This window comes from Lithobates pipiens, unplaced genomic scaffold (genome assembly GCF_037356315.1).
Source record: "Lithobates pipiens isolate NorthernLeopardFrog02 unplaced genomic scaffold, aLitPip1_a1.2 Scaffold_8, whole genome shotgun sequence".
NCBI lineage: Eukaryota > Metazoa > Chordata > Amphibia > Anura > Ranidae > Lithobates > Lithobates pipiens.
Window position 1 is genome coordinate 147,853,539 of NW_027507903.1, and position 72,089 is coordinate 147,925,627.

At 42.8% G+C, this 72,089-nt stretch overlaps 1 protein-coding gene across 1 annotated transcript; it reads right to left on the bottom strand.

Moving 5' to 3' along the window:
- Positions 1-18,033: 18,033 nt before the first annotated feature.
- On the bottom strand, positions 18,034-31,962 carry LOC143963658 (carboxypeptidase A1-like). Its single transcript, XM_077473367.1, has 11 exons — positions 31,859-31,962; positions 27,844-27,925; positions 24,727-24,861; positions 21,716-21,826; positions 21,320-21,421; positions 20,473-20,571; positions 19,379-19,489; positions 19,199-19,289; positions 18,721-18,920; positions 18,501-18,585; positions 18,034-18,265 (listed from the first exon to the last, which is right to left on the bottom strand). The coding sequence occupies exons 1-11, from the start codon at positions 31,921-31,923 to the stop codon at positions 18,078-18,080; spliced, it is 1,269 nt and encodes a 422-aa protein (XP_077329493.1). The 5' UTR covers positions 31,924-31,962; the 3' UTR covers positions 18,034-18,077.
- Between the last annotated feature and the right edge of the window lie 40,127 nt (positions 31,963-72,089).

Genomic DNA, 72,089 nt, shown 5'->3' on the forward strand with positions numbered 1-72,089 from the left:
ACTCAAACTGCTACCACTTCTGCTGCGCAGAGTGGTGGCTGAGGGGATTCCAGTCATACTGATTGCCCCAGATTGGCCTTGGCGTCCTTGGTACGCCGACCTAGTACGCCTGTTCCTTGGCGGTTGCCAATGCGAGAAGACCTCCTATTGCAAGGTCCGATACTCCTTCCTGCTTTACCGTGGCTGGTTTTAACGGCATGGCTGTTGAAAGCCAGGTGCTAAAGGACCGAGGTGTGTCGGAGGTGAGGGCATGGAAATCTTCTTCTTGGAAGATTTAACATTGTACGTGGTAGGCCTACATCTCCATGTGTGAGGAGACTGGGTGGCATCCGTGCACTTATTCGGTTTCCAGGATCCCATTGTTTTTACGCCGTTTGAGAACATCAGGGAAATTCCCTTGTTGATTCCTTCCCAGAAAGTTGTCTTTTTAGTGGCTATTACATCTGCCAGGAGGGTTTCTGAGTCTGAGCCTTGTCTTGCAAGTCGCCCTATCTAGTTATCCACAAGGATAAGGCGGTGCTACATCCGCGACCCTCTTTTCTTCCAAAGGTGGTTTCGGCTTTTCATCTTAATGAGGACATTATATTACCACCCCTTTGTCCTAAGCCAACACATCCAAAAGAAGTTGTCCTACATTCCCTGGATGTGGTCTGGGTTCTGAGGGTATATCTGTCTGCTACGGTTCCCTTCCGGAAGTCAGACTCTATGTTTGTTTCGGTGACCGGTCCGAAAAAGGTTTGGCGGTCTCGTCGACCACCATTTCCCGGTGGTTCAGACAGATCGTGGTCCAGGCTTACGCCTTGAAGGGGCAGGTGCCCCCTTTCCTGTCACGGCCCATTCCACCAGGGTGAGTGGGACCTCTTGGACCTTCTGACATCGAGCCTCAGTCTCCTCGGTGTGTAAGGCGACGACTTGGTCATCCGTTCACACTTTCACAAAGTTCTACAAAGTTGATGTAAGCGCATCTTCTGATGCCTGCTTTGGCCGCAAAGTTTTGCCGAGTAATGTTGCAATTTACACTCTTTGTTCTTGTTAGAGAAAGTTACATTTTGATTTTGATGCATACAAGTCACCATCTGATGCGGTTGGTTCAGATGGTGACTCCTCCATTGGGGAGCACCTCTGGTTGTGGGTGAGGTTATGTTTGCTGCACCCCTCGTTATGATACTGCTTGGGGGCATCCCTATGGTCAAGATTAATAAAGCTGTGTCTGTCAATGAACGAAAAAGAAAATAGGATTTTTGTACTCACCGTAAAATCCTTTTCTCTGAAGTTCAATGGTAATTAAATACCACCAAAACAAAGCTCTGTTTGTGTGAAAAAAATGCTAAAAAATGTATATAGCTACAGTGTTGCATGAATGCGCAATTGGAATTCAAAGTGCAACAGTGCTGAAAGATAAAAAGTGAGTTCTCACTTGTCTACAGATTGAGTTCTCACTTGTCTACAGATTGACTAGAAATGCAACTGCAGCTAAACTACTACATTTCAGACTAAAGCCGCGTACATACGATCAAACAATCCGGCGGAAAAGTCCGGCGGACTCAAGTCCGCCTGTGTGTGGGCTCCGGTGGACTTTTTTTACCCAAAAGTTTGGCGGACTAAGAAAGTAGTTTTGCACATCAATCTGTCTGCCGGACTCACATTTCGGCAGACAATACGGCCGTGTGTGTGTGCTAGTCCGGCGGACAATACGGCCGTGTGTGTGCTAGTCCACCGTACTTTTGAAATGAACAGACTTTTCCCGCCCGGAGAAAAGTCCGCTCATTTTGAGCGCGGCTCCAGGTAGCCAGGACCAGCGAAGGAGGTGTCGCTGGCCCCGTCACCTGGTATGGACTTAAAAGGGAATCCCTACGCCGAAAAAATGACATGGGGGTCCCCCCAGGTCCATATCAGACCCTTATCCGAGCACGCTACCCGGCCAGCCAGGAAAGGGGGTGGGCACAAGCGAACGCCCACCTCCTCCTGAGCCGTACCAGGCTGCGTGCCCTCAACATGGGGGGTGCTTTGGGGAAGGGTATGTACCCCTACCCATTCACCTGTGAAAAAAATATTAAAAAAACACAACACACAAGGTTTAAAAATAATTTATTGCACTGCTCCGGGGGTCTTCCATTTTGGGGGTCTTCTCGCCAGACTCCTCCGCTATCTTCTGTTAGCTCTTTTACTAGCGGAGGAGCCTGGCTTTCTTCTACGCCGCCGCCCTCTTCTTCTGACTTCGGGGGTCTTGTCCCCCTCTTCGGTTCTTCTTGCTGGGCCACGCGCCTTTTTCTAGCTCTTTTACAAGCAGTGGCCTGGTCTTCTGTTGCCGCATTGTCGTTGCTTTCTGTTCTTCTCTTCTTCTCTTCTTCTTTTCTTGAGCTGTTACCTCGTCGCTGTCTCTGGTCACAATGACAGGCACGCGGCGTGCGGTGACTTATATAGGGACATCGCCGGATGATGTCCCCGCCCATTATGATGTTACAGTCCCAGCATCCTAGTCCGCCGCAAAAGTACCATGTGTGGGCAGGTAGCTCGTTCGGAAAGTTGGCGGACAGTCTGCCGGATAGTCTGATATGTGTGTACGCAGCATAATGCACACTAAACTACATGTTGCAGACTCACAACTTCGACAAAGTCCAGTGTCTTGGAAATCATGAATTGCTAAGACTGCTAAAGATTGACATTATAAAAGTAAGTCATATATTAATTGGAAATGTTTTGCAAGAGAAAAAAACTTTACCAAGGCCCCTTTTACACATGCAGACTGTTTAAACACATTTTTCATTAATTCTTTGATGGATGAATACCCGACATTAATGCATCTCTATGGAAAAACAAATGTAAACGGATGATCATCCATTTACATCCACTCCCGTCAACATCCATTTTTTGGAACGATCAAAGCTCTTATTTTCTTCTGTTAAAAAAAACGGATTGGATGAAACACGGATGTAAGCAGAGAAATGGTCTGTTTTTGCATAAAAGAATGGGGCTCAAGTGGTTAAGGACTCTAGCTGGTTGATGTAAAAAACTGATATAAAAACAGATGAAAAACTGATTACAAACTGATGTAAAATTCATAGGTTCTTTCTTTGAAAAAAAGTAACTGAACTGATGAAACAAATGGACCACATGTGTGAAAAGGGCCTAAGAGTTAAGAATTCTGGCTTACTGAAACATAGACAATTACAATTTTCACATTCCCTAAATCTGGGTATACATTATACAATTTTCTTGTACAATTTTCCTTTACATTTACCAAAACCATATAATGTGAGGTCAAACCTAAACACTTTCAATTTGTATACAATCAGGCAGGCCCTTGCACTATATAGTTGAAGATAAATCTAAAGGAAATTGAAAAAAAAATAGTATAATTTGTAGCCAGCTTTAGAGTTACAAGTCAGTCAGTTTTCGGCTCGCACCAGAACATGCGAACAGACAAAAAAATTGTGCGAACATGCGAACACCGTTAAAATCTATGGGACGCAAATGTGAATAATCAAAAGTGTTAATTTTATGTTTACAAATTCTTTTTTGGAAGATTAATTGACTGATCATGTAGTGGTAAGCAAAACATATAACATCGTTTTTTGGTCCAGAAATGCCTTGTAAAGAATCCTGTATATGCGTAAGATTACTCCTCTATCTCTGGAAGTGTGTTCACAGATAAGTTCAAATTGAGTGTTCTGAGTTCGAGATGATAGTGTACCTCTCCTAAGATAAAAGTGTCATATTTGGAGATATCGATAATGCTCCAAGGAAGGTATTTTGTGTTTGGTTTGGAGTTGGGCGAACGTTTTAAAGTGTGTGCCAGATTTGAAGGATGGAAAGGTGGTGCAACCTTTATAGCTCCACCTGACCACACTGTCCCTATGTTGAAAAGCTGAGGGAAAGTCAGGTTCGCCTATAAAGGAGTAAAAGGATGTGAGTGGAGAGGCTAGTTTCTATTTTCCGTGGTAGAGAGACCATAGATAAAGGGACTGGCCTATGATACTGTTAAGGGGAGCTATATTACATCCTCGTATGGATCTAGACCATTATAATAAACCAGGAAGTTGATATAGGAACACCGAGTGCATTTCAAAATGTAAACAAAGAAAAAGAAGAGAACTGCGCAATCCCTAATACTTCTATTAGGATGTAAACCACTCTACCTTAAAGAAGTGTATCTTGTGATCTATTATTCTAACACACCAAACTAATGACTAAATAAACCATAAGGCATTACTTATAACTAAATACAGTAAACATATATATTGCCCCTCATAGGTTATGAACCAAAAGGAAAAAAATGTACAATTCTAAGTCAGCGATTCAAAAACAAGAAACATATAAAGTAGAATCAAACAGTACTGAAAATGTATGTGATAACATAAAGTCCATTAAAAGTCCAACTGGAGAAACACCCTGTGTAGAAGGGATCTATTCAATCGTAAAACTTTTCAATCAACGTGAAGTAAAACCAGGTGCACCTCCACCAGACAAGTAATAATAGCCCCTTACCAGACGTCCCGGTAGGGAGCGCTTAATCACAAAATGGGTCTGAAGATGGATCAAACTTGAGCCCTCCAAATGGAACACTTTTACGTAGGACAGGTTAGGAGATACGCCAGTCATAAACCATCCAGCAGGGGAAAACGCTGTTTGAAGCGGGACTCAGATGTGTAGCATTGTAGGATCAAGGAAGGTTCACCATAGGGAGGAAAAAATGCTCCAAATAGTGTAAAATCATTTATTAAAACAAAAATATAAAACAAGAGATGCACTTACAAACATGAAAGAACATCGGGCATATCATCAAACTGGGCAAGCGTCGGCCGATCGCGAACACCAATCGATATCCCTTCTGGTACCAGTTCACATGAGGCAAGTCAGCGTGTCACGCCACCCAACGCGTTTCGTGAAAAATTCACGTCGTCTGGGGTATGGGTGACACGCCATATTGCCTCCATTATATAGTGAATGTTGGAACAAGCCACCTCCTCCATTGTGGGAGAGCCTGTTTCACTTCCGGGATCAAAGGACCAGGCCTCACTCATATCCAATAGAGTGAGAGCCTGTTTCACTTCCGGGATCAAAGGACCAGGCCTCACTCTCATATCTAATAGAGTGAGAGCCTGTTTCACTTTGCCTCATGTGAACTGGTACCAGAAGGGATATCGATTGGTGTTCGCGATCGGCCGACGCTTGCCCAGTTTGATGATATGCCCGATGTTCTTTCATGTTTGTAAGTGCATCTCTTGTTTTATATTTTTGTTTTAATAAATGATTTTACACTATTTGGAGCATTTTTTCCTCCCTATGGTGAACCTTCCTTGATCCTACAATGCTACACATCTGAGTCCCGCTTCAAACAGCGTTTTCCCCTGCTGGATGGTTTATGACTGGCGTATCTCCTAACCTGTCCTACGTAAAAGTGTTCCATTTGGAGGGCTCAAGTTTGATCCATCTTCAGACCCATTTTGTGATTAAGCGCTCCCTACCGGGACGTCTGGTAAGGGGCTATTATTACTTGTCTGGTGGAGGTGCACCTGGTTTTACTTCACGTTGATTGAAAAGTTTTACGATTGAATAGATCCCTTCTACACAGGGTGTTTCTCCAGTTGGACTTTTAATGGACTTTATGTTATCACATACATTTTCAGTACTGTTTGATTCTACTTTATATGTTTCTTGTTTTTGAATCGCTGACTTAGAATTGTACATTTTTTTCCTTTTGGTTCATAACCTATGAGGGGCAATATATATGTTTACTGTATTTAGTTATAAGTAATGCCTTATGGTTTATTTAGTCATTAGTTTGGTGTGTTAGAATAATAGATCACAAGATACACTTCTTTAAGGTAGAGTGGTTTACATCCTAATAGAAGTATTAGGGATTGCGCAGTTCTCTTCTTTTTCTTTGTTTTTATATGTATATTTCACTTTGGGTATATATTAGAATTGCTGCATCACACATTTTCGTTAAGTATACACTGTAGCGCAGATTTCCTCTTCCTTTTTTCTCATTTCAAAATGTAACCATGGGATATCAGATATTGGGGCATGCCACTGGCCATTGAGTCTGGCCGCTAAATAATAACGCCATAAGTCTGGGAGGCCCAAACCTCCAGAGATTGGGGTCTGTGCAGCAAAGATTTGGGTGTTTGGAGTGCCATACAAATGTATTAATGTCTCTTTGGATGGAATCTATATAGGACTTAGAGACGTAGATTGGAAGAGTCCTAAAAAAAAAAAATTGTATTTTGGGTAAGATCGCCATTTTGATGGCTGTTATTCTGCCTAAAAAGGAGATTCAGTATGTGTACCAGGTTTTTAAAAGGGTTCTTATATGGGTGACTATTGGGTTATAATTGAGGTGGAAAAGATCTTGGAAAGTGGGTGTGAGTTGGATTCCCAAATAGCAAAATGAATGAGTTCACCAAAAGAAATAAAAGTGGCGTTGCAAGGAATTTGCTAAATCGTTAGAAATTTTGATGGGCATAGTGGTGCACTTAGACAGATTTACCCCTAGACCCGAGAATGATTGGAAAGAGTCTAGAAGAGACATTAAATTTGGCAATGCAATCATCTGCGTAAAGGCTAAGTTTAAATTCCTCAGGTCCATTACTATAGCCCTTAATGTCAACAGTATTTGCGATGGCTCTAGACAAAGCTTCTATTGCCAGGGCAAATAGAAGAGGGGGCAGAGGATAGCCCTGTCTTGTGCCTCTATAAAGTGGAAAGAATTAGGAATTATTGCCCGACAACCTGATATGTGTTTGGGGGTCTTGATATAGGGTGTGAAAACCTTCTACGAAAGCTCTTGTAATTCCAAATCTAGGCAGTGGGTGATCAAGATATGACCAGCTCACACTGTCAAAAGCCTTGTGCATATCGAGGATGAGGAGAGGTACCTGCGTAGAGTTTATATTGGCGTCTTGGATAATGTTCGTAACCAACTGAATATTATCGGAATTTGTCTATCCGGTATGAAGCCAGTTTGGTTTGGAGAAATAAGCATGGTTATCACAGAGACCAGTCTGTCTGCCTGCATCCTGCCAAATATTTTTAAGTCATTATCAATGACTTAGATGGGACGAAAGTTTTGGGGGTGGGATGACCTTAGTGTGGTTTTGGGATAAGTGACATATTGGCCAAAAGCATCTCTGATGGAAAGTGGTGGCCCTCCAAGATGTGGCTATAGAGAGTGACTAATTTTGGGGTCAGTGTAGAGTAGAATTTTTTATAGTAAGTAGTGGTATAGCCATCTGGGCCAGGGGCTGTGGATGATTTAAGGGACTTAATAATGTCTGCAATTTCTGAACTAGTGCATGGAGCATTCAAGGTTTCCAGTTCCTAGTCAGACAGAGTGGGTAGTGTTAATTCGGTAAACCAAGCTTGAGAGGCTGAGTCAGCAGCCACTGCTGGTTTTGAAAATAGATTTTGGTAGTAGTTGAAAAAAATAGCAAGAATGTCATTGGGGTGAGATACCAAAGAGCCAGAAGAGTTACACATGAGGTGCTTTAACCATATGGTCAAGTTTCCTAGTGAACATCGTAGAAGCAGAGTTACTAAACAGTAAGAATTCAGCCCTGGACCATCTCAAAGCCCTCTCCGTATCTTCTGTAAGTAATAAGTCTAATGCGCTTTTTTGGAATTCATTTGTTCGAGGAGGTTGAGGGTGAGCGATTGGTTATAGCGGTTGTACAAACGAATGAATGAGGTGACCTCGCATGACCACCTTCTGGGCTGTCCACAATGTGGTAGGGGATGTGTCAGGCAATGAATTCTTAACAAAATAGTTGCCTAAATGATCAGTAAGTGAGTCCATAATTTCAGTATCAGTAAGCAAATCATTGAGTCTCCATGTGTGCTCTACGGGTTTGAGGCCTATCTGAGTCATTGAGAACGCCACCATGTGGTGATCCGACCAAGGGCATACATGGATCTCAGCAGCAGTGGAGTTGGGGAGGACCACCAGGGTGCAATAGATATAGTCGAGGCGGGCATGACTATCATGTGGGTTAGACTAAAAGGTATATGATCTAGCACCTACATTGTGCGCTCACCAAGCATCAATTAGTTGTAAAGCATTGAGGGAACCGACTAGCGATTAAGGAAAGACTTTCGAGGATGGAGTAACTCTTCTTCTATCCAACATTGGGTGTGCTGTAAGATTGAAATTACCCCTGACACCAAGTGTGGGAAGAGATATCGCTTCAGAGTGTCAAAGAAGCGCTGGAAAAATGCCTGGGCCTCATTCCGAGTATAAACAGAGGCTATAGTGGTAGCAACTGCAGGGACAGGCCTGAATGGATATCGAGGCCTGGTGATTCAAGGGTGGTCTGGTGCCGTCTCATCTGAGGAGATGCCCAGCAACTGGAGAAGCATCCAGGGGAGGACTCTTCAGGAGAAGGCTATGCACAAGGCTAGCTTTTCTGAAGCAGCCTGGAGGCTCAGTTGAAGGACACTTCATGGATCCACACTCATACAGTATCGCCGGACCTGCTGAGAGATACTGGTACCGTATGATAGCTCTATAAATTTGTCTATGTCCCTCAGTTACATTCAAGTCTGTGGCAGAGACTTTTTCTCAAGTATTCTACATTCAAGTCCGTGGCAGAGACTTTACTTAACACCTTACCGGCTACTAGGCCTAGTGAGAGGAGGTCTGTCCGGGGGTTGTGAAACGGTTATTCTCTGGATTTCTTCTATAAAGACTTTCCATTTTTGACAGTCCAAAGTACCTGAACTTAATCCTAACCTTCTACCCTAAACTGAGGGACTCTGTTTATTTTTCAAATAAATAACCCAAAAGAAGATTCAATGTCAGTTTTCTACATTTTTTTGGGCTATCTACCACGGAAAATCCTATACAGAGACGAGGTCAAGAAGGTAATGGTAAGCCCAATATAACCAGCAGCTCCTTCGGGGGTCAGTGCTACAGAAGATAGAGGAGAATTGCTGCTGTTTTCATCTTCCCTTTTTTTGTTTCTTTTTTTTCTGACACAGCACTAGAAGATAACCAACAAATCCTGACAAGTTTGGTCAGTGTCAGATCTTTTTATTGCAAGCAAGCGATACATCTATTCTGTTAAGCAAGGTTGCTATGTCTAGGAAACGACCGCCAGAGGAACATCCATCCCAGGAGAGGATTCAAATTATCCACTCAAAAGGACTGCAAAGGACAAGAGCAACCAGATAGCGTCAGCTGCAGCTACCAAATTGGAGCGATATGCTCATTCAGCCTCTGTGTTGCCTACCAAGGGGAGCTCTCAGCAATTAACTTCGCAGCCTAAAGAACAGAAGAATTCCTCCGTAGATAGAAAGAACCAAGGCCGCGTCACCTCTAATCCATCTACCCCCTCTACTACTAAAATTGTGAGTATCAAGGGTTTGGGGGGAGGTAAATCTGAGACTGCTACTGCAAACCCTGTTGTAATACCTGCACCAACCCTCACACCTGCCCTTCTAATACTGGAGGGCGTGCCTACACTGAGAGAGGTATTGAACGCAATCAATGAGGGTAAAGCTTCAATTTCTAGCTTTGATAGTCAACTAAAAGGAGGTTTACTTCCTATGAGACAAGAATTGTGTAAAACTGTGCAAAGAACCTCTTGAAGTATGTGTAAGTTCTGTTGAGGATGAGCTGGCCCAGTGAGGCATGAAATTAAATGACTTAAAGATAATATTAACACCCAAGCCGTCAAGTTGGACGAGATGGAAAATAGGAATTGCAGAAATAATATTAGAATGATAGGTCTTCCTGAGCGCAGCAAGGGTCCCAACGTAATAATCTTTCTGGATGGTGGTTTAGGGAAATTTTTGGGGCTGCCTCCTTTTCCCCCTTATTTGCGATCGAACGAGCACATCGAGTCCCTTCAAAAATCCATCATATGGAGGACTATCCTAGGCCGATACTTATGAAAATCCTTAACTGTAATGACAAGTTGACTTTGTTGCGGAAGGCCAGGGAAGTGGGGGACATCAAGTTTGAGGATGGTAGGGTCTCCCTCTATCCTGACTTTTCGCCTGACCTCCAGAAGTGAAGAGCAGAATTACATGATTGTATATGCGCTTCTGTGCCCGGCTCGTGTAAGGGTGACTGCTCTTGGCAAGACTTTTTTCTTTAATTCCCCGTCCGAGGCAGCTCAGTGGCGGGAAGATAATAAGAAGGACCTATAATTCTATACAATTTTGACAGTTTTGGGATAACTACAGTAGGTGCTGCCGACATTGTGTTTCCAGCGCGACAGTATCACGCTGGTTCCCGGCGACCGGCTTCTCTAACCAGCGCGATCCCGTTGCACTGGCTGCAATAGGAAAATGTCATTTTTCTATAGCAGCCAGAGTGAGGCGACAATGTGGCCTCACTCATGAAGCCTGCATGCCTTCTCGGGGGCATACCAGGCCCTTAGGTCTGGTAGGGATTTTAAGGGGAATCCCCTTCACCGAAAAAAACGGCGTGGGGTCCCCCCCCAAAATCCATACCAGACCCCTATCCGAGCACGCAGCCCGGCCGGTCAGGAAAGGGGGTGGGGACGAGCGAGCGCCCCCCCTCCTGAGCTGTACCAGGCCGCGTGCCCTCAACACCCTAAAGCACCTTGTCCCCATGTTTATGAGGACAAGGGCCTCTTCCCGACAACCCTGGCCATTGGTTGTCGGGGCTTATCGGAATCTGGGAGCCCCCTTTAATAAGGGGGCCCCCGGATCTCGGCCCCCCACCCTATGTGAATGAGTATGGGGTACAATGTACCCCTACCCATTCACCTGTGAAAAAAATGTACAAAAAAACACACACACAAGGGTTAAAATAGTTTATTGCACAGCTCTGGGGGTTTTCCATCTTCGGGGGTCTTCTCGCCGGACTCCTCCGCTATCTTCCGCTAGCTTTTGCTAGCGGAGGAGCCCGGCTTTCTTCTTCATCGCCGCCCTCTTCTTCCTACTTCGGGGGTCTTGTCCCCCTCTTCGGTTTTTCTTGCCGGGCCACCGCTTCTTCTTCCAGCTCTTTTACTAGCAGTGGCCCGGTCTTCTGTTGCCGCCGTCGGCGAAGGGGATTCCCCTTAAAATCCCTGCCGGACCTAAGGGCCTGGTATGCCTCCCAAGGGGGAACCCATGCTGTTTTTTTTTTTACATTTGGCGTGGAGTTCTCCCTTAGGATTCATACCAAACAGTGCCTGGTATTGGCGGGAATCCAATTCGGATCCCCGCACCAGTGTCAACCCGGCCAGCGATGCTTGTCGCTTATCGGGAAAGGAAAAGAAACATTTTTCCTTTCCCGATGCGAGCCAGCTCGGCGCTGGCTCCCGCGATGGAGCTCGTAGGGTGTCAATCTCGCCGCTAGAAGCGGCGAGATTGACACAATATCGTGGTCACCTACTGTAACCGATAACCAATGTTTTGAGTGGGTTATATATTAAGGGCGGGGGGATGGTTGAGAGCATGAAATGTTGCGTCTCTTTCTTCCATTCCCCCTTCCCCTTTCTTTTTTTTTTTTTTTTGCTGTTGTTGTGGCACTAACACACTAGATAAATATGTGCAATTTTTTTTTACTTGCAATAGGAGTGGGGGGGGGGGGGGAATAAAAGCACCCGGAGTGGGTGAAATGTATGTAGGTATGAGTGTAGGGGGCAGATAAGCTCCCTATTATGGTTTCACTTAGTATTAAGTACACTAACATTGACATCTATGAGTATGAGGTGGGGTGGGTATGGGAAGGTCACGGGAGTACCCCTATGGGGAAGCCCTGATGGGCAGGAAGGGAGGGATTTGGGAGGGTGGGATCTGGGTGGATTAGGGGATAAGTGTGGCAGGGTTGAAGATAGAGGGCAGACACCAGTTATATCCACGCAATTAAATTTACACTTTACGAGATGTGAGATAAGGGGGAAGTGTACAGATGGGGGTAATTATCAAATGCTGGGAGGGGTGAGTGGCTTATTAGTGGCTTTAGGGCCTTATTGCTATTTACCTACCTACCCCACCTCCACTAGCGGAATGGTTTTCTTACAATTATTATTTTTATTATTATTATTTAGATTTTATTTTTACAAGACTCGATGCAGGTTAAAACTCACTTAAATAACTTCGTAATTGGAAATTCCAAACCCAATTTCTGATTGGTAGAGAAGTGCTGTTTTCCTGTTATAAGAGCCGTGTTGACACCTTGGGCCGCTACATTTTTTTACATTGCTCAATTAAAAATAAACCATACGTGATAGCAAATATTTATATCCCCCCCCCCCCATTTAAATTAGAGATCCTGCATGAATTAATAGCATTCACAATTGATAAAATTTGAATCCCAGTGATAGTAGTGAGGGACTTCAATGAAGTCTTGGATAGGTCCCTCGATAGGTGGGGCTATGTTATTTATGGCGGATACGTCATCCATTGGAAAGACAATACTCTTGCTTTCCAAGCTCCTTTCTTACTTTATCCAGAATTGACACGGCCCTAGCCAATAGTGAAACCCTGGCTCTGATAGGGAATATAGAATATGGCCCAAGGGGGATATCCGACCATTCCCCTCTGACTCATTCCCCTCTGACAGTTACTACCGGGAAATGTAGAGAATGGAAAATTGATCCTTCTTGGTTAGAGATGATTGATAATTCTGAGGAATTAATGATCAGATTAAAAGAGTTTACAAAAGGAGAAAGATATAGCGTATATTCCAGCGACAATCTAATTTTGGCCAAGGTGAGAAAGTGGGCCGAATGTTGTCCTTACTGGTTAGAACAAATACTCCCCCTTCACCGGTTCTGGCGATCAGGACCCTGCAGGGAGAGATTTCCTCTGACTCTAATGACATAATGAATGTATTCAGATAATATTATAGTTCCCTATATAAGTCCCATTTAAATGGATGCATCCATAAGCTTGTTCATCCCGACCAGTTGGGATTTATCCCAAGCAGGTCAACTAGCATTAATATACGAAGAACCTATTTGAATATGCAGATTCCAGTGGACAATAGTGGCTCCAGGGCCATTTTGGCCCTGGATGCAGCCAAGGCCTTTGATAGCCTTGAGTGGGATTATCTATTTAAAGTGCTGGTGAGCTTTGGGTTCGGACCAATTTTTATAAATTGGGTGAAATTACATTATACCAACCCAAGAGCAAAAATAAAAATCAATAATGAGCACTCCCATGTGTTCCAGTTGGAAAGAGGCATGAGACAGGGCTGTCCTCTGTCTCCTCTATTGTTTGTCCTTGCAATAGAACCGCTGGCCATCTCCACCAGATCAAATCTGGATATGCAGGGATTTAGGAGGGGACTGGAGGAAAATAGAATAGCATTGTTTGCTAATGATGTCCTTTTTTTCTTGGGAGATGTCCAAACATAATTAAAAGCTATGATACATATGATAGGAGAGTTCTGACAAATTTCAGGACTGGTTATTAACTGGGACAAATCGGTTCTACTTCCGATAGATCCACTCGCTAGTCACATACCAATTGATATTTCTAATTTAAAGATAGTCCAAAAATTGAAGTTTTTGGGGGTCTGGGTTGCCAGAGATATAAATTTGTATCTTAATGATAACCTAGCCCCTCTATTGCTAAAGTTGAAACATAAGGCAGATATCTGGAGCCGTCTGCCCCTGTCAGTGGCGTGGCACTGCAACCTAGTCAAGATGATATTGTTTCCCCAGATTCTATATCTTCTCCATAACTCTCCAATATGGATAGGCCAGAAGTGGTTCAAAAGAATAGAATCCTTGTTTAGAGACTTAATTTGGACAAGTGGGCAACCTATAATCAGCTTGCATACGTTGCAGCTGCCGCTCAGGGAGGGGGGTATGGCGGTTCCACACCCCAGACTATATTTTTTGGCATCCCAGCTACTGCACTTAGCAGGGGGTGTTGATAATGGGGATAACCCTAGCGGCAGGTTGATGTTGATAGGGTGCCCGCACAACACACTTATTGAGGCTTTAGAGGCAAATTCATTTATTTCACGTTGCCCAACGATAAAATTAATTGTGAAAACATGGCAAACAACGAAGGCCATACTGGGATACCAAGGAATATCAGAACTGGCTCCCTTGTGGAATAATAAAAATCTAGCTGAGTTGAGTGCCATTGAGAGATCTAGGGGTAAACCAAGGTATTAACTGACTGAGTCAATTATTTGCAGGCAATATTATAAAATCATTCTCAAACTTGAAGCAGGAATTTAACTTGTCAAATAGCTAATTTTATAAATATCTTCAGGTCAGGCATGCAGTCCAGACCCAGTTCAGATCTCAAACAGTTCAATGGATCCAGATTCTTATCTTGACACAAATAATGACTCTGGATTTGTCTAAAGGGTTAATTTCTCGATTGTTTGCCAGGCTTGGAGATAGAATAGATCGTGCCGGCCCTACTAAGAATAGAAAAAGTTGGGAGGGAGACAGTAACAGCTGGAAATGCCTCCTATGCCTTTCTTTTCTAGGTCTTGCTCTCCCTCAACTCCCCGACGCTTTCCTCTTTTTTCCCTAAAATTTTCCAATGCTACAAGAATAAAGCTAATATAGCTATGGATAAAATGTGGTGATAAAAGAGTGTAAACCAAGTGGTGTAGAGATGGGGGGGGGGGATTGGGAGAGCTGGGGGGTGGTTAAGGGAAGTGCAAGGGGATGAGAATAGTGGTAGTAAATAAATATAGATATTATATTATATATTGTAATTTAAAGTCAGCTCTCTTTGTATATTGCTTGGATGTTTGGATTGTGATGTCTCACTGTATAAATAAAGAGAAAGTGTAAAGTTACCATTTTCTTTCATCAGACTGCAAATTCTGTGCAATAGCAGTAGTTTTTTCAAGCTTGAGATAGCAGTTCTTAAATAGACATAAATGATATAGAGTGTGATACAACCCCCTCTCTCTGTCCTATCAGAGACACAGATGACCAACAAGCAAGAAGGCAGTTTTGGGCTCTCTAACAATAAAGCTTAGCATGCTTTGAAAACTAAGTGTAATGGGGCAAATGTGAGAGGGTGTGTTTAACCACTTCAGGACCGCCGTATTGCCATTGTACGTCAGCACAATGGCACAGGCAGGCAGAATCACGTACATCTACGTGATTGCCTTCCAGCGGGTGGGGGGTCCCATCGGACCCCCTCCCGCTGGATACGGCGGTCCGATTCGGTCCAGCAGCGATCCGTAATGAGGGGATGGCCGTTCGTTTTCGGCCACCCCCTCTGGATCGCTCCTGGCCAATGAGAAGCTTCCTCCCCTGTGTATTGTTTACACAGGAAGGAGGAAGTGATGTCATTCTCCTCGGGGCGGTCTTTTTGACCGGACTACGAGGAGAAGAGTAAAAGTAAGTCTGCACGAACACTACACTGACATGTAGGTACACACAGGCACACAAACCCCCCCCGATCCCCCCCCCGATCGCCCCCCAATCCCCCCCCCGCCCCCCCTCCCCCCCAGTCACAGTGTCACTGATTGCATTGATCATTTCTTTACTGATCAATGCATTCAGTGTCAGTTGTGACAGTAAAAACTGTCAGGACAGTTAGTGTTAGGTCCAGGGTAGCCCCCTATCACCCCCCAATAAAGATTTAACCCCCTGATTGCCCCTAGAGTTAACCCTTTCACCCCCTTTTGCCAGTGTCACTAAGCGATCATTTTTCTGATCGCTGCATGTGTCGCTAGTGTCGCTAGGTAGCTAGTTATTTTTTTAGGTTCACCGCCAGGTTTTTATATCGCTAGGTACCCCGATATACTACCCAATAATGTTTTTAACCCCCTGATTGCCGCTAGTTAACCCTTTCACCCCCTTTTGCCAGTGTCACTAAGCGATCGTTTTTCTGATCGCTGCATTAGTGTCGCTACAGTCGCTAGGTAGCTAGTTATTTTTTTAGGTTCACCGCCAGGTTTTTATAGCGCTAGGTACCCCGATATACTACCCAATAATGTTTTTAACCCCCTGATTGCCGCTAGTTAACCCTTTCACCCCCTTTTGCCAGTGTCACTAAGCGATCATTTTTCTGATCGCTGCATGTGTCGCTAGGTAGCTAGTTATTTTTTTAGGTTCACCGCCAGGTTTTTATATCGCTAGGTACCCCGATATACTACCCAATAATGGTTTTAACCCCCTGATTGCCGCTAGTTAACCCTTTCACCCCCTTTTGCCAGTGTCACTAAGCGATCGTTTTTCTGATCGCTGCATTAGTGTCGCTACAGTCGCTAGGTAGCTAGTTATTTTTTTAGGTTCACCGCCAGGTTTTTATAGCGCTAGGTACCCCGATATACTACCCAATAATGGTTTTAACCCCCTGATTTCCGCTAGTTAACCCTTTCACCCCCTTTTGCCAGTGTCACTAAGCGATAATTTTTCTGAACGCTGCATCAGTGTCGCTAGTGTCGCTAGGTAGCTAGTTAACTAGGCTCCCAAAAAGTCCCCCACATGTGGTATCCCCGTACTCGGGAGAAGCAGCAGAATTTATTTTGGGGTGTAATTTGACTTCTGCCCATAGCATGTGTGAGCAATATATCATTTAGTGACAACTTTGTGCAAAAAAAAAAAAGTTTGTAATATTCCCGCAACTTTTGGCAAAATATAAAATATTCCATGGACTCAACATGCCTCTCAGTAAATAGCTTGGGGTGTCTACTTTCCAAAATGGGGTCATTTGGGGGGGTTTTGTGCTATTTTGGCATTTTATGGCCTTCGAAACTGTGATAGGTAGTGAGGAGTTAAATCAAAAATTTGCACCCTTAGAAATCCTGAAGGTGGTGATTGGTTTTCGGGGTGCCGTGCGCGACTAGACTCCCAAAAAGTCCCACACATGTGGTATCCCCGTACTCGGGAGAAGCAGCAGAATGTATTTTGGGGTGTCATTTCACATATAACCATGGCATGTGTGAGCAATATATCATTTAGTGACAACTTTTTGTAAAAAAAAATTTTTTTTTTTTTTTTTGTCATTATTCAATCCCTTAGGACAAAAAAAATAAATATTCAATGGGCTCAACATACCCATCAGCAATTTCCTTGGGGTGTCTACTTTCCAAAATGGGGTCATTTGGGGGGGATTTGTACTGCCCTGCCATTTTAGCACCTCAAGAAATGAGATCGGCAGTCATAAATTAAAAGCTGTGTAAATTCCAGAAAATGTACTCTAGTTTGTAGACGCTATAACTTTTGCGCAAACCAAAAAATATACGCTTATTGACATTTTTTTTACTAAAGACATGTGGCTGAATAAATTTTGCCCTCAATGTATGACTAAAATTTAGTTTATTCGATTTTTCTTATAACAAAAAGAAGAAAATATCTTTTTTTTTCAAAATTTTCGCTCTTTTTTCATTTATATCGCAAAAAAAAAAAATCGCAGAGGCAATCAAATACCATCAAAAGAAAGCTCTATTTGTGGGAAGAAAAGGACGCAAATTTCGTTTGGGTGCAATATTGCATGACCGCGCAATTACCAGTTAAAGCAGCGCAGTGCGAAATTGCAAAAAGACCTCTGGTCCTTAAGGTGTTTATTGGTCCGGAACTGAAGTGGTTAAAGTACAGTATATCTAAAGTCAAACTATTTTCATGATTAATGTTGAATAGTGTAGGTAGGGAATGGTTAAAACCTCTGTCCAGTTTATTTTTATTTTTCCACTTGTGTCCCTGTAGACACAATAGGAAGTAAGAGGAAAACTTTCCAAACAGAGGAAAGTCTCCTCTCAGACAGGTGTCACTAGAACAAGTGTCCTTAAAGAAAAATTTTCCCTCTGTTCTTATTCTGACAACCTAAACATTTTGGATTTTCTCCTACTTTTAATCCCGGTGACAATGATTACCAGGACAAATAGAGAAAGTGAATCTGCCTATCAGGTACAAAGATAGCAATAAAAACCTGACAGAGTTTCTAGCCCTTCGCCGTTCTATCCAAAATGTAAAAAAAATGTTTTGGGTTTAAATATACTTCAATTTTTTGGTGTAAGATAAAGATTTTATACAAATACCAAATCAGTTTAACTACTTGTAAACTTAAAAAAATATAAAACTGACCAAACATCATTTTACTGACCAAACACCAAGTTTCCGTTTAAACTGAAAGCAAACTCGTCAGTTCAGGATGGTTATGGACTTTTATTGTACATACTATATTATAGTTTAATAGAGATTATCACGGGTGTGATTAATAAGAACAGTAAGAGCCAGCCAGGTTTCCTCAGCAGTGGGGATGATCTGGTTAGCTGGAAGAGCAAATCCATAGCGACCAGTGTCACGGAGCTCAAATGAATAGGAGTGCTTGATACCCTGGTTGTAGGTCCAATCAATGGTTCCACCACTGGCTTGGTCTGCAAAGAAGAATGAACAAAAAAAAATTGCTAATAGTGCTGGAAATTCTAAAGGTTTTGAATTTGAAAGGAATTTTTTAAATGATCTTACAGTATATGCTAGACAGAGCAGAGAGAAAATATACAGTGAAACAGCATGATCAGTATTATATTTCACAAGATATCAAAAAAGGATTCTCTGACACTTTGTTAACTGCCATTGAGGCAATGCTAAGTATTTTAAGGAAATACTTACAGATGGTGCTGATGATGCTTCCATACGTGTATTTGGTGCCATAGAGGGAGGCCAAAGCATTAATTGCATTTCTAGACACTGCATGCTGTACAGAAAAAGAAAAATTTTTTTAGAAATTGTTTACAGACATTTTGCTACTAGAAACAACTTTTGAAGGAAAAATATGTTGACATTGAAGTAATACATAGAAATATTGATAAGTAAAGCTCATTAAGCATACCAATTCAGCTTGGTTAGAGACAACAGCAGTAGTATATCCATAAGGGTAGAGAAGCATCTGAGAATAGCTGTGGATTGAAATAAATCCCTTGATATTGCCATGGCTCCTCACAAAGTCCACAATAGCCTTGACTTCTGACTCAGAATGAGCAGCACGTCCTCTGTAGGTCTCAGTGCAAGGGTTGCTGCTGGATCCACCACCTGGTGTACAATTCAACAATTCATCAATTTTAATATTCCTGAGTTTCTAGTAGTTGGTGTTTAAATGATTATATGCTTAGTTGGCTGTTTAAAGCCCAAATCCAGCCAATATTTTTGTTTTGGATAGAGTGGAAAGGATTAGAACCTCTTTCTAGATTTTACTGATGTCTCCTTACTGGGGATTTCCCCTTACTATATTTCCTGGCGATTGTTTAAATTGTTCCCTAGCAGATGAAATAATTTATAGAAAACTGACATGAGAAACCAGTAAATGTTACCTCCAAAGCCAGCATCCCAGTTTCTGTTGGGGTCAGTTCCTACGCAAGTAGAGCCACTGTTAGGGGATCTGGTCTTACGCCACATACGGTCCTGTAACAATAATAAAGGATTATTTAATAGGGATCTGCTAAACTTCTTACTGATAATGAAGAACACAAAAGAGAACACAGCATAGTTACCCTGGTGTGGGTGTAAACATAGCCATCAGGGTTAGTGACGATTTCCAAGTAGATATCCAGTTTGTTCAGGGTGGCAGTAAGAGAAGCATCTTTTCCATAATCTGAGACAATCTGCATAGGATTTATGCATTACTTTTATTAGACTTTATTATGGGTACAGTCTCCATGTTTTTAAAGGAATGCCCTAATGGTTTGGACATATACTGATAAAATAATATGTTTCTTTTAGTTACTTCTATTGTCATTTTATCAATACATTTTTACTTTGAAAAAACTTTCTTTTTTCATTCTTTGTTAAAACATTCTGCTATATTTGCTTAAAATGATCCTGTCATGAGATAATACCTGACATCTTTTCTGAAACCGCTAGTTGGCTATCATTCTGATCATCAAGCTTTGCTACTAAAGTGAAACAATTAAGAAGCCAAAGAAGTCAGAACTTGCATACTTATTCCAGGCAGGGGCGGACTGACAACTCATGGGGCCCCTTGGCAATAGGAGATTATGGGGCCCCCAGGCAATCAGAGATTATGGGGCCACACAGTATACACAAACACACACACAGTATACAATCACACAGGTTACACATACATGTACACGCAGTATACACAGATATGTTTCTATTGGCTGAGAAGGTACTGGAGAGGTGGGGCAGCTATAATCTCTGGATTTTTAGACCAAAAAGATGTCAGTAAGGGACATTTCAGAGGCAGATGTAAAAAAAACACAGATTTTTACATACTGTCCCTGGTTTTACTGAGGCTGGCAACCCTGATGGGGCCCCCTAGTGGCCCGGGGCCCTCGGGCAGTGCCCGAGTGGCTGAATGGTCAGTCCGCCCCTGATTCCAGGTCAGGTACGCAATACCAAAGACGGAGGATTGGAAGGTTAGCAAGGCTATTAACATTTTCAGATGAGGATACTAGCACAGTACTCTCATTCCAGTACTTTACAGTACTTCAAGCTCCCTGATCATCACTTAAACCAGTAACATATTTTATGTTGTTATACAAGTTTAGTGTCATACTCAAAATGTGTGCTCTAATCATACACCACTCTAATCCAGAATAAGAAATAAGGAGTAATGGGTATATACCTTTTTAGCAGTCCAGACTCCAGTGGCCTGAGTTACCCACTCGCGGGAGTGAATTCCAGTGTCAATCCAGAAAGCAGGACGGTTGGCTCCAGTACTGAACTAAAAAAGAAAGCAACAAAAACAATATTTGACAGCATGTGTTATTTGGCAAATGTTAGTTACTTGTCACAATAAGTACCAGAATGTACTACTATATGATTTTATGATCATGTGAATAAGGTCTGTTGGATGCTGAAAACTTCATGACATCAATCTGACATTCCTATCCTGTATATAGAGACCTGTCATCCCTATCTGTACATACAGTAGAATTTTGACAACCCTACCCTAATATACTTTGTGTACTGATTCTTACAGAGTCAGTGGTCCTGAAACTCACATTTCAGTTTTTGGTTGATGGAGAGGTAAACCATCGTACAAAGTCTAGTATCTTGGGGAATTTGGAGAGACCTTCATGGCTAGTTCTCAGTAATGCATGGCAGCTACAGCTAATATACTGTATGTCTTCTGGATTTTTTTTTTTTTTATAATATATCAAATGTGAATGAAAGCAGCCAGCTGTCCAAGGCAAGCAAGAATAAAGCCAGAAAATATGCCAGGTACATAATACTACTGGGGTCTCCAAGAAATCTAAGAAAGCAAAGGTTGGCTCATCTTACCAGGTTCTTTCTATCACTGAAGTAAAATGTGTTAAAATCTGCATTTTAGCTTACCTTTTTTCTCTTTTTTACACTGAGTGCTACAATCATTGACCCTACTACACAAGCATGCATGCCTTCAATAGAAACAACATAATTTGCAATTTACTACACCATAAATTAATTTTCAAAAACCATATATCACTTACTTTGAGAACATTGAGTGGGCGACCTTCATAGCTCTTGCCAATCACAATCTTGCTCACTAAACCAGGGTTTTCAGCCACCAGTGTGTCAATAAAGTTGTTAATCTGAAGGAACACATAATCAATATGATAATATTGTACGATTTTCAAAAACACAGTCATATGATAGATCAGAGTAAGAAACTATGATTTATGAACACAATTCTCCATGTATGGGTGGGTACAGAGCAGAGAGAAAGGTGACCAAGTTATCAGGCTGAATGGTTAAATGACAGAATTAAAATTACATTTATATGATTGTAAGATTTTGTAAGTAGATAATCATTTATTGGTTACAAGGACTATCTGTTTAGCTGTGAAAAGCTAAATGTTTCTTTACAAAGTTAAACACAATCATACCTCATCAAAGGTATGGTAGGTAGCATAGTTAAAGGTATTAGTGGAACGGGCATTTTCCATGGAGCGGCTACGACTAATCTTCATTTCCCTCTCTTCTTCATCCAGCAAAGCCTGTTATAATATAAAAACAGATGAATATGTTTTCAAACCTTTAAAAATAAGTTATATTTTATATTACTATACTGTGTTCCAATAAGGACTTTTTAAATAAGGAAGTGCAAAAAACTGAACCATTTCTACCCTGCCTCTTCCTGCAGCAACAAATTACCACAAGTGTAATGGCTGATAAACAAAAAGTAAATCACAATTAAAAGATAGTTTTTTTTTTGTTCCTCCCCCACTATTATGTAAAAATGTTAACACTACAGAAAGAATCAGTTATCCAATATAATAAGCAAATAGGTAAAAAAAACAACCACTCCACCATTAACCACTATGTATACGCATCATTCTCATTGGCCTTTGCACTTCGCATTAAATTCTCATGCAAGCATTTTTTCAGATGAAGATTTGAAGAAAAAAAAACGCACTTGAACACCAATTCATATTTACACAAACCTGGCTTGGTCTATGTATAAAAATGTTGCTGTTTTAATGTGAGAATCATTCGCACAGCCCCAAAATTTTGTGTAACATAATTATTATTATGTTGCATCTCCTATGATTTTAAGCACCTATTGACCATAATGCAATTTTTTCACTGATTGAGGTAGTAAAAGAAGAACACGTTTTGGCTCTTATGATCATAGGAGATAATTAAATTGCACAAAGTACGGAAATATTTATTGGGGTTCTGCAAGCGTTTATACATTTCAGAAGGAACAGGCCTTAAAGCATAACTCCACTTTTGTTAAAAAAAAACATTCCCACCCTGGGTGATCTATGAACATTGCAACGATTATAACAATCTTTGTTGCAGATTCCTTAGTAATCTCACATCAAGGATAGTAATGTCTTGCCCAGCAATGGGATACACAAAGGCAAGGAAAGTATAATTATTTTTTTTTACAGGTGCATTTTACACCTACTAACAGTAGGCGATTTGAAAAGGGTGAGGGGGCCAGACAATTTTATTGTATTTTGCATTTTATCGCAAGGTCTGTTTTAAGCTGAAACTTTAGATAAGCAATTTTTTTTCCAAGTCAAAAATACAATTATGCTGCATACACACGACCGTTTTTTCCGTCAGAATAAACTCTGATGGTCTTTCCAGCAGAGTTCCGCTGAAATGGACTTGCCCACACATGATCACACCAAAGTCTGTTAGTTTAGAATGCGATGACGTAAGACGGGACTAGAAAAAGGAAGTTCAATAGCCAGTAACCAACAGCTGCCCTTGCGTTGTTTTTGGACTTTCGGAATAGCATACGGATTAACGGTTTTCCCGATAGGAATTGATTCCGTTGGAAAGATTTAAAACATGTTCTATTTCTAGGTTCGTCAGAATTTTTGGAAAAAAAAAAGTCAGAAAGTCCACACACGATCGGAATATCCGATGAAATGATTCCGTCTGACTTTTTCTGCCAGAAAGTCCGACCGTGTGTACACAGCATTATTGACTGTTTTGGAGCCTCACTATATACCAAAAATGATTCTGGTTTGCTAATTTTAGAAAAATCGAAAGTGCACCTGTGTCCAGACGATGGACATTATATTATTTGCATTTATAACAAGCAGTAAAATATATTTAAAATAAGATATTTTCCCATAGATGGGTTTTAACCACTCCAGTCCATTTTCTCACTAAATCTATAGTGTTCCCCCTGTCAGAACATATTAGCTCAGCGTGGGGAGATCGCTATACTAACTTTGCATAGTACACGTGACAGTTTTTTTTCTTTCAACCTGCTGGGAGAAAAAATGAATAGTGTGTACCAGGCTTAACTATACAGCAAAATATTATTTCCACTGCTGCAGGGAGAAGCAAGAAAGAGCTGTAATAGTACTGCTTAAACCTCTGTACTGATAATAAGTGCTGTTAGGTCACTATACTCCCAATGTAAACACAACGTGGAAGCATTGTTTTAACATTCTTTACTACAACGTGCTCCTTTGCAGTGATCTGTAAGAGGAATGGAAGCCCAAAGACTGATCATTCCAGCTTCTAAGCTTAGTGCTGGACCCCAACTGTCACTGATAGTTATTAGTTTTAGCACAAGAAGCCGCCAGGACTCACAGGAGCTGCTGAAGTCCATCTGGCATTTTAAAATGACCCTAGGAGAAACAGCTGTTGTCATTTTAAAATTGCACACTGGACTCAAGTGGTTAAGCTTGTGTTTAATATATAATGCCATTTCTTATGTGTGTTTACATTAGAAGACTACTAGGCTGAAACATTTCTGCTCTATATACAAAAAAAGGGAAAGGAGCTGGGATTCAAGATGCCTGTGTTGTGAAACTTGAATATTAATTCTCCTCAATTCTTACAGCTACAGAGGTGAATGGGAGTTTGTTTAGAAGTGCTTTTACTGTTTCTTCAGAATACTATAATAATTTAATATGCATATTCTGGGCAGAGGTATAGTAAGATGTATTGGAAAAATATAGAAATGTCCATTGCTGATCTCCTTACAAAAATACCAGCTGCCTGGCTGTCTCTACTTTTGTTTCTGCCTGATTTACTGACCTTGAACAAGCATGCAGTAACTGAAATTAAAACAAATTTTCGAAAAACTGTTCTTGGCAAGTGACTCATAAATAACTCAAGCCATTATAGTCAGTTAACTAGCATTTTTGGAAGGAGATATAGTGTTTTACAGCATCAATATTTTGTCAGTAATAACTTAAAAATACTACAAATATTCTAAGAAATAGTCAAACAAAAGTAATCAAATGTTTGGTATGGCCCTGCCTACTAGCAGTTCAACAGGCATTTTTAATAAAGACTTTTCTCTATTGGCTTTTATCAATATTTTCACTTCATCTTATTAGATCATGCAGAGATTTAATATTTTTTTAATTCCAAATGACATCAAGACAGAGTCTTCCTTAATGATTGTGGTACCAGTCACCTGCAAGTCCTGGATCATGACACTATACTGGATGTTGTTGGACTCCAGGTAGACCTTGACATCCTGGAGGCTGTAGAATGGCACACGGATGTCAATATATCTTTTGGCTTGTGAGGGTGATGTCCAGAAGTCAAGCTGCAAAACATAAAGTAAAGATTGTAAAGTAGTCATAAGGACTTTGTTAGCAGCATTGTTTTAAAAAATTGCACCCAATATTCTCAGTCCCACAATTATTTATGTGCTGGTCAAATGTGACTATATGTAATAAAATGCTGTTGGGTCTTGAAAATACACAATTAGAAAAAAAGAACAAGATACACACAGACACACACACCCACAAGGTATCAGCATTTAAAGTGTAAGTAAACTTCCAACATTAAATGTTCCCTTTAGGTAAGCCTATAATAAGTAGTGTACATTTCTTCTAAACGTGCACCGTTTAGGAGATACTTAGTGTACATCCAGCCAGTGACATCACTGGCGCATGCGCTCTGAAGAAATGGCTGGCTGTGCAGATCCCTGTGCAATGAAGAGCGGCTCCCGCATGAATTCTCAGGAGTGACATCATCACAGCTCCGGCCAGTCACAGATCCGGAGTACGTGAACACAGAAGCAAGACAGTTGAAGATGAAAGCAGCCTCCATCACATCGCTGGTAATGCTTAGTTTTCAGGTAGGTTGAAAACTAGCACATTATGGCTTTACCGTGCAGGTTAGCAAAAAAATAAAAAATATCCAGCGGTTTAAAAGCACTTTAACACAATATATAGTAGGCACTCATAGGTCTTCCAAAATACAACAGAAATAATACGAAGCTTATTTTTAAAATATGATAAAAATAATAAAAAAAATATATAATACAACAACCTTACTAATGCATAATATATATGTACATACACACACACAAACACACACACATACACAAACACACACACAAACACAGTGCCTTGCAAAAGTATTCACCCCCTTGGGATTTTTCATGTTTTGTTGCCTCCCGACCTGGGATTAACATGGATTGTTTGAGGATTTGTATCATTTAATTTACAGCTGGAAGGTGAACCTCAAATCATACACAGAGTGGTACAGGTTTTGCTCAAGAATATCCCTGTATTTAGCACCATCCATCTTTCCCTCAACTCTGACCAGTTTCCCAGTCCCGACTGCTGAAAAACATCCTCACAGCATGATGCTGCCACCATCATGTTTCACTGTAGGGATGGTGTTCTTTGGGTGATGTGTTATGTTTGTGCCAGACATAGCGTTTTCTTTGATGACCAAAAAGTTACATTTTAGTGTCATCAGACCAGAGCACCTTGCTGAAAGTAATGGCTTTCTTCTGGCCACTCTGCCATAAAGCCCAACTCTATGGAGCTTATGGCTTATTGTTGTCCTATGTACAGATACTCCAGTCTCTGCTGTGCAAGCTCCTCCAGGGTTACCTTAGGTCTCTTTGCTGCCTCCCTGATTAATGCTATCCTTGCTTGGTCAGTGAGTTTTTGTGTGTGGCCGTCTCTTGGCATGTTTGCCGTTGTGCCATATTCTTTCATTTTGGTTATGATAGATTTGATGATGCTCCTAGGGATCATCAAAGATTTGGATATTATTTTTATAACCTAACCCTGACTTGTACTTCTCAACAAAATTGTGCCTTACTTGTCTGGAGAGTTCTTTGGTCTTCATGGCAGTGTTTGGTTAGTGTTGCCTCTTGCTTAGGTGTTGCAGCCTCTGGGGCCTTTCAAAAAGGTGTGCATATGTAATGACAGATCATATGACACTTAGATTGCACACAGGTGGACATCATTCACTAATTATGTGACTTCTGAAGGCAATTGTTTGCACCAGAGCTTTTTATGGGCTTCATAACAAAGGGCGTGAATACATACGCACATGCCAATTATCAGTTTTTTATTTCTTATAAATAGTTTTATGTATATATTTTACTAATTTTACTTTACCAACTTAGACTATTGTGTTCTGATCAATCGCATATAATTCAGATTAAAAAAAACATTGAGCTAAAGGCTGTAATGTAACAAAATTGGTAAAAAGCCAAGGGGGGTGAATACTTTCGCAAGGCACTGTATATACAGTGTGTGACAACACTGAAGAAATGACATGTTGCTACAATATAGAGAGTGTACAGCTTGTATAACAGTGTAAATATTCTGTCCCCTTAAAATAACTCAACACACAGCCATTAATGTCCATGCCCCTGACAGCAAAAGTGAGTACACCCCTAAGTGAAAATGTCCAAAGTGTCAATATATTGTGTGGCCACCATTTTCCGGTACTGCCTTAACCATTTTGGGCATGGAGCCAGAGCTTCACAGGTTGCCACTGGAGTCCTCCTCCATGATGACATCACGGAGCTGGTGGATGTTAGAGAGCTTGCGCTCCTCCACCTTCCATTTGAGGATGACCACAAATGCTCAATAGGGTTTAGGTCTGGAGACATGCTTGGCCAGTCCATCCTCTTTACCCTCAGCTTCTTTAACAAGGCAGTGATTGTCTTGGAGGTATGTTTGGGGTCGGTATCATGTTGGAATACTGCCCTGGGCCCAGTTTCCGAAGGGAGGGGATCATGCTCTGCTTCAGTATGTCAAAGTACATGTTGGCATTCATGGTTCCCCCAATGAACTGTAGCTCCCCAGCACTCATGCAGCCCCAGACCATGACACTCCCACCACTATTCTTGTCTGTAGGTAAGAGAGCAAGAGCGATAACACCAAATTTAACACACCTGCTCCCCATTCACATCTGAGACCCTGTAACACTAATGAGTCACATGACACCGGGGGGAGGGAAAATGGCTAATTGGACCTAATTTGGACATTTTCACTTAGGGGTGTGCTCACTTTTGTTGCAAGTGGTTTAGACATTAATGGCTCTGTGTTGAGTTATTTTGAGGTAACAGCAAATTTACACCATTATACAAGCTGTACACTCACTACTTTACATTGTAACAAAGTGTAATTTCTTCAGTGTTGTCACATATAAAGATATAATAAAATATTTACAAAAATGTGAAGGGCGTATTCACTTTTGTGAGATACTGTACTGTATATCTGTATATGCACACATGTGTCAATTTAGAAGGATGAAAAAAGTATCTAATTACCCCCAGGTCCTCAAACTTTTCCAGTTCCCGGACCAAGCTTACTTCATCCTCACTAATGGGAAGAATTCTCAGGACTTGCTGTCTGCAAGTAGATGAAATAATAATAATGTAAATTACACATTAACACTGTTAAAACAGGTAAACTGAAGACTTTATGATGACAATACTGATGGATCAAATCTCAAGATTAAAAAAATGGATTGATTTTATGTGATACTGCAGATTTTTAACCTCAAGTTATTCTAATTTCCAATATATTGAAGGAACAAGTAACTGTCAGTGCTTTGAAAGCAGACTGCAAAAGTCGAACACCGTGTCTACATTTACCAAGATACAGGCATATAGACAGCTTGAGCTAAAAAGATGACTGGTGAATCAAGAGCTGCAGTCAAGGAGTCACCACCTTATGACATTTTCATGCCACTGCAGTGTTTCAGATCCGGAGATAACTTGCTGCTGGAAAGTCAAAAGGAAGTGTCTGTCCATACCGCCCAGCCATTGACATGGACACCCAAAGAAGGATCCTCTTCCTTGGCAGGGAAGAAAAAGAATAATTTTACTCTTTATAAGACCATGGATTATGGTTGATTTGAAGTGAAGCTTTTTAATTGTAATTAATTTGTGTTTTTTTAGATGCTTAAATTGAATAATAATAAAGAGAAATAATACTAAGACCACAGATTTAGGCAAGTATGTTGACAATTTAGGATATTTCTTAAAACTAACCTAGGGGCTGTGCCTGCAGGTTAGCTTTAAAATGTGTGTAAAACCTAAAAATAAACTTGATTTACTCCCTTAAGTTAAACATTTTGTCATATACTGCAACAAGTACAAAAAATTGCAAAAAATGCCCATTGAACCTGTCAGAAAACTGTATTCTGCAGTTTTATCTCAAGAAATGTTATCAGGAAGTTTGTTAGGATTAAACAACATCTCTGCCTATGAAGATGAGAAGAGGGGGAGGTGTTCTGTAGTCTGAACACACTTCCTGTCCTAGGGTAACAAGGTTGCTCCCCATAGATACAGCACAGGTAGTGAGGTTTGTAATTTTTATGACCGCAAATGTGTTAATGGCAAGAACACCACATAAAAATAAAGGAAAAGAGGCCTGAAAAAAGAAAGCCAATGGTACCACCACATATAAGGACCTGTAATATGCAATATATTACATGTTTTCTCTTGGCTTTAGATACACTTTTACTGAAAACATTAAAGGAAACGTGTATTCAGAGAATACATGGACTGACACTGCTGACCTTCTTGTGAACATATTTACCTGTCTTTCTCTGGCTTCAATAGTATATGAGTCACTATCCCAGAACAATCATATAGCCAGTGAAATCAAAATGCAAGGGCTCTACAAATGTACAATAATAAAGCTATTGAAAGCGTGGAAACAAACATTTCCAGTAAGATAGTTCAGAAATGACAACCTACTACACATTCCCCTTGTTACAGGATTCTTTAAAGCAGAGTTCTGACCAAGAAGGTAAATATGTAGTTGAAATCAATTTATAAGAACATTTTTCCTGCAAATATATGTGTGAGTCTGTTCAGCTATCCTTCTGATTAAATTGAAGCAGGTCAAATACAGATCCAATAGATAGGGCAGGCCAGTGCACCTGCCAATTAGTTACATAGTAGTCGAGGTTGAAAAAAGTCCATCAAGTCCAACCTATGTTTGTGATTTTATGCCAGTATTACCTTGTATATCCCTGTATGTTGTGGTCATTCAGGTGCTTATCTAATAGCTTTTTTTAAATTGTCGATGCTCCCTGCCTGTGGATGAGAATTCCACATCCTTACCACTCTAATGCCCCGTACACATGATCTGACTTTCCGACAACAAAACCATGGAATTTTGTTCGAAGGTCGTTGACTCCAACTTGTCTTGCATACACACGGTCACACAAATGTTGGCCAACAATTATGAACATAGTGACGTACAAGACGTTCGGCGAGCCTATAAAAAGGAAGTTCAATAGTCATGAGCCACCCTTTGGGCTCCTTCTGCTAACATTGTGTTTGGTGAGCATTGATTCCGAGCATGCGTGGACTTTTGTGCGACGGACTTGTGTACACACAATCGGAAAGTCCAACAACAAAAATTTGTTGGCGGAAAATTTGAGAAACTGCTAGCCAACATTTGTTGGCGGAAAGTACGACAACAAATGTTCGATGGAGCATACACGTGGTTGGACTTTCCGCCAACAAGCTCACATCCAACATTTGTTGTCAGAAACTCCAATCGTGTGTACGCAGCATTACAGTAAAGAACCCTCTACGCGGTTTAAGGTTAAACCGCTTTTCTTCTCATTTTTTTTTTTTTTTTTTTATAAATTCTTTTTATTCGTTTTAAAAGAAAAAGTACAGAACATAGCCTCGGGGCATTCCCCGGCTCAAACAATACAACACAACAGGTAAGGCAGAACACCTAAAAAACTATCAGCCTAACCCAAAGAACATACAACAACCAAACCCCATAGCTTGCTGCTAAAATTGACAGGAGCAATGTAAGTCCCAGTAATTAACACTAAGCGTAGTGATGCACTATAGGCAATCTACCAACAGAGATCTAAAAGTGGGCGTCAACCGAATACTCAGGCATCTTTTCTTCTCATTTTAGTTTCATTCACGTGTCTTATTAAATTCCCTTTTGCGGAAAAATTTTATTATATTGTGCAGTCACCAGTACGGTATTTGTACATTGAAATCATATCCCCTCTCAAGCTTCTCTTTTCCAGAGAGAATAAGTTCAGTGCTCATAACCTTTCCTCATAACTAATGTCCTCCAATCTCTTTATTCGTTTTGTTGCCCTTCTCTGGATTTTCTCCAGTTCCAGCACATCCTTCCTGAGGACTGGTGCCCCGAACTGGATGGAATACTCCAGGTGCAGGCGGACCAGAGTCTTGTAGAGTGGAAAAATTATCTCTGGAGTTAATCCCCTTTTTAATCCATGCCAATATTCTGTTTGCTTTGCTTGCAGCAGCTTGGCATTGCATGCCATTGTTGAGCCTGTCATCTACTAGGACTCCCAGGTCCTTTTCCATCCTAGATTACCCCAGAGGTTCTCCCCCCAGTGAGTAGATTGCATTAATATTTTTGCCACCCAAATGCATTATTTTACATTTTTCTACATTAAACCTCATTTGCCATGTAGTTGCCCACCCAATTAATTTAAAGCTTAACTTATATCGTCCGAAAATACAGAGATTGAGCTGTTTATCCCATCCTCCAGGTCGTTTTTGAATACATTAAATAGGATTGGTCCCAGGACAGAACCATGGGGGGACCCCACTTTCCACCCTGGACCATTTCGAGTACTTCCAATTTATCACTACCCTCTGAACTCTGCCCTGTAGCCAGTTTTGAATCCATGTACTTACCCTATGGCCCATGCCAACGGACCTTTGTTTTTACAGCAAACGTTTATGGGGAACTGAATCAAATGCTTTTGCAAAATCCAAATACATCACGTCTACGGGCCTTCCTTTATTAGATGGCAACTCACCTCCTCATCGAAGGTTAATAGATTGGTTTGGCAAGAATGATTCTTCATGAATCCATGATGATTACTGCTAATAACATTGTCATTACTAAACTCTTGTATACAGTCCCTTATCATCCCCTCCAAGAGCTTGCATACAATTGATGTTAGGCTAACTGGTCTGTAATTCCCAGGGATGTATCTTGTCCCTTTTTAAATATTGGTGCTACATTGGCTTTTCTAAAATCAGCTGTTCGTAAAAAGTAGACTGTTCGTAAAAATTAGGAACAACGATCTTGCAATTACTTGACTGAGTTCCTTAAGGATCCTCGGGTGCAAGCCATCTGGTCCCAATTAATTTAATTAATTCTGAATGACCTCAAAAGCTTTTCTAAATGATATTAAAAGCGCACTGCATTTGCCCACCAGCACAAGCCCAAAGCCTGTCCACACAGGACCTATAATACACTAGCTATGCTAGAGGTTTGAATATATAAACTTTTATATTTTAACAATTTTCTACATACCCACTGAAATCCCCGGCACCATATACGGCAGCCACCAAGACAAGGAATACTAGTGCACCCTTCATCTTGGAATCCTTCTAATGTTTTACCATCCAGGTCATTATATTTATATTCTTTTCTGTTCGGTGATTACACTGTGCTGACAAATTTTCTGCCACTGGCTGAAGAGCACCTGACTTTATTCCCACACATACCTGATTAATATGATGGGAACATAGTGACTGTTAGCTAGGTTACTATATTTAAGTTCTCTTTTATCAAGGGGTCCTCTTCACTATTGTTTTTTTTTCTTTTGCAGCACTGTGGAGCACTTACAGTAGCATGCTTAAAAAAATACCTTGTATTTCATCATAAGTTGAATGTGTAAGACAGATATTGAATTAATTCTGGTTGATAAATTCCTGACAAAGATTTGTGAGCTATATACTAAATAAATAACTCTGCTCTAGGTGATGCATGTGAAAAAATACAAATACTATTGCGGGCTCTGCAATAAAGCCTATGGGACGCGAATGTTAAAAATCAAAAGTGCTTATTTTAAGGACTAAAAATTGGGACATGTATCAATGCAAAAAAACGTTCATGTTTTTTCGGGAGCATTGATTTTAATAATGCTTAAAGGGAAACAATAAAAATGTAATATTCCTTTAAATATCATGCCTAGGGGGTCTCCCTAGTCTGCCTGTGAAGTAGAGCACCTTTCCCATGTTTATAACAGTATTACAACAAAATGACATTTCTAAAGGGCAAATGTAATTTAAAACTGTTCGTGACTATAATGTATTGTCAGATCCCGACAATATAGATAAAAATCGGTCGCATCAAAAATACCCCCCAAAAAATGGATGCCGCTCCCAAAATCCATACCAGGCCCTTCAGGTCTGGTGTGGATATTAAGGGGAATCCTGCACCAAAATTTTAAAAACAAAATGGCGTGGGGGTCCCCCAGGCCCCCAGGCACTATATACTATAGAGTATATATACTATATGGACTACACTATGTACTATAGAAAAATTGGGCCTTAGGTGTTGGTGGTGCCAGAACACTGTAAGCCCTCACAGTTACTCTTGTTGGGCGCAGGAACGGGCCCTGCTTAACTATTATTTCAAAAATTGTAATTACATGCCCCTGCCAAACAGGGGCAGAAAAATTGGGCCTTTGGTTTTGGTGGTGTCAATATTATATCAAAAATTGTAATTGCATGCCCCTGTTAAACAGGGGCAGAAAAATTGAGCCATGGGTGGTTCTGGTGATGCCACAACACTGTAACCACTCACAGATACTCTTGTTGGCGCAAGAATGGGCCCTGCTGTGAAATATTATATAAAAAATTGTAACTACATACCCTGTTAAACAGGGGCAGAAAAATTGGGCCTTGGGTGGTGGTGGTGGTGCCACAACACTGTAACCCCTCACAGATACTCTTGTTGGGCACAGGAATGAGCCCTGCTGTAAAATATTATATCAAAAATTTTAATAACATGCCATTGTTAAACAGGGGTTTAAAAATTGGGCCTTGGGTGATGGTGGTAGTGCCCTAAACCAAAAATCTTGTTGGAAGCTAGCATCATCTAGATTGAGGAGTTGAGGAGATATAGGATAGACAACATATGCAGTCTTCAAAGGATTCCAGATCCATAGCAAATTCAATCAGTTAGGCCGCGTACACACGCGCGGACTGTTTGCCCAACCTTGTTCGTCAAACAGTTTCGGCAAACAGTCCGCTCAAAATTTGCATGAGCGGACTTGCCCACACACGAGCGGACTGTTTCAACGAACTGTTTGCCAAACAGTCCGCTCAACTTTTGAAATGAACGGACTCGCCCACGTAAGGCGGAGGCAAATCCGCCCATTTCGAGCGCGTGTACAGGTAGGCGGGGCCCGCGAAGGAGACGCCGCGGGCTCCGCCGCCTGGAATGGGCTTAAAGGGGAAGCCCAACGCCGAAAAAAATCGGCGTGGGGGTTCCCCCAAAGTCCACACCAGACCCTTGTCCGAGCACGCTACCCGGCCGGCCAGGAAAGGGGGGCGAGCGAGCGCGCCCCCCCTCCTGAGCCGTACCAGGCCGCGTGCCCTCAACATGGGGGGGTGCCTTGGGGAAGGGGGGGCCGCGCGCCCCCCCCACCCCAAAGCACCTTGTCCCCATGTTGATGAGGACAAGGGCCTCTTCCCGACAACCCTGGCCGTTGGTTGTCGGGGTCTGCGGGCGGGGGGCTTATCGGAATCCGGGAGCCCCCTTTAAGAAGGGGGCCCCCAGATACCGGCCCCCCACCCTATGTGAATGAGTATGGGGTACAATGTACCCCTACCCATTCACCTGTGAAATAAAGTACAAAAAAAAACACAACACAGGGAAAAAATATTTTATTGCACAGCTCCGGGGGTCTTCCGTCTTCGGGGGTCTTCTCGCCGGACTCCTCCGCTATCTGTGTGTAGCTCTTTTACTAGCGGAGGAGTCCGGCTTTCTTCCTCCCCGCCGCCGGCCTCTTCTCCCGACTTCGGGGGTCTTGTCCCCCTCTTCGGTTCTTCTGCCGGGCCACCGCGCCTTCTTGTAGCTCTTTTACAGGCGGTGGCCCGGTCTTCTGTCGCCGCTGCCTTCCGTTCTTCTGTCGCCGCCTTTGGTTCTTCTGCCGGGCCACCGCGCCTTCTTGTAGCTCTTTTACAGACGGTGGCCCGGTCTTCTGTCGCCGCTGTCGTCGCCGCCGCCGCCGCCTTCCGTTCTTGTTCTTCTTCTTGTTCTTCTTCTTCTTCTCCTGGAGATGTTGACTCGACGAGCTCTCCGGCCGGAATGCCAGGGCCGCGCTGTGCGGTCACTTATATAGTGACAATGGGGCGGTGTCACATGGTATATGTCACATGGGTTGGTCACATGGGTTGATGTCACATGGGGACTATGACATCGTAAGGGGGCGGGGTCACCATGTGACCAACCCATGTGACATATACCATGTGACACCGCCCCATTGTCACTATATAAGTGACCGCACAGCGCGGCCCTGGCATTCCGGCCGGAGAGCTCGTCGAGTCAACATCTCCAGGAGAAGAAGAAGAAGAACAAGAAGAAGAACAAGAACGGAAGGCGGCGGCGGCGGCGGCGGCGACGACAGCGGCGACAGAAGACCGGGCCACCGCCTGTAAAAGAGCTACAAGAAGGCGCGGTGGCCCGGCAGAAGAACCGAAGGCGGCGACAGAAGAACGGAAGGCAGCGGCGACAGAAGACCGGGCCACCGCCTGTAAAAGAGCTACAAGAAGGCGCGGTGGCCCGGCAGAAGAACCGAAGAGGGGGACAAGACCCCCGAAGTCGGGAGAAGAGGCCGGCGGCGGGGAGGAAGAAAGCCGGACTCCTCCGCTAGTAAAAGAGCTACACACAGATAGCGGAGGAGTCCGGCGAGAAGACCCCCGAAGACGGAAGACCCCCGGAGCTGTGCAATAAAATATTTTTTCCCTGTGTTGTGTTTTTTTTTGTACTTTATTTCACAGGTGAATGGGTAGGGGTACATTGTACCCCATACTCATTCACATAGGGTGGGGGGCCGGTATCCGGGGGCCCCCTTCTTAAAGGGGGCTCCCGGATTCCGATAAGCCCCCCGCCCGCAGACCCCGACAACCAACGGCCAGGGTTGTCGGGAAGAGGCCCTTGTCCTCATCAACATGGGGACAAGGTGCTTTGGGGTGGGGGGGCCGCGCGGCCCCCCCTTCCCCAAGGCACCCCCCCATGTTGAGGGCACGCGGCCTGGTACGGCTCAGGAGGGGGGGCGCGCTCGCTCGCCCCCCTTTCCTGGCCGGCCGGGTAGCGTGCTCGGACAAGGGTCTGGTGTGGACTTTGGGGGAACCCCCACGCCGATTTTTTTCGGCGTTGGGGTTCCCCTTTAAGCCCATTCCAGGCGGCGGAGCCCGCGATGTCTCCTTCGCGGGCCCCGCCTACCTGTACACGCGCTCGAAATGGGCGGACTTTCCGAGCGGGAACAGTCCGCTCATTTCGAAAGTACAGCGGACAGGCCCACACACGGGCGGACTGTTCGCTCAAACACAGTTTCAGCGGACAGTTTTTCGGAATTTCCGAAAGACTTTGTCCGTCCAACTGTCCGCTGAAACTGTCCGCTGAAGCCCCACACACGAGCGGACTGTCCGCCCAAACACTGTTCAGCGGACAAGGTTGGGCGAACAGTCCGCCCGTGTGTACGCGGCCTTACATCAGCATCAGGTGCTTGATAGCTGCTGATCCAGGACTGATTCATTTTCATAAATGTGAGCCTATCAATGGAGTCTGTGGACAGACACACTCTTTGATCCCTTACAAACCCTCCAGTAGCACTGAATTTGCATTCAGAAAGCATGCTGGATGCAGGACAGGCCAGAAGCTTGATTGCATATTGAGCAAGTTCTGGCCAGTGGTCCATCCTCAAGACCCAGTGGATGCTCTGTTGGAAATGTCCCCAAGTCTGCTCTTGCCCCTGGATATTCCTGCACCATATAATGCAGACGCTGGCGATGGTTGCTTGAACTGATCAGACCTTGGTGCTGAGGACTGAAAAATTGTTTAAAGGCATCAGTCGGCCACCTTCTCTATCGCTCTTCCTCTGAGAGAACGAAGCCTCAGCAACACATTGTCCAGCACCAGGAAATGGTAACCTCCCAGGGTCTGAAAATGCGTTACACAAAGCTTTCTTCAAGGCCTCCTAAAGATGTTTCATCCTCTGCTCCCTTTGCAAAGGCAGGATGAGTTCTGCAACTTTACGATTGTAACATGGATCAATAAGGGTTGCAAGCTAGTAATAAGCCCTCTCCTTGATACCACAAAGCCTAGGGTCCTTTTGCAGGCTTTTTAGAATCAGGGAGGCCATGCAGCGTAAGTTGGCAGAGGCATTTGATTTTGAGTCCTCTAGGTCACTAAGGATCATATTATCCGTAACTACCTCCTCCCAGTCACCTACAACTCCTTGGTTTTCTGGGGACTGAAAACCATCCCTTGAAGACTGCTGCTGAGCGTTATCCTCTACATCAGGGATATGCAATTAGTAGACCTCCAGCTGTTGCAGAACTACAAGTCCCATGAGGCATAGCAAGACTCTGACAACCACAAGCATGACACCCAGAGCAGAAGCATGATGGGACTTGTAGTTTTGCAACAGCTGGAGGTCCGCTAATTGCATATCCCTGCTTTACATCCATGCTGACACAATCCTCCTCCTCCTCCGCTTCTTCCTGTGTGTTTGGCGGGCCCTCGGGAATGCTATCTGGATAAAGGGGGCCTTGAGAGGAAAGGAAGTCCTCCTCTTACTCCCGCTGTTCTGCCTCAAGTGCCCTGTCTATGATTCCACGAAGCGTGTGCTCCAGCAGGAAGGCTAGAGGGACAGTGTCACTGATGCATGCATTGTCGCTGCTCACCTTCCCTGTGGCCACCTCAAATGGTGACAGGACAGTGTATGCATCCTTGATCAGTAGCCACTGGCATGACAAAAAGAAACCAAGCTTCGCTGACCCTGCCCTGGTGCCATACTCGCACAGGTACTCATTGATGGCCCTTTCCTCTGTGTGCAGCCACTGCAGCATTGCCAACATTGAGTTCCACCTGGTGGGCATGTCACAAATGAGGCGGTAGGTGGGCAGGTTGCATTCTCTTTTAATGTCAGCCAGCTGAGCACTGGCATTGTATGACCGGCGGAAATAAACACAGACTTTTCTGGCCTGCCTTAGGAGATCTTGTAAGCTGGGTACCTGGTCAAGCACCGCTTCACCACCAAATTCAGGACGTATGCCAAACATGGAACATGGGTCAAGTGTCCCTGTCAGAGGGCAGAGAGAAGGTTGGTGCCATTGTCGCATACAACCATCCTGGCTGCAGCTGGCCTGGCATCAACCACCTCTGAGCCTGCCCTTGCAGAGCTGACAAAATCTCTGCCACAGTGTGGCACCTGTCTTCTAGGCACACAAACTCAAGCACCACATGCCATCTTTTAGGCTAACTACTTACGTTGCCCCTTAAATGCTTACGATGCACTTCTGGTTCAGAGGACAAATCTGCAGAAGAGGCCACAGAGGAAGAAGAAGAGGAGGAGTTGAAGGCGAGAGCTGTGGCAGAATCACCACTAGCTTTTTGGAGGCATGGTGACGGAACAAGCTCCAAAAACACTGAACCCTGACCTGCATTCTTCCCAGCTGCCAGCAGAGTTACCCAGTGTGCCGTGAAGGAAAGGTAACATCTCTGTCCATGTCTGCTGGACCATGAGTCAGCAGTAATATGAACCTTATTGCTGACCGCCCTGTCCAATGAGGCCAAAACATTGCCTTCCACATGTCGGTAGAGAGCCGGAATGGCCTTACGTGAAAAGAAATGGTGTTTTTTAGTAACCTGCCACTGTGGTACAGCGCATTACATAAATTCACAAAAGGGGGCAGATTCTACAAGCTGAAATGGCAGCAGTTGCAGTGCAAGCAATTTGGCCAAGCTAGGATTTAGACACTGAGCATGTGGATCTCTGGGACCAAATTTATTTTAACGGTTCAGCAACTGGGGTAGGGAAATATGCTTGCCAAAATCAATTGGTGGTGCACTGCTAGCAGATTGGCTTCAAGTACTCGGGACACCTATTGCTATACCTTCATTCCTTTGAGGGTAGGTTTTTGAGAGGACTGGAGGTATAGTAGGGTTGGAGATCCCAGATGAGGAGCAAGGAGAAGTCCACCTTTTTCTATGATGTGGGTCTTTCAAGTGCTGTTGCCAATGGACTGCATGACAGGTCCTCATATGTCTGGTCAGGCATGTGGTGCCCAAGTGTCTGCTTTTCTGGCCATGCTTGATCCACTTCAGACATAAGTTGTAAACAACAATGGTACGATCTGCTGCACACGTGTCGAAAAAGGCCCACACCAATGAAATTTTAAGAGTCGGTGGGGAGTCAGCAGTGCCCTGCACCTGCAGAGCTCTGCAGTGTGATGCAATAGGGTGGCTGCCCTTAAGATGCCCCCTAGAGGACATCCTGCCTCATTGGAGTTGTGTCTCCTCCTCCTCCTTACTTTCCTTCTCTATTCTCTCAGGCACCCAAATATAGTTGAGGACCTCATCATCCCCTCCCTTCTCGTCAATGGAGCAAACTTGGCAGTATGCTGCAGCTGGAGGAACATGACTATGAGTTTTTTGTCCCTCTGTGTCACCCCCTCTCTCTAGGCTCACGTTACTCCCTTCCTCAACCTGTGAACCAACATCTGAGCCTTCAAATGGCTGCACATCTTCCAGCAGCTTATAACCAACACTGTGGTTGAATAATTCTGGGGGCTCTTCAGTGCATGATGGTGGGGCTACAGGAGGAGTGACTGCACAAGGAGCAGGTGGAAGAGGCCAGTGTGGCAGTTGCGTTGGAAGGCAAACTACTCTGAGCCTGGGTAACAGAGGATGAGGAGGGCTTTGCTATCCACCCCACCAACTCTTCTACATGTTGTGGCTCAATAACTCAGGCAACAACAGAAAAAAAAGCAATATGCTCAAACTAAAAAAGGTTTTTATTTACAGACAGTAAAAACATTAGTATTATCAAAATCATGAGTACAATTCATAGATTCCACTAGAATGGTGAAACATAAAACAACTGATCATTCCATAATATACCACTCTACATGTTTCGCTTGTTCAGCTTCTTCAGGAGTATTTACGGTATACGAATTAACAAAAAATGCCGCTGGATAATGTTAATAAAATATCTGAACCACTAGCAATAATGGTCAGTGGATGGAGTCCCAGTATCGGATTCCCCAAACAAAGGTGCACTCTCACAAAGATGGACCACAGGAGGGCCAACAAGATGGATAAATGGATGAACCTCAAATTCCACAAATAGTATGAATTGAATCAGGGAGATCAAACTCATGAGAATATAAAATCCATCTGAACAAAATAAGTTTATCTTGGTCTCATTAGACCACAGGACATGGTTCAAGTAATCCATATCCTTAGTCTGCTTGTCTTCAGCAAATTGTTTGCGGGCTTTCTTGTGTATCATCTTTAGAAGAGGCTTCTCTCTGGGACAACAGCCATGCAGACCAATGTGATGCAATGTGCGGCGTATAGTCTGAGCACTGACAGGCTGACCCCCCAACTCTTCAACCTCTGGATAAGACATGGAGCATGTGCACTCAACTTCATTGGTCAACCATGGCCAGTCCTGTTCTGAGTGGAACTTGTCCTGTTAAACTGATGTATAGTCTTGGCCACCAAGCTGCAGCTCAATTTCAGGGTCTTGGCAATTTTTATGTAGAGCAACAATTCTTTCTTCAGATTCCCAGAGAGTTCTTTGCCATGAGGTACCATGTTGAACTTCAAGTGACCAGTATGAGAAAGTGAGAGTCATAACACCAAATTTAAAACACCTGCTCCCCATTCACATATATCAATAACAAATCCTTCAGCGCTAGAATGGACAGTCATGAGAAGATCATTATCATGTCAAAATCAAGGATAAAATTAATCTGGAACCCAGCGCAGCTGTTTACTTCTGGAGCAAAGTTCACACAAAATATATATAAAAAACAGCGCTCAATAGGACCAGATGAAAATAAATTAATGATAAAAGTTCATTAAATAAAATACACAGAAAATAAAAATTCTGATGAGAAGGGTTTAAAAGCAATTAATGTTCAGTCAAAGGCAGTAAATGTCATCGTTGGGATATAGCAAAAATAATAACAGTACCGCCTTAGATCCTGAAGACAAGGGGTTAACCATCATGTGTAGGTATAACAGATCCCGGTCTGGAACTGGAGGGCTCAATGCTTCAGACTGCTGAGACAGATGGTGGCAAGGAAACACCATTCTCACTTCTGCAGCCGCTGACCTGATGGCAAAGGAAGATGACACACTGTCCCAAGGGACGAATCTATGGCCAACAGCACCGCAGCACCTCATCGGCTGACACCAAACTGGCATCCTGGGTAACGCTCCATGCGGCAGAAGGTGAACCCCAAGACACAGAAGACAAGGTCAAGCTCCGATCAGGAAAAGGACTCACTGGTACACAAGCTCAGTCAGTTGCTGTGACGACCGTGACTGACATGTTTTGCGTGCCTGCGCTTTATCAAAGTCACGGGAGCCACCGGCATGACAGAATATAAAGGCAAAATGAACGCCAGGGAGGGGAGGATTAATGGGTGCCTATAATGTTAACCCCTTGCTTACACACATAATGCGCTACAATCACAGAGGCACATGTAATAATGCTGACACACAAAACAACACAGCAAAAGATGGAAAAAAATATATAAATAGGTATCATATAAAAAAAAAAAACAAACATAGAGAATCCTGGAAAGAAATATTTTAAAAAAATATTTTAAAAAGAAATACAGAACTTGTATAGAAATTATATTAAGTTAGTGCACAAGCAAGAGGGGAAAGAAAAAAAAAAAGGGGGAGGCTGAAAAGGATTTCCTATATAAATATGGATATATCTTATAATACCAATAATTATGAATTATGCCTCTAAATAAATTAGTACACATGGTTAAACTATTATAAATCAGGACTAAAAAACAATAGGAAAAATCACCCTAGAATGAAATCATAGTATCGAATGATAAAAAAACTGCACATGTAATACCATATCGACTAAACAGAAACAAAGATGATAAGGACAGTAGCAGCTTTAAAAAAACTACCAACAAATTCACCTGACAGTACATGGATAAGTACAAAATTATATATTGCCCTGGATTGCAATGAATTACACTAAATTACACTAAGGACGTCAATTTCCTTATTCATACCCTCAGGTGAAAGAGAACCCAAATGATAAATCCAAAAGGTCACCCTTTGGCAGAGAAGGGAGAACCTTTCATTATCAGTGAGGGTATCCCTAGGTATGGCCTCTATTGGACGTACCTCTATATGGCTAAAGTCTTTGTTATGTACTTGGCAACAATGACGCCGGACACTATGTTTAACGCAACACTTCTTGGTCAATCTACCATGTTCCCCCACTCTAGTATGCAGGGTGCGTATTGTGCGCCCCACATAGAGCATACTACATGAACAACGTAAAACATATAACACAAACTGTCGAACAAGTAATGAATTTTTTAATTGTAAAGGACTCGCCTTTCTTAGTAATTATCTCAGAGCAACCATGTGGGATGGATTGGCAAGTGAGACATCCTCTCTTGTGGCATTGAAAAATCCCAATCCTATTATCAAAGTATGTTCTGATTTCAAACAGGGGTCCTCTCTTGGATTTTGTCATCTTGCTGGGGGCAATGATATTTTTAACTGTGCGGGAACGTCTAAACAGCACTTGTGGCTTAGGAGGGAGTACCGGTGCCAGAACATGATCAAGTTTAAGGATAGCATAATGTTTAAATATAATTTTGAAGATCATTCTATATTTGGTGTTAAAGGTTGATACAAACCTAGCCGAATGGACCATTACTAAAGGATCATTTTTGTTTCCTTTGGAAGGTTGTATCTCATTCCAGAGGAAGGCATTCGTTATTGATTCCTTAGGATAACCTTTCCCCTCAAACTTCTTTTCCATCAACTGTCCCAGTATCCTATAGTCATCTATTTTGGTACAATTCCTATGCAGTCTGTGGAATTGACCATTGGGGATGTTGTTTTTCCATGTGGGATGATGCCAACTGTCATAATGAAGATATGAATTGCCCGATGTGGGTTTACCATGGTTGCTGGTGATGATCGTGTCATTCTCAGACAGGACCAGAAATTTCTATAGTTAAAGTTATTTATTTCTTTTTAAGCATTACTCAGGACGCCAGTTTGGTGTCAGCTGATGAGGTGCTGCGGTGCTGTTGGCCATAGATTCGTCCCTTGGGACAATGGGACAATCTTCCCTTGCCATCAGGTCAGCGGCTGCAGAAATGAGAGTGGTGTTTCCTTGCCGCCATCTGTCTCAGCAGTCTGAAGTATTGAGCCCTCCACCTCAAGACCGGGATTTGTAATACCTACACATCATGGTTAACTTCTTGTCTTCAGGCTCTAAGGTGGTACTGTTATTATTTTTGATATATCCCAATGCATTTGACTGAACATGAATTGCTATTAAACCCTTCTCATCGGATTGTTGTGAATTTTTATTTTCTGTGTATTTTATTAAATTAACTTTTATCATTAATTTATTTTCATCTGGTCCTATTGAGCGTTGTTGTTTGTATATATTTTGCTACCCATTCACACCTAAGACCTTGTAACACGAATGAGTTACATGACAGCGGGGAGGGAAAATAGCTAATTGGGTCCAATTTGGACATTTTCACTTAGGGGCGTACTCACTTTTGTTCCCAGCGGTTTAGACATTAATGGCTGTGTGTTGTGTTATTTTGAAGGGACATCAAATTGGCACTGTTATAAAAGTTGTACACTCACTACGTTACATTGTAGCAAAGTGTATTTACTTCAGTGTTGCCACATGAAAATGAAAAGATATAATAAAGTATTTACAAAAATGTGAGGGGTGTACTCACTTTTGTGAGATACTGTGATTTGTATAGAGGTGTATCCAAGGTAGATTTTATCTGTAAAAAGTACTGTATGGCTAGGTTTATCTCATGGAGTAAATTAGAGTATAAAGATTTTACTTTGCAAGTTTGTTATTATTTTATCGGGGGGTATAGTAAACCCATCTGATATTGTATTTTGAGCACATGTGATGTGACTTTATATATGATGGAAATATGACCATGTGTCAGAGGAGGTTTCCAATTCCTTCCACTTTAGGCCAACTTGACCAATTTTCTTTTCTTATTTAAATAATTAAATATGAAAAAAATTGGGAACGGTGCCAAAAATCACTTTCTGCCATTGTTAGGTTCAGTCCAGGTTCTTTAAAAAAAAACATAGCAAGGAGTGGTTTTAAATAAAAATACCTTTGCCAGAAAAGGCTGAACATTGGTCAGTTGAAATTTGTTGCACACGCCTTAGGATGTTTTAGAGAAAGTACTCATGAAAATATGGCAGACTTTGAACACATTCATTTGTTTTTTTGGAAACAAGCAATCTGATGGCTTATGCCGTGTACACACGGTCGGACTTTTCAGCAGAAAACATTAGACAGAATCATTTCATCGGATATTCCGATCATGTGTGGGCTTCAACAGACTTTTTTTTTTTAATTCTGATGGACCTAGAAATAGAACATATTTTAAATCTTTCCGACGGAATAAATTTCTGTCGGGAAAACCGTTCGTCTGTATGCTGTTCCGACGGACCAAAAACAACGCAAGGGCAGCTATTGGCTACTGGCTATTGAATTTCCTTTTTCTAGTCCTGTCGTACGTGTTGTACATCACCGTGTTCTAAATGATCGGACTTCAGTGTGATCATGTGTAGGCAAGTCCATTTCAGTGGAACTCCGTCTGAACACCGTCGGAAAAACCGTCAGAGTTTATTCTGATGGAAAAAACAGTCATGTGTACACGGCATTAGAGTATATTTAGCGTAATCTGTGTAGCTGTTTGCCAAGGAGGAAAAATGAAGTTATCAGATGAAAACCTTTCAGTCCAAATGTATTCCACACATATAAGGTATGCTGTGCTAGGAAAGAGACCTACTCTTCAACTACACAGATGCTTCTGTACGGTTTTCATACTGAGAGTGGTGCTTGTTCCTGTGTCTGTACATGAATATCATCATAACTGTTCAGCTCCACCATCTAGCATTTCTGCTTGAAGCCTGCATCTTCATGAGTCCACAGCTAGTGAAAGCGGCTTTTGAGCTATAAGTTGGTGCATTGATGGTATCCAAGCCATTTGGTCAGTTTGATTTCCTGCCCCACAATGTCCTAGCAGTGTTTCTCAGGTAAGTAATTGACATCAATAATTTTTTTAACATCCTGTAAGAGTGACATAATCCTCACTGACCAGCAGTGTAAGGGGAATTCTTTTCACTAACCATAAATGTAAATGGCATCCTTACTCTCACTGAACACCAATGTGAGAGAGCACTTTTCCAATGTAAAGGGATCCTTCTCCTGCAGAAAAAATACAGAGATTTAAAATGTTATTGTTGACTCAAGCAGTACTGCAAGTTATGAATCTGCAAACGTCCCTAAGCCCTTGTACACACGGTCGGAGAATCCATCGGACTGTGTCCTATCGGACCGTGTTGTCGGATAATCCGACTGCGTGTAGTATGCATTGGACTGTTTCCGTCGGAATATCCGTTGGACCAAATTTTCAAACTTGCTGGAAATATTTTCAGACAAACTGGTCCGATAGGACATACTCCGATCATGTGTAGAGAATTTCGATCGGACAAAGTGCCACGCATGCTCAGATCATGTGTTTAGACTACGAGGCCAGCCACTTCCACCTGGTGGTTTTTATAACCTCTCCTCTAAGCATGGATCCACCCCAGGCCCTATCAGGGAACCCTATATTAACCTGTGCACTGCAAGCCAGCGGTGCTGAACAACCATTGTGTATTTACTGTGTGTTTGGCTTCCTGTTTCCTGCTTGCTGTGTGCTCTAAGTTTGTCTCTGTTACCAACCTTGGCATTTTCTCGACTATTCCTGTTCGCTTGTGACCTTGACCTTTTGGCGTGTCCCTGACTATCCTTGTCTGCCTGTGACCCTGAACCTTTTGGCGTGTATTCTGTTGTTCTTGTTTGCTAGTTGCCCTGACATCTGCCTAATCCCTTTACTATCCTTGTTGTTCTAGCTTACTGTTTCCTTCTCCTGTAGTCTACCATGAGCGTGAGCTGTGAGTCCCTAGGGACCGTGACCTGGAGCCAGACTGCAGTGCAGTCCATCCTCACCACTAGAGGCTCTGGTGAACACCTGCTGGCTCTTAGACTCCGCGCCCTGGTACAAGCCGCAGCAGTCAGTCTTAGGGTCCACTATCTTAGCGGTGCACTTCTGATTCCTATGGTGTTCATCTGCCACCTGGTCTCAGGTGACCTGACAGATTGATCTTTGCTACTGACTACTAATAAATGGAGACACTGCACTGACCAGCAATATAAGGGGGCACTTATTCGCTGATGGAGTTCTATAGTCACCACCAATACAAGAGGGCACTTTTCTTCAGAACACCAATGTAAGGGAGCCCTTGTCCAACTAACCAGCAACGTGAGGGGGCCCTTCTCCCATTAACACTGGGGCATAGATAGAAAGAAGTGGAAGTGGAGGTCCAAATGCTCCCAGCATTTGTTCACAGCCCCAACATAGCTACTAGCCTCACCTGACAGATCTGTGGTGGGCATTGTAAATGTTCATACTAAGCCAGGCATGTTCATCTTATAGATTCACTAGCTTCTTGTTGAATGCTGTGCATGTGTTTTGCTGTGGGTTATATTACATCATGTATAATTGTCTGATAGGATAATATTTTCTGTGATCTTATGCACATTCACATTGTTCATAACCTAGTGATGCCAGTGTGTCCAGCACAAATGGTTCTAATAGATTACTTTCACTGAACATTGCACTCTGTACATTAGGCTGTATATGGCATACTCCTGACTCCTGCAATCTAAGTACATCATGTACTTATGATTCCTTCAATCTCTATGTTATATTCTACAACAGTTGCTGGTTGCTAAATAGGCACTGACTATTAATGAAGTTCTTCTTCAAAGTAGGCTGTGTGAAAACATATACAGTATGTAATGGAAGAGTTTTTTTTTTTTTTTACAAATGCAGACTGGACTATAGTTGCTCTGAACCTTTGTTTTCCCTCCTGTTGTTGCTGCATTATACTTCTATGGGATTTGTAGAGTTACATTGAACAGTTGCTTGTATACAAATGCAACTGTCATCTTTAAGAAGACCATTCATTGAACATATAAAGGAGAAGTAGGACCAAACCCTTTGGTCCTAATTCTCCGGTAGGTCACAGGATTGCACTTTGTTCTACACTTTGTGTACACTTCTACACTTTGTTCTACACTCCTAGTCGGGAGGATCCACCCAGATTCCTGACCGGCAGCTAGCTCAGCCTCTCAGCGAGCCATCACTGAGAGCTTGAGCCAGCCGCTCCTGCCCCCTCCACAGCTCCCTGTGTTTCAGTGAGCACTGGGGGGGGGGGGCAAAGCAGAGAGCCGGTGACTGGCAGCAACCGACTTTCTGCTCAGTGAAGTTCCAGAACTGAGTGATCAGTGGTTTGGGATTGCTCAGGTCTTGGTCTTAGAGGCAGCGAGGGACAGATGTAGCATCAGACCGATGCTGCATCCACTTAGGTGATTATTAATGTTAATTTTTTTTAATTCCTTAACTTCTCTTTTAATAATTCAGAAATGTGTCAGCCATCTTTAAAGAGACCACTGTGGCAACCCTTTGGAGGTGTCTGGTTCTATCTAAAAGAGGAGCTGGATGAATGAGAGGAGAGAGCACACATGTGGTGAGTCTGTGCAGGAGTATGTGGGGGACTGAGGTGCCATTCTGCAAGATACACCATGGCTGGAGATTGCCCCCATATTTGCTTAGAAATATGCTTGAGACGATAACAGGGTGAGTTGAGGATCCTATTGTGGGTGGCTGTCGTGTATTAACACTTCCAGGAGGCCAAGGGACAAGCTGCTATTTGAAGCATTGAACTGGAAATCCTGAATCTATTCCCTTTGGTGTAGGGGGGATGTAAGGCATTCAGTGAAAACCTTGGGGCTGATTTACTAAAACTGCTAAATCTGTGCAGCTGTGCATGGTAGCCAATCAGCTTCTAACTTCAGCTTGTTCATTTAACCTTTGAGAAAAAAAGAAAAACAAGTGAATAATGAATTTCTATGCAGAGTTCACCAGATTTTGCACTCTCCAGCTTTAGTAAATCAACTCCTATTTTTTTAAACATGAATTTACAAGTAAAATATGGATTAATAATTAAATGCTGGCCAAGGCAGACTTCAATAGAGACACCATTCATTTATTTGAGTACATTTTTGGTTTTCTTTGTAAAAATACATAGAGTGTGTATATTTTAATGATGCAATACAGAAGTAAACTTGCCCACTTGGTAAACTGATGATAAATGACACAGTTAAGGAGTTTATGAACTTTCATATGAGAAAGGATAATTTATCAACTGAAAATTGTCACGATTATGGATAATATTAGCATTAGCCTTGCACGTGTACAACTTCCTGATGGCCTCCATTAGAAATGACATTTAAATGATAAATTCCAACTAAACGAAGTCATTTATCAGTCACAAAAATATCCCAGCAAAATACCTAGAATTATGGGGACAAGCACTGTCAACTCTCATGCTAATTTGAGACTTAGTACTACAGATTATTGAGGCAGTGACTTTGCAATCTGCAACAACATTCATAAAACTGCCACCTTTCAGATACATCAAAAATAGCACATAGAGGAAGGGTGTGTGTGTGTATAAATTTAGCTTTGATGTACTTAAAGCGTAACTTCACTCTTTTAATCAAAATAGACTATTTGCGATCCGTATGCTGCTAACAAAAGTAAATAGATAGGGAAGTATATCATATTTACTTGTTTTAAACATGTTTACATTTCTTCCTAGGCAAATGATGTCATACATCCCAGGAGTCTTCAGGAGGAGAGGATGGGTTTTCTTAGTTAAGCACACCCTCCTGTCTGCATGCCCTAGCTAAGGGAAGTTTGAGTTTAGGAAGTTAATGGTACATGAATCATCTGCCCTTATCCACAGCCAGAAATGCTAAGGGAGGGGGGTTCAAAGTGATTTCACAACAAAAGCTTGGAGACTTGGATGGATGGGATAGTAAAATTTAAAATGTTAGTTGCCATTGCACGTGTGTGCGCTATTGTTTGGTATCTATTTACTTAGCATAACGTCATCTTTAAAATTTTACAAAAAGTGTGTTATGTATTGTATTGTTATGTAAAAGAAAAGAAAAAGTATTTTTACCCAAAAATTGCATTTGAAAACACATGACATAAAAACTTGCAAAACTCACCAATTTATTCTCTAGGACCTCTACTTTATAAAAAATATATCATGTTTGGGTGTTCTAAGACATTTGCTAGTAAAAAATACTGATTGTTACATGTGCTAGTGCTAGACATGGGCTGGAGCTGAAGTTGTTAATCATACACAACTTGTCAAAGTCATGACACATCATCTCCTGTCACACAAACTTCACCAGTACCATTGCCTGATTCTGCCTGGGAGAAATTGCTATTAAATTGTAGGTCTTTCACACAGGCACCTGTGGACTTCCAATTTTCTATATCATTAATAGTTTACAGTAAAGGGCCAGAAATTGTATTTGTCTCAGCTAGAACATCTGCTATTGTAATTAAACTTCTATTGACAGTCTTCAGCAGCGAAGGTAACTAGTGTTTGACAATTGAATACAATTTGTTTCACCTAAATTTGAATCTTTCTGGATAAAGAGAAAAAACTATTACCTCCAAGCAAAAAGAGATATTGAGAGATTTAACAGAAGCCTTAACCAGTTCCCATCCAGCCTATAAACAAATGATGGACAATCTGTTACCCACTATGCCCACCTGATCAGTGTATCAGCCTCTGCTGGTACCATGTGATCGCTGTGACCAATTACAGCTGATTAACAGACAATTGTAAACAATTCATTCATGTCATCCATTGTGTATGTAGCACCCTGATAGTAGGCAGGGTTGCTAACAAATTTAGCTTGCTAGGTGGTAATTAGCTCAGCTAATTGATAGGGGATTCACTGGCTTTCTCTCTAATCCTGGATTTGATGCACCTCTCTCTTCTGTCACTAGGTGGCATTGTTTCATGTGGCAGTGGAATGATAAGGGCATAGGGAATCCAGACTAGGAGAGAATAGGGTCTCTTTGGTCCCTTGGCCTGCTAGGAGCACCTATTTATTTAGTAGGAGACAGGTGATCGGAGGTTCGTCTGAGGCCTATCCAGGTTTGAGAGAGGCAGCGCGGGGTTGGGGCTTCAGGCTGGAAGCCCAACCAAGTTGCAGAGGTTCTGCAGGATGGGGGAACTGGATCGTTGTTAGCGGTCAAGGAGGAGCAGTTGCCACTAGGGACAACAACTCCTGTCACCAGGGGCAAGTTATGATCAAGGCTAGAGATAAAGGGAGGAATATTCACCAGCAGGGGACAACCATTCCTGTTATCGGAGGCCAGTATATGTAAGTCTGATGGAGTATCTGAGCAGCCTTTTCACCAGCCAAGGACGGTGAAGAAGTGGGAAAGCTTCAGCAGAGTTACAAGACAGGGATCCAGTGGGTTAGCATGGGGTGAAGCTTGAGGAGTTTACAGTAGGTTAGCTGTGGAAGAGCTCAGGGGATCCAGTGACATCTGGGATCTTGAGGTCCAGTGAAAGACCGGGAGCTCAGTGAGTGAAGACCTACAGTGGGCTACTGTGAGATGTGAGAGAAGATCTATAACGGATTACTATGAGTTACAAGTATGGATCGCTTTTGACTGTTCAAAATTCATAGTTCAGTTGCCATAGGAGACAGCAGATCTACAAATACAGTTGCTGCATCCAGCTTAAAGGCCCTCTACCTGTATAGCTGTCTGCCTATTATTTGTCTTAGAATCTGCCAATTACTATTGTATCTGCCTGGGTGTCCTGGCCCTAACCCTCTCTCCCCCAGTTCTGTTTAAGAGACAATAAATCTTTTTTCTTGCATTACAAAAAGTGACTGGTGCCCATGTTTCCAACTTGCAATACACCCACTATGCCTAATAACCCACACTACAAGATAGGATGTCAGCTCTCCCTGACTCTGGAGGTCACCATTAGGCCTTTGGAGGTTGGGGATGCCTCTACATGTACTATTGTGTTGATCTCTGTGATTGATCACGGTGATCACATGGTACAGACTGGGACAATCACAGCTCATCTGCACCATGTGATTAGCTGTGGCCAATCACAGCTAAGCACAATAGTAAACACTGAGTGAATCTAATTTAAGTAAAAAAAAAAAATCCTGATCACATCCCCAGGGTAGTACAGTTGTACTATGGTAACACTGTTATAAATATAGAAAGAGGGCACTCCTATGGCCACATCAGTTTTGAAAATTTGTACTTAGAAAAAGGGGAAAGAGCAAAGACTGCCCCAAGGTCAGACTTTAAAGTCACTTTGGACAACTGATGGAATATAAAAATATATTTTATTGATAACCATCCATAAGGCAAAAATAGAGCAAAAAAGATAAAGAGTTAAAAATACATATCACATAATGGACGAAAGTACATGGCGCGAATGAATATATGCACCATGTAAACAACAGTGAGCCTCTATGTGTTTTGCTGTTTTGCTTTGTCAGGACACATTCAGGGGTTATTGGAAATAATGGGTCTTACTATCTAAAATAAAACACATGTATAAGACTTTGTGTAATAATCACATATAACAAAGTATGTAAAAACATGAAACATCAAACTATCCGGGTGACGTGCATTGCACACGACAAAAATGTTCTACAAAAAGAAACCAAATGGGTATATATGTTCCACACTACAACATTACCAGGTTTGAATGATGTTCTGAGTTTCAAACCATTTTTGTAGGTTCCATTTGGTGATGGTATATATATATGGTTCAATCTATATACACTGGCTTTCCCTTGTATATGAACTATAGGGACCAGTCCCATGTTTTACTTCTGCTCATAGCCCCTTCCTGTTTTTGTTTGTTTTGTTTGTTATGTTTGAGTTTGTGCCAATGGATTATACCAACATTATTGCTATGTATAAAATTAACATGTCGACAATATAAACAAGTATTTAGCGTATAAATGATTTGATATGTCATTATGCATACTTTAGGACGATGATCTGTGTCAAGTTACAACAAACTAATGATGGCATTGAGCAAACAATTTTTCCTCTGAGATCGTTCTCCATATCCGGTTGACATGTGGGGCATGCTGTACTGCCTAGACTCATGGATTTTCACTGATTATATTACTTTCAGGATACCATGCTAGTCACTTTTTGTTCTACTAACTAATTACATTGATAGCCTCTGATTTCTTTTTTGTTATTTTTATGTTTGTTTATCTATGTCTTTTTATGTGTGCTATTCAATGCAGCCGGCCTGTTTTATATACTTGTATTTGTCTATGATCAGGATGTGTTGTGATCCATGGGCTGATTGTGTCCACCCCTCCCTCCACCCCCTTTTGGTGTAGGATGGTGGATTTTTCCTCCCTCCACCCCCTTTTCTCAATACAGCCATCCCATTCATACTGGCAGCCCGGATCCCCACTGATGTCAAGCGGGGGACGTATCAGCCGCCATACAGACATGTGACATCCCTCGGCGGTGCCGCTGACATGGCATGTGATCCGTGCCACGTGCAGAGGGATCTGTTCATAGCCATAATTCACACGAGGGGCTACAAATAGCTCCCCGTGTGATACTCTCAGTGTGGCGGACGTGCTCTATTTGTGAGGGGGCAGACTGGACACAATATTAGCTATGGTAAGCTTTATCAGCTATAAAGCTATACCTAACAGACATAGATATTGCTAAGACTATCCTGCAGACTTAGCTATTCATACTAACAGTCTGTCGTTATCTTTTCCCTCTTCTCTTTTTTTATTTTTTCAGATGGCTTTAAGGTGTTAGTCACTCTCCGTAAATTCTATGATACTTACCAATTGCCTTTCAGGTTGTTCATTGCTTAACAAATGTGGTTCTGCCAAGCCAACGAATAAATATATATATATCATATGAACACCATTAGCATTATGGCTGAATGGTAGCCTATTATGGTTGTGTCCATACCGCACCCTCCTCTCTTTTGTTTTTGGTGTGTTTCTTTTCCCCTTACCTACTTTGGAGGAAAATTATTGCACTGATATATGCTTGGAGTGATACTGTTGGCTAGTATTATTATTATTATTATTATTATTATAATACAGGATTTATATAGCGCTGACAGTTTACGCAGCGCTTTACAATGTTGGGGTAGACATTACAATACAATACAATACAATTCAAGACTAAGGGAATCAGAGGGCCCTGCTCGTTAGAGCTTACAATCTAGGAGGGAGGGTCAAGTTATACAAAAGGGTAATAGCTGTGGGGCATAAGCTAATGGAGACAATAGTGAAGTTGTTAGATGGAGGCAGGATAGGCTTCTCTGAAGAGGAAAGTTTTCAGGGATCGCCTAAAAGTGGATAAATTTGGAGACAGTCTGACAGATTGGCGTAGTGAGTTCCAGAGAATGGGCGAGGCTCGGGAGAAGTCCTGTAGGCGGATATAGGAGGAGATGATGAGGGAGCTAGTATGTTCATGTGGTTTTCACTTTTTATTAAAATAGCATTATATGAAATACATGATGGTAATATGCACTGTTATACAAATCATTCCAGCTTACCAGTGGTCACATATGTTTTAACATGTCATATTATGTCGCTTGATGCTTAGTGGATTACTCAGTGAACTCTGCTGATAAGGTAGCTATGTGCACAATGCATGTCACCCGGATAGTTTGACGTTTCATGTTTTTATATACTTTATTATATGATTATTACACAAAGTCTTATACATGTGTTTTATTTGAGATAGTGAGACTCATTCTTTCCAACAACCCCTGAATGTGTCCTGACGAAGCAAAACAGCAAAACATTTTTACGCACAGGGGCTCACTTTTGTTTACGTGGTGCATATATTCATTTGCGTCATATACTTTCATCCATTAAGAGATATGTATTTTTAACTCTTTAACTTTTTTGCTCTATTTTTGCCTTATGATTTGTTATCAATAAAATATATTTTTATATTTCATCGGTTGTCCAAAGCGACTTTAAAGTCCGAACTTGGGGCAGTCTTTGCCCTTCACCCCCTTAATATAACAAATATGGGGGTAAGGGAGGGAAAAGGAGGGGAGATAGGGGGACAATTGGGACTTTATATGAAGCACACAGTCTCGGGAAAGCAACTATCAATAAAAATATAAATATTATAGATATGCGATTCCATAGGGATACCCTAAATATAAGGGACTACACGCAGAACATGGAGCTGGCAAGGGATAGGCATATACAGGCACGGTCCAGGTACACACCCCCAATGTCACACATCGTGAAAGTGGGTAGGGAGGCGTCACCACCTGAGTGTCAGCTTATGGTAACACTGTATTGCTCTGGTTACAGTACTTTTTTATTTTTTTATTTTACATACTGTCACCAGTCAGTGTCTCTGATCACCACCACACCAGTTATATGATGATACTGTACTGCACAGTATGTAAGAAAAAAAAATGTGAAAAAAAGTTTTTTTAATTTCTTAATTTTACAAAAAATAGTGACAAAAATGTACAACTTCAAAAAAACTGCCATACCTCTTACTAAATACATTGAACTGTCTACTTTCCAAAAAGGGACAATTTTGGGGATATTTGTACTGTCCTTGCATTTTTGGGCCTCAAGAAATGAGATGAGGCCATTAGTACATCAGGATTAATAAATTTTCAGATATATACCATCATTTATGGACTCTATAACTTTCTTGCAGACTAAATAATAAATACTCATTTAGGTTAATTTCACAAAAGAAATGTAGCAGAATACAGTTTGGTCTAAATTTGCAAAGAAAGATTATTTATTTGTAAAATTTTATAACACAAACAAAGAAAAACAAATTTCTCTTTCGTTCATTGACGGACACAGCTCCTTTAAATATTGACCGTAGGGTTATCACCTTCAGGAGAGGACTAGGCAGAACATGTAATACATGTAAAAACAGCAGAACTGCATAGCTCCGCCCAGGGTGTGGTCCCTCTGGCTATAACCCCTCAGCCTGCTTCCTGCAGCTCAGTTTTTTTCTGCCTAGTGAAGGAGAAGGACCTAGGCTCCCTGGAGGGACTATTGGTCCTGGGGATTTTTTGGATTTTTCCACAAGATTTTGATCCTGTGATCTTCTATCAACAGCCGGCTGGGTGACAGGCTGGATAATATAGATCCTTGTAGTCTCCCTAGCCTGGCCATCGAGGGTGAGCAGGCCCTAGCTACGTGCTGGGTCGGTTACAACATGTCCTTTCTGCTCCAGGGACGGCCAGTGAACGACATGCTCCGGGGCACACAAATGACCGGGCTACCGCTGTCTGTGTCACAATGTGCCGTGGCCAGCAGCCTCCCCGTACTGCTCGGGTGATGGGTCTGTGGTGGAATGCCTCCAGCTATCCAGACTGGATGGGTAAGTACAGCTCTCCCTGCCTTGGCAGGATAGAGCAGCTGGGAGGTCGATTAGGGGGTCTCTTGCTCTCTCTTTCCTCTCACACTATCCCTGTTTTCCCTCCTCCCTCTGCGGGGGATGCTGCATGACTGGGCATGAGGTGGAGTGTATGTACCTAGGCCGCAGGTCCTTCGGGGGGGGGGGGGGGCTCTGATCCTTGACAGGGGCTGCACTGTCTGTTTGCCCTTTTTTCTCTGCTGTGAGGTGCCTGTGTAAAGTATTACCTCAGAATGTGCTGCCGCCATTTTCAGGCGGCCGCAGCCATTTTCCTGCAGTCTTTTTGCAGAGCATGGCTGTCCTGGTGTTTTTCTATACAAGAACGGCCGGTGGCCATTTTTTTGTAGCCTCAGCACGTTTTTACCTCCAGTGCTGGGTCATTTTACCTCAGAAAAGCGCGGTTTTTCTCTCTGGGCACCTGTGACTGGACACAGAACACAGCGGTCAGCAACAGCATGGCGCAGCACTCGGTCAGGGTGGTGAGTCCTGCGGTGGGGCCCCTCAGCCTGTGAGCAGCTAAGAGGGTGGGATTGTGTACCTTGTCCTAAGTCCCTAAGTGTGGCAGATGAGGTGGGTCAGCATAGCGTCAAAAGCTGGTGCTTCTTCCCCAGATATCCCTGTAATTGCAACCAGCTCACTTGCTAATAATGCAGTGCCTATGGACGCTTTGTCGGCGGTCCAGGAAACGTTCATTGCCAGGGTGGAGGCAGAGTGTGGCAGTGACTGGCGGCCCCTGTTCTGACGTGTCAGAGGATGCAGACCAGGACCGTTTGAACAGTGAGGATGATTCCTTGTCCGAGTCAGCGCAGGAAAAATCGCTAGTTGGAGCACTTATCACCGCTGTGCGGGTGTTAGAAACCATGAACCAGACCGAGGCAGAAGTACAATTAAATCACACTTGTTTATTAATAAAAAATAAAAAGGTAAATAGAATAAGCGCAGTCAAAGTATAGCCAGAGTCCAGTAACCGGATCGAGTAGTCAGCCAGTCCAGAGTTCAATAACCAGATTGGGTAATCAGCCAGGCCAGAAGTCAGGAATCCAAGTGGCGCAACAGCAAGCAGGGTAAGGAGCCAGAAGGGATGTCAGCAAGCCAGTCTTTAAACAAACCGCAGGAGATGGTTTCTAGTGATATGACCAAGGCGAAGGCAGAGATGAAGTGAGCTGGACAGCTTTAGGTAGGCAGGTCAGATGAGTAGGATCAGGAACGGCTGGATGACTGTGGAGAGAGATGAGAGCTGGCAATTCGCCGACAGCTGAGCAGCCAGCCCAAAGAAGGAAGGGCTAAGCCAGCCCTAACAGCGGGATACCCTGAAAATACGCCTTGAAGGGGCAGGTGCCCCCCTTTCCTGTCACGGCCCATTCCACCAGGGCGAGTGGGTGTGTAAGGCAGCGACTTTGTCGTCCGTGCACACTTTCACAAAGTTCTACAAAGTTGATGTAAGCGCATCTTCTGATGCCTGCTTTGGCTGCAAAGTTTTTAAGGCTGCCGTGTAATGTTACAATTTACACTCTTTGTTCTTGTTAGAGAAAGTTACATTTTGATTTTGATGCATACATATATTACATACATTTTGATGCATTCTGATGCATATGTTGACTGCAAGTCACCATCTGATGCGGTTGGTTCAGATGGTGACTCCTCTATTGGGGAGCACCTCTGGTTGTGGGTGAGGTTATGCTGTGTCCGTCAATCAACGAAAGAGAAAATAAGATTTTTGTACTCACCGTAAAATCCTTTTTTTTCTGAAGTTCAATGGTAATTAAATACCACCAAAACAAAGCTCCGTTTGTGTGAAAAAAATGATAAAAAATGTATATAGCTACAGTGTTGCATGAATGCACAATTGGCATTCAAAGTGCAACAGTGCTGAAAGCTGAAAAGTGAGTTCTCACTTGTTTACAGATTGACCAGAAATGCAACTGCACAAGCATCGCCAGCTAAACTACTACATTTCAGACTAATGCGCACTAAACTACATGTTGCAGACACACAACTTCCACAAAGTCCAGTGTCTTGGAAATCATGAATTGCTAAGACTGTTAAAGATTGACATGATAAAAGTAAGTCATATATTAATTGGAAATGTTTTGCAAGAGAAAAAAACTCTACTAAGGCCCTTTTTACACATTCAGACCGTTTAAACCCATTTTTCATTAATTCGTTGATGGATGAAAACACGACATTGATGCATCTCTATGGAAAAACAGATGTAAATGGATGATCATCCATTTACATCCATTTACATCCACTTCCGTCAACATCCATTTTTTGGAACGGAGTGGATCAAAGCTCTTATCTTCTTCTGTTAAAAAAACGGATTGGATGAAACACGGATATAAGCAGACAAATGGTCTGTTTTTGCATAAAAGAAGAGGACTCAAGTGGTTAAGGACTCTAGCTGGTGGATGGAAAAAAAACTGATGTAAAAAAGGATGAAAAACTGATTACAAACTGATGCAAAATTCATAAGTTCTTTCTTTGAAAAAAAGTAACTGAACTAATGAAACAAATGGACCACATGTGTGAAAAGGGCCTAAGGCGGCGTACACACGCGGGGACTGTCTGCCGAAACTAAGTTTGTCAAACAGTCCGCTCAAACTTTTGAATGAACGAACACGCCCACACACGGCACTTTTTGAGCGGACAAATACGGCAAACTTTGTTCGTCGTACTAAGTCCGCGCAACTTTTGAAATGAGCGGACTCGCCCACACACGAGGCAACAGTCCGCTCATTTCGAGAGCGTGTGCAGGTAGGCGGGGCCCGCGACGGAGACGTCGCAGGCTCCGCCACCTGGAATGGACTTAAAGGGGAACCCCAACGCCGAAAAAAATCGGCGTGGGGGTCCCCCCAAAGTCCACAACAGACCCTTGTCCCAGCACGCTACCCGGCCGGCCAGGAAAGGGGGGCGAGCGAGCGCGCCCCCCCTCCTGAGCCGTACCAGGCCGCGTGCCCTCAACATGGGGGGTGCCTTGGGGAAGGGGGGCCGCGCGGCCCCCCCACCCCAAAGCACCTTGTCCCCATGTTGATGAGGACAAGGGCCTCTTCCCGACAACCCTGGCCGTTGGTTGTCGGGGTCTGCGGGCGGGGGGCTTATCGGAATCCGGGAGCCCCCTTTAATAAGGGGGCCCCCGGATACCGGCCCCCCACCCTATGTGAATGAGTATGGGGTACAATGTACCCCTACCCATTCACCTGTAAAATAAAAGTACCCAAAAAAAAACAACACACAAGATAAAATATTTTATTGCACAGCTCCGGGGGTCTTCCGTCTTCGGGGGTCTTCTCGCCGGACTCCTCCGCTATCTTCTTGTAGCTCTTTTGCTAGCGGAGGAGTCCGGCTTTCTTCCTCCCCGCCGCCGGCCTCTTCTCCCGACTTCGGGGGTCTTGTCCCCCTCTTCGGTTCTTCTGCCGGGCCACCGCGCCTTCTTATAGCTCTTTTGCAGGCGGTGGCCCGGTCTTCTGTCGCCGCCTTCCGTTCTTCTGTCGCCGCCTTCCGTTCTTCTGCCGGGCCACCGCGCCTTCTTATAGCTCTTTTGCAGGCGGTGGCCCGGTCTTCTGTCGCCGCTGTCGCTGTCGCCGCCGCCTTCCGTTCTTCTTCTTGTTCTTGTTCTTCTTGTTCTTCTCCAGGAGATGTTGACACATCGCTCTCTCCGGCCGGAATGCCAGAGCCGCGCTGAGCGGCCACTTATATAGTGACAATGGGGCGGTGTCACATGGTATATGTCACATGGGTTGGTCACATGGGTTGATGTCACATGGGGACTATGACATCGTAAGGGGGCGGGGTCACCATGTGACCAACCCATGTGACATATACCATGTGACACCGCCCCATTGTCACTATATAAGTGGCCGCTCAGCGCGACTCTGGCATTCTGGCCGGAGAGAGCGACGTGTCAACATCTCCTGGAGAAGAACAAGAAGAACAAGAAGAAGAACAAGAACGGAAGGCGGCGGCGACAGAAGACCGGGCCACCGCCCGCAAAAGAGCTATAAGAAGGCGCGGTGGCCCGGCAGAAGAACGGAAGGCGGCGACAGAAGAACGGAAGGCGGCGACAGAAGACCGGGCCACCGCCTGCAAAAGAGCTATAAGAAGGCGCGGTGGCCCGGCAGAAGAACCGAAGAGGGGGACAAGACCCCCGAAGTCGGGAGAAGAGGCCGGCGGCGGGGAGGAAGAAAGCCGGACTCCTCCGCTAGCAAAAGAGCTACAAGAAGATAGCGGAGGAGTCCGGCGAGAAGACCCCCGAAGACGGAAGACCCCCGGAGCTGTGCAATAAAATATTTTATCTCGTGTGTTGTTTTTTTTTGGGTACTTTTATTTTACAGGTGAATGGGTAGGGGTACATTGTACCCCATACTCATTCACATAGGGTGGGGGGCCGGTATCCGGGGGCCCCCTTATTAAAGGGGGCTCCCGGATTCCGATAAGCCCCCCGCCCGCAGACCCCGACAACCAACGGCCAGGGTTGTCGGGAAGAGGCCCTTGTCCTCATCAACATGGGGACAAGGTGCTTTGGGGTGGGGGGGCCGCGCGGCCCCCCCTTCCCCAAGGCACCCCCCATGTTGAGGGCACGCGGCCTGGTACGGCTCAGGAGGGGGGGCGCGCTCGCTCGCCCCCCTTTCCTGGCCGGCCGGGTAGCGTGCTCGGACAAGGGTCTGTTGTGGACTTTGGGGGGACCCCCACGCCGTTTTTTTTCGGCGTTGGGGTTCCCCTTTAAGTCCATTCCAGGCGGCGGAGCCCGCGACGTCTTCGTCGCGGGCCCCGCCTACCTGCACACGCGCTCGAAATGAGCAGACTTCCCTCCGAGCGGGAACAGTTTGCTCATTTCGAAAGTAGCCTACACACGGGCGGACTGTTCGCTCAAACCAAGTTTCAGCGGACAGTTTTTCGGAATTTCCGAAAAACTTTGTTCGTCAAACTGTCCGCTGAAACTGTCCGCTGAAGCCCCACACACGAGCGGACTGTCCGCTGAAACACTGTTCAGCGGACAAAGTTGAGCCAACAGTCCGCCCGTGTGTACGCGGCCTTAGAGTTAAGAATCCTGGCTTACTGAAACATAGACAATTAAAGTTTTCACATTCCCTAAAGCTGGGTACAATTATCTTGTACAATTTCCTTGTACAATTTTCCTTTATATTTACCAAAACCATATAATATGAGGTCAAATCTAAACACTTTCAATTTGTATACAATCAGGCAGGCCTTGCACTACATAGTTGATGATAAATCTAAAGGAAATTGAAAAAAAAATTGTATAATTTGTAGCCAGCTTTAGAGTTACAAGTCAGTCAGTTTGTCGGCTCGCACCAGAACATGCGTACAGACAAAAAATTTGTGCGAACATGCGAACACCGTTAAAATCTATGGGACACAAATGTGAAAAATCAAAAGTGTTAATTTTATGTTTACAAATGTTTTTATTGGAAGATTAATTGACATACTGTACATGTAGTGGTAAGCAAATAAAACAAATAACATCGTTTTTTTGGTCCAGAAATGCCTTGTAAAGAATCCTGTATATGCGTAAGATTACTCCTCTATCTCTGGAAGTGTGTTCACAGATAATTTCAAATTGAGTGTTCTGAGTTCGGGATGATAGTGTACCTCTACTAAGATAAAAGTGTCATATTTGGAGATATCGATAATGCTCCAAGGAAGGTATTTTGTGTTTGGTTTGGTAGTTGGGCAAACGATTTAAAGTGCATGCCAGATTTGAAGGATGCAAAGGTGGTGCAACCTTTATAGCTCCACCTGACCACACTGTCCCTATGTTGAAAAGCTGAGGGAAAGTCAGGTTCGCCTATAAAGGAGTAAAAGGGTGCAAGTGGAGAGGCTAGTTTCTATTTTCCCTGGTAGAGAGACCATAGATAAAGGGATTGGCCTATGATATTTTTAAGGGGAGCTATATTACATAGTCGTATGGATCTAGACCACAATAAACCAGGAAGTTAATATGGGAACACCGAGCGCATTTCAAAATGTAACCATGGGATATCAGATATTGGGCCATGCCATTGGCCATTGAGTCTGGCCGCTAAATAATAACGCCATAAGTCTGGGAGGCCCAAACCTCCAAGAGATTGGGGTCTGTACAGCAAAGATTTATTAAATCTTGGGTGTTTGGAGTGCCATACAAATTTATTAATGTCTCTTTGGATGGAATCTATATAGGACTTAGAGACGTAGATTGAAAGAGTCCTAAAAAAAATAAATAGTATTTTGGGTAAGATCGCCATTTTGATGGCTGTTATTCTGCTTGAAAAAGAGATTCGCTATGTGTACCGGGTTTTTAAAAGGGTGGTAAGTGGAAAGAATTGGGAATTATTGCCTGACAACCTGATACGTGTTTGGGGGTCTTGATATAGGGCGTGAAAAACTTCTATGAAAGCTCTTGTAATACTGAATCTAGGCAGTGGGTGAGCAAGATATGACCAGCTCACACTGTCAAAAGCCTTGTGTATATCGAGGATGAGGAGAGGTACCTGCGTTTATGTTGGTATCTTGGATAATGTTCGTAACCAACTGAATAGTATTGTAATTTGTCTATCCAGTTTGGTTTGGAGAAATAAGCATGGTTATCACCAAGGCCAGTTTGTCTGCCTGCATCCTGCCAAATATTTTTAAGTCATTATCGATGACTTAGATGGGATGAAAGTTTTGGGGGTGGAATGACCTTTTTGTGGTTTCGGGATAAGTGACATATTGGCCAAAAGCATCTCTGATGAAAAGTGGTGGCCCTCCAAGATGTGGCTATAGAGAGTGACTAATTTTGGGGTCAGTGTAGAGGAGAATTTTTTATAGTAAGTGGTGGAATAGCCATCTGGGCCAGGGGCTGTGGATGAATTAAGGGACTGAGTATGTTTAGCTAAAAACCCAGACAGGCATTGTAATGCCCCATACACATGGATGGAAATTCTGCCAGAAAAAGTCTGATCGGATTATGTTGTCGGAAAATCCGATCGTGTGTGGGCTCTATCAGACTTTTTCCGTCTGAATTTCCGACGGAAAAAGTTTGATAGCTGGATCTAAAATTTTCGGACGTTTTCTGATCGTGTGTAGAGAGCGCACAAAGTGCCACGCAAATTGGAGACGAAAGCTATTGGCTACTGTCCTCTACGTAGTCCTGTCGTACGTTTTGTACATTACCTCGTTCTGAAAGATCTGATTTTCTGACAACTTTGTGCGACTGTGTGTATGCAACACAAGCTTTGCCCAAAATCTGTCGGAAAAAATCTGACAGATTTTGTGGCGGAATGTCCGACTGTGTTTATGGGGCATAACACTGCCAAGTTAAATGGTGGAGGTATGTAAACATTCGCAATTACACAAGTATGAGATTTCCAAGTGCCCATTAGAAAAACAAATTTGCCCTCTAGATCTATTTGGGCATCAAGTTTTGTGAATGAGGTAGTCCTGGAAAACAGCACGCTGACACCCCTAGAATAACAGGTATGTACAGAGTGGTATTGTACAGGATACTTTGAGAGCTGTAACAATTTGGTGGTGTCCTTAGTAGGATTGCGTCTCCTGCAAACAAATCACAGTGGGAGCTCGGTGTGAGAAAAAGGTGAAAATGGAAGTTCTCTTTTTGGGATCATGCAGGCCTGGTAAAATTTGTTTAACCAGGTGTGCTAGAGGAGCCGAGACAGTTCTTGGGGTTGAGGGGCAAACTGCTCCTATGGAGGTAGCGTGACATCCCTATCATTGCTGATCCTGTCCTCAGGTCTTCAAACCAAGATAGGAGCCACATCTTTGTCGTTCTCAGGTGGCCCTGCAACTTACACTTTTCTGCAACATTTAGCTGGAAGTATCTTTATTGATAACTATATACTGTAAACCAAGTATATGTTCACAAGGACTTCTTTCAGGCCATTTGCTGATATTGCTTGTTGTACATTAGATGTATGCACTATTATCCATCTTTTATTATATAATGCTTATATTATTTTCATTCTGGTGTTCATCTATCTACCTATGGTTAATGTTATATGCTGGTTGCAGTAGTTCTTCTTCTCCCAATTACTTTGAATAGATAACTGGTAAATTTCCCTGGAAGGGAATGCCTTCTGCTCACGTAGGCCCTACCTTGGGTGGAAGCATTGCCGACTTTATTATGAAACCCACTCCTCCACTTAGCAAAGGTTCTTGCTCTCTTATTTACCTACAGGCTGAGTGCAATGCAGAGACATGATTCACAGTATAAAAGTGCAGGAAAAAATCAGTTGACGTGTTTCAGCCTATTAGGCCTTAGTCATGAGTGCAAAATCCTGTTTTGGGGATGGGAGGGGGCATGGCTGAATCACAGGGGGATCTAGAGGAGGACATGGGGGACAGAAAGAGAAACCTTGCCACTTCTGACTCTCGTCTAGCAAGTCCAGTGATTTGGTTTAGAATGGGCTCAGGACCTAAAAAGGAACATCCTTTTGTGTGAGAGGAAGGTACACCCTATGTGAGGTGCAACTGTGATAAGAGAATATAACATCTGAGGAAGATGGCTGCAATGATTGTGTGAAGTATTGGAGTGTTCTGCATTTAAGGTACCACTGAATGCAAAGTCATGAGAAGGACTTTCCGTGTTCTGTACTGTGGACTTCTGTCATTGAGTCGCATTAATGTACCTGTACCCTAAGGTGACTGTAACTACAAGAGCTGTGCTGAAGTGAAGTTGTACAGTGAAATGTGCATGTAACTGGACTGGACATTCATTTATTCTGGGTAACAAGCCTTAGGACATGAATATGAAGAAGACGGGCCACAGGCCAGTAGAAGAGTAATACAATATGGCGGAGTATCTCCCAAAACAACAGGTAGGTAACTATCCAAACTAAAAGAAGTGGGGCAGATCCAGAGACAACATGGCATGTACAACCAACTACTGAGTTTGGATCAATATTCTGCAGAGAGTCTTTATTCAGTCAATAGACTAATATATTTTCACCGTAAGAGAAGAAAAGTAAAACATAACCATCGTACAGCACATTTAAGCAGGACAGACTTGTGTAAGCTTAAACGCCAGGCAAACAGCTACATACACATTTGAATTACAAATATGATTCTCACATAATTCATATTAATGCCTATGCAGTCTTGAGTTTCACACAGCTCTGTCCACAGCATATGTAGGGGAGGGGACCTGCTATTTTTCTGCTGACCTTTCACTTGCAGCTCCCCTTTCCGCTCCCACCTTGTGACTGGACAGTAAAAGGAGAAGTAGCATGCTAATAAGCCAAACTCTCTGTCACTCCACTCACTCCTCCTATCAGTATGCTGTTTGACCCTGGCCTCTATTTCATTGGCTCACAGGCCTCCCACAGAAGTCAAGTAACCCCAGCAATACTGCAGAACCCAATAATAAATTAGCTCAGGTTCTTGGAACTACAATAGAACCTTGTGATTGACTAGCTATTGATATGTCCAATATGAAGGAGGCTGTGCCAACTCAAGCCTTGGAAGACAGAACTAAAACTCTATCCCTACGATGCTGGCAGAAGTTTAACCTTTATGAAACATCTTGAACATTTTTCACAGGAACACTTTGTCTGCAAACTTGTGGGGGACTACATGTTCAAGTGGGGTGGGAAGTAGTGGAGTGGCCCTTTACCCATCTTCTCAACTAGGGCAAGCATGTCTCCTTTTCCCACAATCCCTTGGGCTCCCACAATTCCCTGGGCTTCCCTTTGCCCTTAAAGTCCTGGACATACCCAAGTGATATAAAGTGTAGCCCCTCCCTCTTTCCTGGGCTCGGTTGGACAGAGCCTGACGGAGCAGATGTCACTGGAATAGTGTCAGAGTCAGTGTACAGGTCACTGAAAAGCACAAGCGCATGCAGCATCAACTTAATGCCCAGTCACCTTGGTTGGCACAGCCCAGCAAGACTCCTGAGTACAGCCATTCCAGTGATGTGGAGTTGCTCTCAGCCACCTGGTCTACTCTTTAAGAGACTTCTTATAAATTCTTTATTTTTTCATCTTTTCTTTCCATAGATTTCACATTACATTTCGTTATATATCTACAACTTCTTTAACAGCTATAAAAGTCTTATAATATTTCAATCCATACCTCAATTCCACGTCATCCTCCCCCATCCCTCACCCTTCCCACCCAAATAAATAAATAAATAAATATACAAACTAAAAAAACAAACAAAAAAACAACAACTGAGTTTTCACTATAATCCCCCCCCTCACTCCCCCCCCCCCCCCCCACAACCTGCCTGCTCTATCATATTTCAAATGTTTTACATCATACTTTCTCTATAATTTAGATATGGGGCCCAAATCTTCTGATATTTCTCATCTTGACCTCTCATTGTCATTGTTAAATTTTCCATTTGTTGGATTTCTGCAATTCTGAAACCACTGTGCTCTATCTGGAGGGCTGCTTTTTTTCCACAGAACCGGAATACATGCCCTTGCTGCTATCAATAAGTGTCTCAGCAAAGAATTTTTGAATCTTTCTATTGCCATTAATATATCCAGCAACAGAAAAGTTGCCGGTTTATCTCCCAGGTCAATTCCTGTAATCCTTACAATAGTATCGGCTACCATCTCCCAGAACACTCTAATTTTTGGACATTCCCAAAATATATGTAGTAGTGTTCCCTCTGCTCCATGACATCTCCAACATGTCTCTGATATCTGGGGGTAAATTTGATGTAACACTTTTGGTGTTCTATACCACCTAGTGAGGATCTTATATCCCCCTTCTTGATATCTGCTTGCCATCAAGGCCTTTTGATTAAACAGCAACATCTTATCCTTTTGTTCTGGGGAAAACGTAGTCCCTAAGTCTCTTTCCCAAGCCTGCAGAAAGGGCAATTCTTGTGGAGTCTCCTGTTCTATTAACATACTATAAAAATAAGACATCAAATGTCTCAGTTCCTCTCCTTTCAAACAGATCTCTTCAAACTCAGTCAATGCCCTTATTTCTACATATACCTTTGATTTAGATCTGATAAAGGCTTCTAATTGCCTCATTCTGAAGGGATCTAGCCCTAATGTCATTCCTTTTTCAATATCTTTTTTAGTCATTAACCGATTGCCTACCGAGAAATTACAAATTCTGCTCATGCCTCTGTCTCGTATTGTTTTCAATTTTGGATCTGTCATTCCCGGTAGAAATGCTGGGGTACCCAGGATGGGAAGGAGCGGACTGGGAATTCTTGAAATAGATGTTTTTCTAAATACTCTTTTAGTTATTCATAATGTCTACCCTAGTATTGGATGTTTTCTCATTCCTACTGGTATTTCTGTATCTGGAATCCACACTAATCCTTCCAATGGGATATCTATCGCTGCTTGTTCTGTCTGTATCCACGGTTTTTCGTTTTTAAGCCTACACCATTCCACTACTCTAGCTAAATGTGAAGCTTCCTGGTATTTTATTGGGTCTGAGAGTCCTATCCCTCCTTTTCCTTTGGGGAGTACTAAAATATCTCAACGTACTCTTGCTGGTTTCCCAGCCCAGATGAACTTCATAAATCTTGATCTAAGATCCTAGAAAAAACTTGGAGGGATCTTAATCGGTATAGTTTGGATTATGTATAACAGTCTAGGCATCACATTCATCTTAATAATATTGGTTCTCCCAAACCATGTAAAAATCTCTTTATCCCATTTTTGAAGATCACTTTTGATCTGTCTTACCAGTGGGATATAGTTAAGTTCAAACAGCTCATTTAGATTTTTTGACATTTTTGTTCCTAAGTAACTTATATATGAATTTGTCCATCTAAAATCAAATTGCGTGGATATTGCTTGTAGCTGAGGCGAATCTATTTCTACCCCCATTGCTTCTGATTTTCCATAATTTATTCTAAAGTTAGATATTTTCCCTTATTCTCGTAGCTCCATTAGTAAAGACGAGAGAGATGTAATTGGGGACGTTACAAAAAAGATCAAATCATCTGCATAAGCTGCTAACTTCTGATCTTCATTTTTTATTTTTACCCCCCCTGATATCCACATTGGCACGTATTTTCCTTAAAAAAGGTTCTATTGTCAAAATGAATATCAGGGGTGAGAGGGGACATCCCTGGCATGTTCCATTTAAAATGGAGAATGGCTCTGATAATCTGTCATTCACTTTCACCCTAGCACTTGGTTTTGAATATAAGTTAAGGATCCATCTCAGCATCCCCTCCCCCAGGCCTTTATGTTGTAATACTGCTTTTAAGAATATCCAATCTACCCGATCAAACGCTTTTTCTGCATCCGCAGATACAATCACCGTTGACTTATGCAGTTTTTGTACCAGGTAAATTGTGTTCACCACTCGTTGTGTATTTTCTCTTCATTCTCTCCCTGGGACAAATCCCACTTGATCTGGGTGTATTAATTCCGGTATCAAATTTATCAATCTCATGGCTAATATTTTTGTGAACAATTTAAGGTCCACATTCAACAACGAAATAGGTCGGTAGCTGGGACACTGAGAGGGATCTTTTCCTTCTTTTAGTATTACTGTTATATGCGCCAGTAACGTTTCTGTTGGAATTTGCTTCCCTTCCCGTATTGAGTTATAGGCTTCCACGAATCTCGGAGCCAATTTCTCCACGAACATTCTATAATATGACAAAGTAAATCCATCTGGACCTGGTGATTTACCTAGTTTCAATATTTTTAATGCTTTTGCAACTTCCTCTAGAGTGATTGGTACATCTATTTCTCTGGCCATTTCCTCTGTTATTTTTGGCATTTCTGTCCTTTCAATATATTCTCTGGCGATCTCTCCTTTTTTTAACTCCTCTGCCAAAGTAGATTTCTTTTCCAGCTGATATAGCTTCTTATAGTATTCTTTGAATACCTGAGCGATTTTCTGCGATGTATTAACCATTTCATCTCTCTGTGTCTTAATTTGTGTAATTGAGTTCCTGGTGTTTTCTCTTAGAGCATTTGCCAGCAGTCTCCCTGTTTTATTCCCAAATTCATAGAATCTCCGTTTCCCTCGAGTTAGCTTTGCTTTCACTTTTTCTATTAATTGGAGATTTAATTTTTCACGCAAACCGTCTAATTTCTGTTCTACTGCTTGTGCTTGTGATTTTTTATGTACTGTTTCTAGTTCCCTAATCTCTTTAAGCAAATTATCGATCGTTTCATTCAGTCTGCGTTTTCTATGTGCTCCCAGGGATATAAATATTCCTCTCATAACACATTTATGTGCTTTCCATATACAAAAAGGTGTTGTTTCTCCTACTTTATTTGTTGCGAAAAAAACATCCAGTTCTTGTTCTAATTTTACCTTATATTCGTTATCCTTCAGTAATGTTTCATTTAACTTCCATTGCCATTACCTTGGTTCAGCCTCCCCTAATTCTATCACACAACTCGTCGGGGCGTGATCTGATAGTGTAAATGGGCCAATTGAGGCTTCCACTAGGGATGTAATCACATTCTGGGAGATTAAAATGTAGTCAATTCTAGAGTAAGATTTATATTTTGCCGAGAAGAATGTATAATCTCTGCTCTGTGTGTGAACAGCCCTCCAGCTATCAATCAGCTGCAATTCTTGCATCATTCTCTTTACTTTCCTTAATTTGACATATGATAGATGAGACGAGCCTTTTGATGTGTCTTTTATTGGATCCAAAACCATATTTAGGTCGCCTCCTAACACTAGTATTCCCTCTTTATGTTGTATGGGGGGGGGGGGGGAGGGGAAAAAGAGAGGGGACGAAAAAGAGAAAAAAAAATACCTGTTATTTTATAACTGTTTTTTCTTGTCTGTCTGTTTTATACCTTTGTTTCAACCAGTCTGAAGATAATTATACCCAAAGTCTCCCCTCAAAAATTCTGAAGGTTTTTTTTTATTTTTTTTTGTCTCTAAAAGCTCCTATAAAAATATTTCCTGTAAACTCCCTAATGTACATGGACACATATTCTAACATAGAGCAGCTTTTACAGACCGAAGAAAAAACTCCTGTATAAGCAATATTTTTAAGCCCAGTGTGCATGGACCCTTAAAGGGAAAGTACTATATAGTGTTTTAAAATATATTTTCTTTAAGATGTTCAACATTTGGGAATAAAAATATAAAATATGTTTATCTTTTTTTAAATCATATTAGAATTGAAAATGTAAATTTAGAATTTAAGGGCGTGACCGGATGTGGTTGAGGACAAGCGTCTGTGTGTGAGCGTGTGGTGCTGCTCCCCCCGCTCTGCTCTCTATGTGTGGCCGTGCCAAATGGTCCACTCACCACTCTGTTGCTAAGTGTGGCCCTGATCCGTAATCTTTTCCTGGCTTGGATCGGTCCCCCCTACCTTCTCCTCTTCTGCCCGCATAGCCAGCGGACCTTCCTGAGCAGCGGTGCACTCAGGCTCGGCAAATGACGTCGCTGAGCCTTTGGAGGAGAGGGTCTTGTGACTCCGGTTGGCACCGCTGATCCAACGAGGCTCTTGGATGGGGCTGTGTAGTGCTGCTACCCCTTACCAGTACCAGTACCCTTTGGGGGGAAAGCTGCTCTTAGCAGGATCGAGGAGACAGGAGAGGACTGCTTGTGCCTTGACTCCCTCCCCCTATAGCTACTTATCTTTACTAGTTGCCAGCTATCCATCTCTACACCTTTCACTGTCACTTTGTGCAGAGATTATAGTGCGACGTGGAGTTGATCCTCCAGAGAAGAGGTTCCCACGGTGTCCCTAAGTGGCTTGGCCTGGACATTACCCTGTCTTGCTGGTCCTGGTCTGACCTGCCAGAGACCTGGGCAGTTTGTCCTGTGTTGATCTGCACTGTTGCACACACTTCCTACTGCTATGTGGACTTATTGTGCACTCATACGCTGAAGAGAAAGCGGTGTTAAGGAGTTAGAAGTGTAGCGCTGGCTCCTGACGAGCATGCACTATATGTTTTTGAAAGTTAATATTCCTGAAACCACAGTTGGGTTTTAGGGCTAATTTTACTTAAATTATGATTTCAGTACCAGTCAAGTGGGGTTGCACTGGGTTCTCCTTGGCTGCAGATGTCGCTGTCACCACCAGCAAGTGGTAGAACACAGTTTAGCTGGGTGTATTGAGTGCCACGTTTTTCTTGGAACCAGCCCAGTGGGAGTGTTCTCCTGCTGTGCATTCTGGGAGGTGGTATTTAAGGTACTGACATTACATGCTACAGGGTTCTGGGCCAGAAGAGTTTTCTGTCTGTTTGGTTCTGGTCCTCCTGACCCGCCCCCATGGTCCTCCTGGCCTGGGGTGCGGTCCCATGCATTTCCAAGTCTCTGGGCTGGATAGTCCAAGGCGAAGCAACTGCAGGGACAGGCCTGAATGGATATCGAGGCTTGGTGATTCAAGGGTGGTCTGGTGCCGTCTCATCTGAGGAGAGGCCCAGCAACTGGAGAAGCATCCAGGGGTGGACTCTTCAGGTGAAGGCTATGCACAAGGCTGGCTTCTCTGAAGGAGCCTGGAGGCTCAGTTGAAGGATACTTCCTGGATCCAAACTCATACAGTATCGCCGGACCGGCTGAGAGATACTGGTACTGTATGATAGCTCTATAAATTAGTCTATGTACCTCAGTGCGCTCAAGTCTGTGGCAGAGACTTTCTCAAATATTCTATGCTCAAGTCTGTGGCAGAGGCTTTCTCAAATATTCTACGCTCAAGTCTGTGGCAGAGACTTTGCTTAACACCCTACTGGCTGCTAGGCCTAGTGAGAGGAGGTCTATCCGGGGGTTGTGAAAATCCAGCTGTGAAATGGTTATTCTCTGGATTTTTTCTATAAAGACTTTACATTTTTGACAGTCCAAAGTACCTGAACTTAATCCTAACCTTCTACCCTAAACTGAGAGACTCTGTTTATTCTTCAAATAAATTACCCAAAAGAAGATTCAGTGTCAGTTTTCTACATTTTCTTGGGCTACCACGGGAAACCCTAAACAGAGACGAGGTCAAGAAGGTAACGGTAAGCCCAATAAAATTGAGAATTGCTGCAGTTTTCCTCTTCCCTTTTTTTTGTTTCTTTTTTTTTCTGACACAGCACTAGACGATAACCAACAAATCCTGACCAGTGTGATCAGTGTGAAATCTTTTTATTGAAAGCAAGCGATACATCTATTCTGTTAAGCAAGGTTGCTATGTCTAGGAAATGACCGCTAGAGGAACACATTATCCGCTCTGCAAAGGACAAGAGCAACCAGATGGCGTCAGCTGCAGCTACTAAATTGGAGCGATATGCTCATTCAGCCTCTGTGTTGCCTACCAAGGGGAGCTCTCATCAATTAACCTCGCAGCCTAAAGAACAGAAGAATTCCTCCGTAGATAGAAAGAGCCAAAGCCGCATCACCTCTAATCCATCTACCCCCTCTACTACTAAAACTGAGAGTATCAAGGGTTTGGGGGAGGTAAATCTGAGACTGCTACTGCAAACCCTGTTGTAATACCTGCACTAACCCTCACACCTTCCCTTCTAATACTGGAGGGTGAGCCTACACTGAGAGAGGTATTGAACGCAATCAATGAGTGTAAAGCTTTAATCTCTAGCTTTGATAGTCAACTAAAATGCATTAAGGAGGAATTACTTCCTATGAGACAAGAATTGTGTAAAACTGTGCAAAGAACCTCCGATCTTGAAATAGGTGTAAGTTCTGTTGAGGATGAGCTGGGCCCAGTGATGCGTGAAATTAAACGGCTTAAAGATACAATTAACACCCAAGCCGCCATGTTGGATGAGATGGAAAATAGGAATTGCAGAAATAATATTAGAATGATAGGTCTTCCTGAGCACAGCAAGGGTCCCAACTTAATAACCTTTCTGGAGGAGTGGTTTAGGGAAATTTTTGGGGCTGCCTCCCTTTCCCCCTTATTTGCGATCGAATGAGCTCATTGAGTCCCTTCAAAAAGTCATCATATGTAGGACTATCCTAGGCCGATACTTATGAAAATCCTTAACTATAATGACAAGTTGACTTTGTTGCGGAAGGCCAGGGAAGTGGGGGACATCAAGTTTGTGGGTGCTAGGGTATCCTTCTATCCTGACTTTTTGCCTGACCTCCGAAAGCGAAGAGGAGAATTTACTCCAATTGAATTTACTCCAATCAAGATTGTATATGCGCTTCTGTGCCCAGCTCGTTTAAGGGTGACTGTATTCGGCAAGACTTTTTTCTTTAAT

What these genes read in the sequence shown, in the direction of transcription:
- LOC143963658 (XM_077473367.1), bottom strand. Translation starts at nt 31,923, where the DNA reads ATGAAGGGTGCACTAGTATTCCTTGTCTTGGTGGCTGCCGTATATGGT. An exon ending in GCCCACTCAATGTTCTCAAA is followed by an intron (nt 20,572 to 21,319) that starts GTAAGTGATATA and finishes TTTCTTTTTTAG; the next exon opens with TTCAGTACTGGAGCCAACCG. An exon ending in ATGTTTACACCCACACCAGG is followed by an intron (nt 19,290 to 19,378) that starts GTAACTATGCTG and finishes TTATTGTTACAG; the next exon opens with GACCGTATGTGGCGTAAGAC.